The 72,089-nt window shown below is 38.9% G+C and overlaps 1 protein-coding gene across 1 annotated transcript; it reads left to right on the plus strand.

Annotated features, from left to right (window-relative positions):
- Positions 1-465: 465 nt before the first annotated feature.
- On the plus strand, positions 466-54,684 carry ASB4 (ankyrin repeat and SOCS box containing 4). The gene is made up of 5 exons (XM_003809706.6): positions 466-681; positions 10,244-10,543; positions 42,024-42,514; positions 50,641-50,754; positions 51,775-54,684. The coding sequence occupies exons 1-5, from the start codon at positions 495-497 to the stop codon at positions 51,961-51,963; spliced, it is 1,281 nt and encodes a 426-aa protein (XP_003809754.1). The 5' UTR covers positions 466-494; the 3' UTR covers positions 51,964-54,684.
- The last annotated feature ends 17,405 nt before the right edge of the window (positions 54,685-72,089 follow it).

Here is a 72,089-nt window from a genome sequence, read left to right on the forward strand (position 1 = left end):
TTTTACAAGCTCATATTGCAAAATTATTACAGGTTTTTAGAAGCAAATGTATCAACAACTGTAACAAATTTTCATTTTTGGATATTGGCTTGTCAGAGCAAGACGCTGGATCTCCAGCCAGGCACCAGATGTTTTTATTGAGGGGAAAAAAAGAGCATTAAGAGCTTTTAAATCTTATGTTATTACTTTGATCATATAAGAAATAATTGTGACATTTCATGCCTGGAAATGTATCACGGGGGCTTTCCTTCATATTGACACTATATATTACTGAATGGATCAGTTAATATATAACCAGTTTAAAGGACCTGATAATGTAGTGACAGCCAAGAAGGATATTTTGAAGTTTGAAATGATCCCTATATAAATAGAACGGATCAGCATAACTTTGGGATAAAATTAGCCGACAGTTTGTGGACTCTCCAGCATGCGCCTGTTTGCTCGGTGCTGTTCTCTTGATAAATCACAACAAAGCTTCCAGAGGGAGAGGAAGGATGGACGGCACCACTGCCCCTGTCACTAAATCTGGAGCTGCCAAGTTAGTTAAGAGAAATTTCCTTGAGGCGCTAAAGTCCAATGACTTCGGAAAATTGAAGGCTATTTTGATCCAAAGGCAAATAGATGTGGACACTGTTTTTGAAGTCGAAGATGAGAATATGGTTTTGGCATCTTATAAACAAGGTAAAAACATATAGGTGTTATTGTAGAACTGTTAGAAAATGATTTTAAAAAAATGCACAGTGTCAGTTATCCACTCTAAACAGTAGTTTTTATTGTTTCTTTAAGTATTCATTTAAAAAATATTTCTAAATTGATATTTTCTTTCTTTTTAAACTAAAACACATTGTGGGCTGATATATATGTATAAGTTGTGTCTCTCCTTTTCTTTTCCCACCCTTGGGCCTAGGACTTGAAATCCCAGACAATCATTTTTAGCAATGCACTCTCTCTGTTTTTAACTTTTCTTCTGACTATGATGATATAGAAGGAAGAAAACATTTTTAGATTATGGCTAAGCAGATTGTTGAAACCCTATCTTAGACAATGTACCTGGTTTAAGAACAGGCTGCTAATTCTCCATTAACAGCTACTTAAAGATATATCCTCTCTATGTCCATGTGGATGAAAAAGAGGAATCTCCCCAACATTTGGAGGGTTAATAAACGGATAAAGCGGTGCCACAGGCACCTTCATGGTCTTCTTCATTTTAATGAGTTTTCAGTTCAGGCACAAAAGCTGAATTCAGCAAAACCAAAAAGTTAACTTTTTTCCTGGACTACAATAATTGTTCAAAATTGTAGATGTGTTTAATACAGAATATCTGTCCAAGGAAAACAAAAATTAGACCAATTTTTTTTTTACCAAGGAATTTTCTGGAACCCATGCTTAATAAATCAGAAATAAATTAGAGTTCCACTGATTCTGATTTCCCAAATCAACTGGTTAATTGGGGGAACGTGAGTAGTTAGATCATCTGGTGAGCATACTGCAAACATGCTGCTCAACGTCACTAATGTTTAATACAATATAGATGCTAAGGTCTTGTGTATAGCATTTAGAGACAGTCATTATTTTAATGTTTAAAAATGATTTCTGGCCATCTATAAATCATCAGTATAATACATTTCCAGATACAAATGCTAATGGTACAGTATATATTTCTTCATTAACTTACTGTCCTCCGATTGTCAGTTCTGAGGGACATATAGAAGAGTTCAGGCTAGTTACTATGTTTATGATTTTTACTCAAGGGCTTTATAATATTTTGGCATTAATGGCATTAACATTTTGATGGGAAGACAAAGAAGGGATCTATTTTTTAAAAAGTTTATGGGGTCTGTTAGAAAATTTGTATACTATATAATCAGATTGCTTTCATCTTATAATTTTGTTCAGTGATAGAATGTCTGAATGCTAAACTAATTTTTAAGATGTTTTTAAAAAGCTTCTATTTGTGCCTAGGGTGAAATAACTCAGGTTCAAGTCAGTGGGTAAGTTATTTGACCCTGAGTTGCAAAGACTGTCTTCTCTCGTCTCCTGAGCAGGCCAAGTTGCACAGATTGTGGGAAGTTTCTGAGGATATAAGAAACCAAGTTTTAGGTGCAGGCTCTAGGGAAGTGGAGGGGAGAGGTGGGGTTGGTTCTCCTACTTCCACCGGTGTCATCTTCCTTGAAGGAAAAGAAAATACATTTTAAATTCTTCTTGTCAATATGAGATGACTCCTATGGTCCTCATAGAGCTAAATTTTCATTCCCACGAATTGAGGTGTTTTCATAGTGTTAGGACTGTGGGATGTGGCTTTCAATTAGGGAGATAGCAAATTACACCCTCTGGAAAAGGAAAAGAACAGTTCCATTCTTATGTATGCCAAGTGGATGTTTGCACAGAACTAGTAAATTTGTGGTCTTACTTTTAGGGTTTATGCAGGAAATTTGTGTCTGCACTCATGTGTAGAAAGAAACACACTTCTCCACTACTCTGTTTAATACGCACATGGGCACAAGGACCTGTCTCTTTAGTCTTAAACCCAGGTTAAAACCTCATCTTTCTTAAAAGTTTCTTCAGGCCGGGAGTGGTGGCTCACGCCTGTAATCCCAGCACTTTGAGAGGCCGAGGTGGGCTGATCACGAGGTCAGGAGATAGAGACCATCCTGCCTAACACGGTGAAACCCCATCTCTACTAAAAATACAAAAAATTAGCCGGGCGCGGTGGCGGCCGCCTGTAGTCCCAGCTACTCCCGAGGCAGGAGAATGGTGTGAACCCGGGAGGCGGAGCTTGCAGTGAGCCCAGATCGCGCCACTGCACTCCAGCCTGGGCGACACAGGGAGACTCCGTCTCAAAAAGAAAAAAAAAAAGTTTCTTCCAATTTTTTTCACATGCTTCCAGCCTTATCATCGATCCTTTTAAACTTAGGAATGGAAAGTTAGGAATGGAAATGACAAATAGAATCCTAGCTGCTAGTAGATCTAAGTGGTTATATCAATTTCTTAAGTCATAAAGTCATTGTCAGGCAACAGCGTGGAGCTGAGCAGTCTACAGTGGTTAGTTAGTTCTTTTCTAAATAGTTCAAAGGAATAGGACCCATTTCTGTGTGGCCTTAAAAGGTATGTGGCTGGATTAAAGTTTGTGAGACTTTATTAAATCAAAGGAGAAGTTTTGGACGTTGGACACTGTTGAACTGCTACACACTGCTCTTTGATTTTTTTAAAGCACTTTTGAAAAGCTCTCCACAAAAGTGCATAAATAAGTGTGCAGCTTGATTACTTTTCACAAAATAACAAACCTATGTAACCAGCATCCAGATGAGGAAACAGAACATTCCTGTTTACTTTTAAAGTGTGGGAATCTTCAGGTTTCAGTTATTTTTGGCTTAATAAGAAAGACAATGCACAAAACCTGTAACAAATCTCATGCTACTCTTAAATTTCCTTGTGTAATCAATACTAAAATTTTATATTCAACATTTGATAGTCCTATAGAAAATGAAAAGTAGTACAATCAATTCTAAACCATTCTTATTTATTTAGAACATACAGCATTTTTATAGGATTTAAGAAGTAACTAAATTTTATCCCTAAATATAGTCCATCTAAGCCTATATGAAAGTCAGTGTATAATTTTTGAAAAGGGAACTCAGAACTCTGCTGGCAAATAAATCACCTAAAATCTAAATAGTGCTTCCCAAATTTATACAATCTATTGGGCACACCAGTAATCAAAAGTTTAGCTCATAAGCAAATATGAAATGTGTATTTTGTGAGGAAGACAGAATAAAGCTATTGGATTACAAATAAGTCTGGAAGCTCATTTCTGCTTTCCTCTGTAGCACTGGGCCCATCTCATTGAATAGCTTCTCTTACCAGTTTGGCAGAGAACAGATTTAGAAGCCAGCCTCCAGAGTTCATGTTCAAACTGTGGATCCTGTCTTTGTCCAGCACCTAATCATGATTCTTAAAGTTAGAGAGCTCTCACTTTGCTTTTCTAAGTTATTTTAAGCTTCATAATAAAATCTGCAGATGAAATCATGTTTTATTAATTTAAAGAAACTTTTCTCACATTTTGTAAAGCAAACATTTAAAATGTGCTGGTTGGCATTTGAAAGACCTCCCTGGGAATGGCGGAGATAATGGGTCTTAAAAGCAAAAACAAGTAAGCCAAAATTGCGTTTACCAGATGATCACTTTAAAATAAAAACGATATAAAGAAAACATAAAGAACGACTTTCTAACTGCCAAATGCAATAAGTCATTGAAAGTCAAGGGATGTCAGTGATATAACATTAATTGTGAGCCAACCACTGAGTATTTAGAGTGAAGTCAAGCACAGAAGAAATCTTTAAAGAAAACACAAAGGTCCCTTCTATTGGTTTTCACTGGTGACCTCCATACTGGAAACATGAAGGACTGTCCACAAAACTGTTTCCAAAGGCTTTACCAACTTGATCTTCCTTCAGATGTATGAGCTTTTGCTCATAAATGATACAGGCAGAATTTCATACTTATCTCTTTGGTATGAAATGCCCCAGTCAGCAAGGTTAATCAGAGTCTTTTTATTAATCAGGGTAATGCACTTTAAGTACTTCGTTTATGGCCCATAGCCACTGATTCCTTGGTTGGTAGTCATATTTTTAATTAAAATAACCAATGAATGATTTCACTTAAAAAACTTTCTGGCAGGTACTCTGTCTCCTTTACTAAGTAGCAACTTATATCCAAATATTGTGAAAGCTCTTATTTCCACTCTCTGAATGAATAATTTCTTTATCACCTAATTTTCCTCTTTGCCAGAAATTCACTCTCCTGCTTTCCCATTTCCATCCTAGGGTTCTTTTCCTTTCTTCGATGTTCAAACTTTTTTCTTTTACATTTTACACTTCAAACTTGCTTTTATCCCCCCTTCCCAGGGGATCTTTGAGTTATCTGGAAAATATTAGCTATTAAAAAATAGCCAAGAATTGTGCTTCAGTCTGTAATCCTTCAGGACTGTGTAAATACATGGACACAGGCAGAGCAAATGTCTGCTAATCCAGCCACGAGCAGTGTGTGTAACCTTTGGCTGTAATAACAGAGGCTTCTCGCGTGTGGGGTTCTTTTGACTCAGATAACATTATAGTTGATAACTGTTGCAGAGCCCAGGCTTAGCTGAAGGTTTACTAGAAATGTGTACATCCTCTCCAAACGCTGGAGCAGAACCAATCCCCTCTTCCAAAAGAAGGCCCAAACACTTTGCTCCTTGCTATATTTCTAGGCAGCTTTCTACCCAGCTATTGGGGCGTATCTCTTTGGTTTCAGATTTAAATTAAACACACACACGCATGCGTGCACACACACACACAATTAGTCTGCATATTTTCTTTTCAGGGATAAAACTTCTCAAATTCCTTTAGAACTTTTAGCTACAAGTGATATCAGTTTGGAGGTAAACTGCATGTAGCCTTCGGATCATAGATGGCTATTTAAAGATTTGGGGGCAATGGAGTTTGAGAGTTAGAGTTGATTCTGTGGGTACTTGTTATATGAACATGGACACTTTATACTACTTAATCTCTTCCAGACTAATTATCTTCATTTGTAAAATGGAAGCTTTGACAAGACCCTCTCTAAGTTCAGATTCTGGCATGCAGATAATTAATCACATTATGAAGGTGAAACTATGTAAACAGATTATGTATCATGGTCAAAGCCACATGGGCATGGCCTGTATTTGGGAGTTCCTGTGGGTTTTGTACACAGGGGAAATAATCTCTATTTTTCTTTTCTTCTTAGTGGAGCTTCTTATTCAAACAGAACTCTTCTGCAAGGAGCTGTCACTGCACACAGACTCTAGACATGGGGTAGCGTGTGAGTGGTTTACATTAGAGGGAGGCAGCCGCTGCTTCACCTCCCACCCCTAGCTCCCATGGGCTTGGTTCCCTGGTTCTCCCTCACCTCTGTCCATTGTGAAGTCTAAACACATAGTAAAAGGGCAGCCTGAAGTCTGCAGAGGTGAGCAGAGGGGGGCTTTTGAAAGACAAATACTAGGAATAAATCACATTCTAGGTTTCGAAGCCCTGGGAAAATTTTGCTGTGGGAAGAAGGGAGTGTGTAAAAAATGAATCTGCCTCATCAGTTAATTCTGTTTCTAGCATGCTGTGGTCATTGGTGGTTATATTTTGGGGGACAAATTCTGATCTCTTGACATATCAGCATCAGCAGAAGATTGTGAACAGGCACAGCCTTATCGGTAGTTTTTGAAGATAGCTTTACCTGGGGTTTGGTCCTCCATGACAGTAAGTGTATTTACTTCCACACTTGCTACACAGTGACCTGTAGGCCCAGCCTCATTTTAAAGTGATGATTGTACGTTGATGGCCCTTTTGCCAGGGGCTGCTCTTTTCTCTGCTCAAAGCAGCAGACTTTCCTGATATGCTCAGGGCTGAATTATTCAAAAATCCCTAGCCCCACATTACCACCAAAGTTTTGCAACACAGCTTCCAGATACACTTCAGTATACCCTAAGCTATAGCCTGCAAACTGTCCTCTTGCCATTTCTCCACTTCAGCTCCCCAGAGGCAGCAGCTAAGGTGTCTTGTTACCACCTACCTACACACATTCCTATCTTAGGAGAGGTGAGTTGTAACCACAACTCCATTCTGGGAGTTGGCTGAATTCCAGGACCTTGTAGTCTGTGAGCCTGATTGACCAGATAATGTTTATGATTACAGGAGATGCAGAAGAAACTGACTGAGAGGCCAAGGATGACTGACTCACATAATACACGAACAGGATAGAGTCTTTAGGTGCTACCTGGAAGTTAGGAGGAGGAAAAAAATTCAACTAGCAAATGCATTTCCATATCAGAGATGTGAAATATTACAGATGAATTGAGGATCTTCTTCCTTTCCTTGTGATTTGTGAAGCAGGCTTGGAGGTAATTCTATTCTGCTTCCACAAAGACAAAGACAGATGGAAACTGCATTGCGGGTATTCTGAGTCCATGAGTTTGGATTGAGGCAGGCAACCCATGGCTCTAGCAGGCTGAAAAAGTGGCAGTTTTCTCATCTGGAAAATGAAAGGCTTGGACTGGATAATCTTCCCTCCAGCGCTAACATTCTGTGTTTCTTTGATTTTACATCAAAATGGTGTTTTCTTAATCAGCTCTCTGCTGCTTCCTTTCTGGGATCATTTTTCTTCCCATTGCAGAAGCAGGCGCAAATTTCCAATCAGTTGTCACAGAGAGCTACCTAATTTTTGCTGTTAATCAGCAGGCAAAACACATCCTGGTTTTCAGACCTGGAACCAACTTCTTAGGCAGTTAGAAAAGACTGTTTTTGCCAGTTGCTTTTTGAGGAAATTTGAGTATTAAAATGACTGATTAAGTGTTGAAGTTAATGTGATTCATTCATCATCAAAAGCAAGCTGCATGACATACAGCTTAGGAACTCTGCTCGGAACAGGGATTCAATGTACATAACTCAATAGAAATGTATAAATGAATCTATATGTACATACATTGTGTGTGCATATCAATTTGCACACACATACACACGAGGCGTGGAGTTGATGCTCCCCAGCTCAGACTGTCTATGACACTACTTAGTTCTGCCATGGAAAGTCCATATAATCCAACACCATCTCTTCCCAGTGTCTGGAATCTCAAAGTAATATATTAGAATTTAATTCTATTAGCTGAATATAGATTCTTCTATAAATTCAGATAATCCTGAGAGTGATCATACTTTAAACAATCCTCAGTCCATTAGACCTTAATGTGAAATAACTGGATTTCTTTTTAAAGAGGAGATTTGGATAAAGGGAAAGGTGGGAGAGAGAGAAAGCAAGATGGCTCTAGAATTCTGAATGGAGTAAAAAAGAGATGAAAGTGTGTGTGTGTGTGTGTGTGTGTGTGTGTGTGTGTATAGCTAGGTTGGAGGATACATTACAGAAAGACAGACAAACTTTGGGTTGAGTTCATTCATTCCTGTGGGATTAATCACTGTGCACAACCTTGTAAATAGCTTCTTTAAATTAAATTATTTTTTCCCCTCTGGACAGAGAGAAAATAGCTTATTTTGATTTTATTTATTTTTGTTAAAAAGAAATACATGCACAGGATACTAAATTTAGAAGTTGCCAGGGAGGTAACTTGGTATGTTACCTCCTTGTAACAAGAACAAGTGCATGTCTGTCCTGATCCTCCAACCCCCCAGTTCTTCTTGGAGGCCACCACTATAACCAGTTTCATGTTCTCAGTGTTTACAAATATATTTGCATATGATAGCATAGTTTGTATACTGTTTGGCTCCCTGCTTCTCTCATTCAGTAATATATCTTGAGATCTTTCCATTTCAGTCTATATAGAACTGCCCCTTTTTTAATGGTTGTATAGTATTTGATTGACGGATGTATCATAATTTATTTAAGCAATCTCCTATCAATTAACATGGAGGTTGTTTAACCATTTGAACAATGCTGTAGTGTAGTGCATGTTCTTGTATGTAGACCAGGTTGTCAAGATTCCTAAGTCCAGGAGCACATTTCACAGAGTACAATGCAAATGTTGTTTTTTGTGGAGTTGTGCAATACAGTGGTCCTTTAGGACATTTCACATGGGTGTTTATGCTTATAGGATAAATACCCAGGAGTGGTATGTCTCTAGTGTTTTTCACTTAAATGAGAGAAATTTAATACCTGATCACCAGGCCCACTTTTAATGTGGTCATCATCCTCAGAGCACCCTCTAGTAGTTCATCATTTCTTGTAAGGGGCAATGCCCAGTAGTAATCGTAATATTCTAGATTTCTTATGACCTTATCTAATCAGTGAAGAATACAACGTTTACTTCTCTTGTTCTGGACACTACACTTTTATTAATGTAGTTTCAGATTGTATTAGTTTTTTGGCAGCACCATCCCACTGTTGGCTTATTTTGAGATTACAACTCAAATCCCTAGGTTGTTTCTCAAATAAATGACCATTAAATCATAGTCTGCTTACTTTGTACTTATAAGTGGAAGTTTTATAATCTATAAGCAAACTTTTGATTTATCCATGTTAAAATTTATTTTGTTGGTTCAGCCCTAAAGTAACTTCTACGCTGTGACTGTTGAAGAACTATCTCTTCATCTTCTTGCCCTCAGTATTTTTTCTTTCTGTACCTATTTTCCGTTCTCCATTCATAAAAGCTTAAATGCTATGGCTATTGGCATTGACATAGAAAGGTTTATAAAGTCATCATAGTTATAGCTTGTCAAGTGTGGCAATAGTTGCAGATTTATAGAAAAAAGACCAGCTCAGCGTATAGAAGTCAGAGATCAGTGGGAGAAAAGAGAGAGAGAGAGGCAGAGAGAGAGAATGCACATTTCCAAAAACCAATGGGAAAAATTATTGAAGATCTCAGTTCTAGGCACATCTATGCTTCCCCTGCCCAATTCATTTATGTATGGCTTGTAGACATAGTTAATTATGCAACATATCTTATTTTCCTGTGTATTTTGGCTGCTAGGAAATTCAAAGGCAAATTTGCAATGCCATTCTAGTGTATGGGATACAGTTTATATTTTGTGTATGTATTTGTCTTACTTTTGACATTTTTATGTTCCTACTTTTTTATTTTGCCCTTATTTTCTAAATCGTCTAAAAAATCTTTAAGCGTGTGAAAGTTGAGTTGCCTTAAATTCGTCTTTGGAAAGCGATATTGCATAAATCAACAGGCAGGCAAATAAAATCTTGGAGTGATAATTTTTTAAAAAAGATTAAATATATTCATATGTTGGATTGACAACAACTATAGGAAAAAAGATTTTGGATAAAATAAAAATTATAAGCTTGCAACTGACAGCCTTGGAATCATTCAAGACAAACTCTCAATGATTGAAAGTTTTTAAAAAAAAAATCCTTGAAGCATCTCAAATGACTCAGCATGCAAAATAAAATACAATTACATAAATGAAGATCCCAAACTTAAATGCCTTCAAGACCTAGAAAGGTAAAGTAAATAAAGGAACAAGACACAGTAATAAGAAACAGTAGAGACAGTGAGAGCTTGAGAAAGCCTGTTCCCCTGATGAATATCAGAATATGCTATTTAACAAAATGCTTGCAGACCCATTAGCTATTAGTTTAAAACCTCTGTCATCCCCTCTCCACCCCACTTTTATAAATGTGACCAAAATAAAATACTTGTAAAAATCCTCACAAAACAGGGAGAAAGCCTAGGTCAAGAAGTTAAACTTTCCTTTTCCTTTTTTTTTTTTTTTTTCAGGTTACTGGTTGCCTAGCTATAAATTGAAGTCTTCCTGGGCCACAGGCCTCCATCTCTCTGTCTTGTTTGGCCATGTGGAATGTCTTCTGGTGCTACTGGACCACAATGCTACAATCAACTGTAGACCCAATGGGAAAACCCCTCTTCACGTGGCTTGTGAAATGGCCAATGTGGATTGTGTTAAGATCCTCTGTGATCGTGGGGCAAAGCTCAATTGCTACTCCTTAAGTGGACACACAGCTTTGCACTTTTGTACAACTCCAAGTTCCATTCTCTGTGCCAAGCAATTGGTTTGGAGAGGTAAGCCTTTCTGGGTGGCCAACATTGTTGTCTGCTTGTACACTCATGGTTTCAAGACTTTGTGACCCCTACCTACCCCAGATGATGTAGTAAGCATAAAGATGCAATTATGCCTAGTACAGAAGGCCCTAAAAAATACATAGTTCTGTTGATTCAGGTAATTCAATGATGATCGAATTAAAATCTTATTATCTAATAGCAGGAAGTTCATTCATTTACTCATTTACTTAACAAATATTTATTTAGCTCGTATTATGCATCAGGTAATGCACTAAGTAAATGAAAAAGAGAAAATACTCCTGCCCTCAAAGAAAGTATATTCTAATAAGGGAGACAAATATTAACAAAATAAATTCATAAATATATAATTATAAATTGGGACAGTGTTATGAAGGAGAAAACAGGAGTTATGAATGAGAATGTCAGAAGTGAATTACTATAAAATGTATAAAGTCTTCTCTAAGGATATTATGCTAGGTAGGCTGAAATTTTAAGAATGAAAAGGACGGCCAGCTGCTGTGGCTCATGCTTGTGGTACCAGAAGTTTTGGAGGCTAAGGTGGGAGGATCACTTGAGCCCAGGAGTTCAAGACCAGTCTTGGCAACATAGGGAGACCCCATCTCTACAAAAAGTAAAAAAAATTAGCCGGGCATGGTGGCATGCACCTGTGGTCCCAGCTACTCAGGAGACTGAGGTAGGAGGGTCACTTGATCCCAAGAGATCAAGGCTGCAGTGACTTGTGATTATGCCACTGCACTCCAGCCTGACTGACAGAGTGAGACCCTGTCTCAAAACAAAAAACAAAGAACAAAAACAAACAAAAAACAAATGGGAAGGAGACAGCCATTAAAAAAGAACGCTGAGAGGAAGAGGGGTCTAGCTATAGGAAATAGCTTGAGCAAAATTGCTAAGAGAGCAATAAAACTTGGAATATTAAACAGATAGAAGAAGGCTACTATGACCAGAGTATCATGGGTGTGGGGTAGGGTGGGAAGGACAAGAGGGTAGAGGGGAGTGTTACAAGATGACATTGGATGTGTTAGATCCTACAGGGCCTTTGAGGGTCAAAGTGTAGGGCTCTGAAATAGAGCCACAAAAAAGTTTTCAGTAAGACAGTGACATGATTTAATTTTCCTTTAAAGTCATTATTCTGGAGCTATGCAGAAAATAGATTGGAGGTGGACAAGAATGGAAGCAGGGAGACCAGTAGGGAAGCTATTGTAATAGTCTAGGTGAGAGAAGATGGTGGCTTGCACCAGGGGCAAGCTCAGATAGGAAGTTTAGGAGATGGGTTTGCAATACATTTTGGAAGTAGAATTGTTGGGATTCGGAGATGGATTGGATGTGGGTGGGGTGTGAAGGAAAAAGGAATTCCCAAGTATCATTGCCTGGTTTCAGGTTTTAGAAAATAGGCAGATAGTGATGCCATTTTTTGAGGTAAAGAAACTTGAGGAAGAGGCACCTATGTAGGGATAATCATTAAATCCATTTTTTAAAAAGTCAGTTTATGGAGGTATAATTTTCACTCAGCAAAATTAACAGTACAATTTAACATTTTGAGAAATATTATTTTTGTGAAACTATCATGCCAATCATCTTAAAAAGTTTCCTGATGCCCTTTGTAGTTAGTCCTCTCCCCCTCTACATCTACAGACAACCACTGATGTTTTCTGTCCCTATAATTTTGCCTGTTTTCAGAATGTCATATACATTAAAATATAAAATATGTAGGCTTCTGAGTCTCGTTTCTCTCACTTAGCATAATACATTTGAGATCCATCCATATGGTTGCATGGACCAATAAATTAGACCTTTTTATTGCTGAGTAGTATTCCATTGTATACACACAACAAAATTGATCCACCTCCCAGTAGAGGGACATTTGGAATGTCCTTAGGTTTTGTCAGTTTTCAAAGAAAGGCTGATATAAACATTTGCATACAAGTTTTTATGTGGACTTTTTATTTCTCTTATATAAATACCTAGGAGTGGGATGATGGCTATGTGGTAAATTTATAAGAAACTGCAACATCGTTTTCCAAAGTATTTCTATCATTTCGTATTTCTATCAGCAATGTATGAGAATTCCAGTTGCTTGGCAGAACTTGATAATGTGAGATAAAAAAAATTAGGCTGGGCACGGTGGCTCACACCTATAATATCAGTATTTTGGGAGGCCAAGGTGGGAGAACTGCTTGGGTCTAGGAGTTTGAGATCAGCGTGGGCAACATCAGTTTGCAATCATTACAAACATATTAGAATAGCTAACATATTGGCTAACATTCTAAATGTCCCTCTACTGGGGGGTAGATCATTAGAATGTTAGCCATTCTAAATATGTTTGTAATGGTATCTCATTGTTTTAATTTGAATTTCTCTGATGACTAAGGATGTTGAACATGTTTTCATGTATTGATTTGCCATCTGTATATTATTTACTTTGGTGAAATGTCTGTAACTTTTGCTCCTTTAAAAAAATGGGTTGCCTGTATTCTTATTGATTTGAGAGAGTTCTTGATATATATTCCGAATACTAGTCATTTATCAGATACATAGTTTGCACGTATTTTTCTTCATTCTGTGGCTTTTCTTTTCATTTTCCTAACAGTATCTTTCAAAGAGAAGAAGTATTTAGTTCTGATAAATTCAATTTACCAATTTTTTTCCTCCTAGCAACAAAATTTGTTTCCTATGTTTATTTCTAGAGGTTTTGTCATTTCAGATTTTACTTTTAGGTGTAGGATTCATTTTGAGTTAATTTTTTTATATGGTATAAGTTATGGGTTAGGTTCGTCTTTTTTTATATGGATGCCCAGTTGTTTCAACACCATTTGTTGAAAAGAATATTCTTTCACCATCAAACTGCCTTAGTATTTTTGTCAAAAATCAATTGGCAATATATGTATGGGTTTATTTCTGGACTCCAGCCTATTCCATTGACCTATATATCTTTTTATTTTTTTCCCTAATGCTCCACTGACTTGATTGCCACAGGTTTGTATCAAGTCTTGAAATCAGATAGAGTGAGCCCTCCTAGATCAGTTTTAAGTATGAGAGTTTTCATATCTCTTTGAAACTTCAGTGAAAATGTCAAGGATGCACTTTATATAAAAGTATAGATTTCAGAACAGAGCCCTGGACTAAAGCTATAATTTCAGAAGTGTTGGCCTATAGATTGTATTTGAAGTCAAGGAAATCAATGGAATCACCTGGATAAAGAGTATATGTAGAGAAAAGTGAATCTATGAAAAAGCCCCAATGAATTCTAACATTTCAATGTTAGAAGGATGAGGAGAAACCAGTAAAGGAGAGTAAGATATACTGATAAGTAAAATTGGAGAAATCCAAGAGTATTTTGGCAACACAAGGACAAAGAAAGAGGTAGTAGGTTCCAGAAGCAGAGAGTGGCCAGCTATAGTGATAGCTACCCAGGGTTAATTAGATGTTCATTAGATTAGGTGACAGAGTTATCACTGACAAAAATAGTTTTGGTGAAACAGCGTTAAAAGCCAGATTTGAATGGTATAAAGTGCAAATGGGTGGTAAGAAACCAGAGATGCCACAGGTAAACAATTGTTAAAAAGAAGTGAGGCTGCAGAAGTGAACATAAGAAGAGCATGATTGCTGGAGGGGGCTGGAGGGAGGTCACAGGCAAGAATTACCTACAGTTGGAGATCAAAGAAAAAGCTTGTGTGCTAAAGGAAATGATTCATAGAAAGAAAACAGTTGAAGATGCACGAGACAGGATAACTGAAAGTCTTTCAGAAGTTGAGATGAGATTAAATCCAGAGACTACGGGATACATCCTCTTTTTTTTTTTTTTTTTTTTTTTTTTGAGACGGAGTCTCGCTTTGTCGCCTGGGCTGGAGTGCAGTGGTGCGATCTCGGCTCACTGCAAGCTCTGCCTCCCGGGTTCACGCCATTCTCCTGCCTCAGCCTCCCAAGTAGCTGGGAGCATCCTCATTTTTAAGAAGCGGGACAAAGTAAAAGATGGTTTTAAATGCCAGAATATTTATAGATTTGATGGTGCTAAGATGAGGGAGTTCGGATGGTTTTTCCCCTCAACAATGTGTCAAAGTCACCAGCCAAAAAATGAGAGGAGAGCAGAAAGCATAGACATTTTCATAAGAATGGAGAAGGAATGGGAGGTTCGGGAGAAAAAAAATGGGAGAAGAAGCTTACTAGAGAAATGTAGTAGGATTACTGGACTTATAAAAGATGCCGTGTGGCTAGGAGCCGTGGCTTATGCTTGTAATCCCAGAACTTTGGGGAGGCTGAGGCAGGAGGACCATTTGAGGCCAGGAGTTTGAGATCAGACTGGGCAACATAGTGAGACCACATCTTTACTAAAGGAAAAATAAATTAACCAGGCATGGTGGTGCATCTGTATTCCTAGCTACTCGAAAGGCTGAGGCAGGAGAATTGCTTGATCTCACGAGTTTGAGGCTGGCTGCTGTGAGCTATTATTGGACCACTGCACACCAGCCTGTGTGACAGAGCAAGATCTGTCTCAAAAAAAAAAAAAAAAAAAACCATGATCTTTTCAACCTGCGGAAATGAAGGGGAAGAAAAAATTCAGCCCAGCATATTCTCCTTCTTCTTTGGTTCACCTGTTAAAAATGAGGCTGTATCCCATATTCTCTGGATTTCATCTCATCTCAACTTCTGAAAGACTGGAACCTTTCAGTTATCCTGTCTCATACATCTTCAACTGTTATTTCTATGAATCACTTACTTTGGCACACAAGGTTTTCCTCTGATCTCCAACTGTAGATAATAGTGACCTGTGACCTCCCTCCAGCAATTGTGCTCTTCTTTGCTTTTGCAGCCTCCCACTTAGGAAGGAAGCTACAGGGACAAGGTTAGGCATAATTTGGAGCTTACTCACATTTTCTATGTGTAGCCATCACCACTCTTCACATTTACTCATTCATTTATGTTTAGATTTAGTTTTTATCTTTATTGATTTTTAAATTTAATTAGTTTAAACATGCAAGCTTTTTATTTTTAAGAGTTTAAGGAATTTTAGAAATTATATATTAATTTAATCATTAACTTTGTAATTAAAACATTTTTTGTCTCACTTCTCATAATAATGAAATGAAAATGAAAGCTGCCCACTTTACTCTGCATGAAGCAAATCCTGACAGTAGGAGGAAAATTTGTTACTGCAGGAAAGCCATAAAAATTCAAATGTTTCTCAGCAGAAAGTAGCATGGGGGCAATGTAAAGGGGACCATGCCTTTTAAAAGACTGTTCCCTGCTACTTTATCTGACAGTGACACAAGTCAACCACATGTTAGGAAATTCCCTGGTCAATGAAGTGGAACATGGTAAGGCAAGATGTCACTGGCCTTCATTTTAATCCGAAATAGATATGCCTGCTGGACAGACGCTGCTCTTACCACCTCACCGCGTTCCATCTTTTCATCTTAATCATAAATAAGAACACTTAAGATCTACTTTCAACAAATTTCCAGTAAACAATGCAGTGTTACTAACTATAGTCATCCTGCTATACATTAGATCTTCAGAACTTATTCATCATCCAATGTAACTGAAACTTTGTTAACTTTTTACATTGTGGCCTTTTCATGTGACTTCATCAACCACAAACTGACAGAGTGGCCAACCTTTCACTCCCTAGAGGTGTCACCTTTCCCAGCCGGTACAGTTATTCCCCATCTCTTTTGTTCTTGTCAACAGAGGGAGACTACCTAGAGATGAGAAGGAAGAAAGAGGTAGGGGGAAGCTTGGGCAATGCTTGTAGGCTGACACTAATGAATTAGGCTTATAAGAATCAAGGAGAGAGAATAGAAGTCCATTAAAGATCCACTTACTCTTTCAAGCCATGTCATCAAAGGCCGAATTCACAAAGAAAATAGAGATAAATTAGAGAAAGCAAAAATGTTCAACTTCAGAAGGGCAAACACCATAAAATTAAAAGGCAATAATAAAACTGGGGAAAATATTTGAGACTATATGACAAAGGGCTTACTATACGCAGAAGTTTTTCAATTAAAGTAATGAGGCTAACAACTAAAAAAAAAGAGAGAGAAAGAGGTAAAAAAAGAAAAAACAAAACGACCAAGAACAGGAATATTTAAGGGAAAAAAAAAATAATCATATAAACAGCAAATAAATATATGACATAATGATAGCCTTCATTGGTAATCAGTAACGTCAATTAAAATGACAATTAGATATTTTGTTGTTGTTTGTTACATTAATAAGCATACAAAAGATAATACATATATGACAAACACATAGGGAAGTGCTCTTACACACGCTTAATAGAATGTAAATAGATACCAGCCTGGGGGGGGGGAATTGATAACACATATCAAAAGCTTAAAACTTTCTTGTAACTTAGAAAATTCACCTCTAGGATTAGGGACCAATTCTAGGCAGGAGACCTTTTTACCCAGGGCTGTCATTTACTTAGGGCCTCAAATTCAGACTTTAGATGTTATCTCTGAACTAGGTTATACCTAAAGTCAAAGAGATAACTGGCGAGAAAGAAAAAGAAAGACACTGATCATGTAACTTAGAATTGTGCTTGGTCACATGACCTGCAGTACACTAGAAATTAGAGACTTTCTCCTAATTCTGTAAGAGTTTTCAGAATAATGCAGTTAGAGTATATTTTACTTATTTTACCTTATATTTTCATCTTAGAAGTTTTGATTGGTTAAGAAAAACATTTAAAATGTACCACAATTGAAAATATATAGATAGGCACTTTTAATTTTTAAATGTATTTAGAGTCTCAAAAAATTGCTTGATTCCTATTTGCCCTCAGACAGTCATTTATATTACTGAAAAACTGAAAAATGCTTACATATCTAATAGAAAATTTCATGTTGTTACCACCATACCATGCAGATATTTAAAATGATGTTTAAAAGAATGTCCGTTCACATGGGAAGGTTGTAAAAAGCAGCTTATGGGACAGTATGGACTGTATAGATGTATTTTTCTGAAAATTATATGTGACTATGCATATCAAAATAATATTTAAAATATCAGAGTGAAACTTGATATTATAGCTAATGTTTAACTGTAGCTAAGCAATTTCAAAAAGGCAAATCTGTTATTTTAGATCCTTGCTGCTAGAATAATTTTTTTAAAGTGTGGCAGCTGGAAGATATATAAATAAGAAAACAAACCTGTGAATCAGATCACTGGGTAAAATTTCAACCCATCTTATGCATGAGGAGAAAGTAAGTGTTTTGCAGGTAGGTCTTCTAACCTGGAAACTAAAAGACTGTGAGCATCTTGCTTTCTTTCCTTTGCATTTTTATGCCTCAGCTTCTTTGACAGCGCTTGGCACATAGAAAGTGCTCAATAAATAGTTACTGAGATTACTGACAGATCTGGGAATGGCTCCAGAAGCCCTCAGTGCATGGATGGGGACCCACTGCCACCTAATAAATGAAAACTGTGTGGTTCATGGTTAATGAAATGCTGCTCTTCATCGGTTTTACCCTCTCAGTCTCTAGAGATATAGCCAAAGGCTAAATTTTCTCTCTCTTAGATTATGTCATAGATACTCTGGGGGAGAACTCAAATACATCACTTTGTAGCTGGACAGAGGGAATTGAGACAACATATAGACGAGGAAAATACGTCAGGCTAACATTAAGCTCAGGACCACAGAAGTCCGTTAGAGGAAGAACCAATGCCATGGCAACTGAAAACCGATGTAATTTCATTTGCTATTTAATGGGCTCTTTGTGGAAAAGTGCTCTTTGTGGAAAAGGCTAATTGAGGCAAAAAATTGCACCCAATTTTCTCTTAAAGGATTTTCCCCTATTTTTTCAGTGTTGCAGAGCCTGCTTTGTCCCCATGCTGGATTTTGTCTGCTATTTTTCTGTTTGCCTTTCTACTTAATGCCCCCATCTCCTGGCCTTTGTTGCCTTTGGTATTAGTAAAATAATGTTCATCAGTTGAGAAGGCTTATTTACCTTGCTGAAAAACGTCCTCTCCTTGAATCCTGCATTTCCCTATGAATAAAGAGAGTCGGGGCAGGTTTAGGTGGCTGCTAAGCAGCATATTATTTCTACCTATTCCATTCGTAAGAGGAAAATGAAAGCTGCCCGCTTTACTCTGCATGAAGCAAATCCTGACAGTAGGAGGAAAATTTGTTACTGCAGGAAAGCCATAAAAATTCAAATGTTCCTTAGCAGAATGTGACATGGGGGCAATGTAAAGGGGACCATGCCTTTTAAAAGACTGCTCCCTGCTACTTTATCTGACAGTGACACAAGTCACCCACGTTAGGAAATTCCCTGGTCAATGAAGTGGAACATGGTAAGGCAAGATGTCACTGGCCTTCATTTTAATCCGAAATAGATATGCCTGCTGGACAGACGCTGCTCTTACCACCTCACCGCGTTCCATCTTTTCATCTTCTGCGTTATACATTGTAATAGCATAAATCTGACCATGTTAGTCATTTGCAAACCACCCTGAGGATTTTTGCCACATCTGCTGTATTGTGAGTACCACCTGTGCAATATGAATTTAATGTTGTCATCAAACTGATATTACTTATTAAATTCAATTTTAAAGGAAACTTGATATTACTATAAAAAATTGAAACCCAAAATCCCTTGACATACATTGAGGGTAACAGTAACAGTAAATAAAAGGCAATTAAATTCTTGACCTCCATCTGCTCAGAGACCCTCTGTTCTCAGATGGCAGAAAATGACTCTAAAAGGCCGTGTCTTCTGGTCACTGCTTTTTCCAGAAGACTTGCCTCCAATCATTCTGCTCTGAGTGAGTGAACTTGAAATGAGTTTGCAGTCCCTATCTCACACCTAGTCAGTCAGCAGTTACTCCAGTCCCGTAAAGCATGTTCCATGAAAAATCATACCACACTTCAGGAAACACAACCTTAAGCAGTGCTTTCAAGTTGATAGTCTATTTAGTGGTGAAATTGTAGAAGCATCTCTTTAGAATCACGAATGAAACAACTTTTCTGCTCTCATCACAGTCTCTTCAGCCCTGTCCTGGAGGTCCTAACTGGCACAAAGAGAAGAGAAAAATACATAATGTACGATGATTGAAAAGAAGGAAGCAAAATGTCCATTATTTAAAACAGGATGTTTGTCTACATGGAAAATCCAAGAAAATCTACAATTAAATGGTTACAACTAGTAACTGAGTTCAGAAGAGGTAGTGCATTTAAGATCAATATACAAAAATCAATTGCATTTCTGTATACCAGAAATAAGCAGCTAGAAATTGTAATGTAAGAAAAGATATATTTATAATATCACAAGAAATTTAAGGGGCCTAGAAAATATATTTAGCAAAAGAGGTGGAAGAAATATGAAAATTGTTTAAAAGACATTAAGAAGATACCATATTCAAGGTTTATAATGAAAAATGTAGTACTAGATTATTCCTTCTTCAGAGGCAACCACTTTTACTTCCTTGAGCTGATTAGTTTGGTATTTAGCTCCAAATTACTAAATAAATACCATTTATTTATCCATAAAAGTGGAAAAGAATAAGTAGCAATAGAAGCAGCTTTATGAGAATCTATTGATTTATTCTAATGGAAAATGAGGATCTGGCTCCTTTTCCTCTATCCGTGTCCCTCCCCCCAAATACTTATTCATTCCCTGTCCCTTATGATGTTATATTATAACTGTGAGGCTTGTGGTCAACTATGATAGCTTCTTTTTTTGTGCAATGTTTGTTATCTCTGTAGAAAACTTTCTTATTTCATTCTTTTGCTTAATTTTCTACATACTCATTGCTATTTAACCTCAAAGCTTTTGCCAATATTTTTATTTTATTTTACTTTATTTATTTTTAGAGACAGGGTTTCAATCTGTCACCCAAGCTAGAATGCAGTGGCATGACCATGGTTCACTGCAGGTTTGACTTCCCAGGCTCAAGCAATCCTCCCACCTCAGCCTCCCAAGTAGCTGAGACTACAGGCACATGGGCCATGCCTGGCTAATTTTTAAAAAATTATTTTTAGTAGAGACAGGGTCTTGCTATTTTGATGAGGCTAGTCTCCAACTCCTGGCCTCAAGTGATCCTCCTGCCTAGGCCTACAAAGTGCTGGAATTATAGGTGTGAGGCATTGTACCTGGTCAGAAAATAGTTTTAATCTTTTCTGAAATATTTAAACTCAGTGGGTATTTTATCAATGTTATTTTCTTGAAAAAGTTCCTTCTGGAGTCTTCAGACCTGCTCCAACTAGTTTCAGGTTGATGTGCATCTGGTGAACCACTGTCATCCTGGGATTCCCATTCCCTATCATCCCAGGGACACCCTTTTCCTCTCTCCTGTTTTCTGGACCACAAGTCTTCCTAAATCTTGGTGTGTTGCCTGTTTGGGTTGGATATGTCCTCTGGTACATTTCTGAGAAAGGGTGCATGAGACCATACATGCACCCCAGTGCATGAATTCTACCCCCGACTTAGAGTAGAATTCTACATTCATAAACATTTTCTTTTAGCATGATGAAGGCATTGCCCCATTGCCTTCTAGTTTCCAGTACTGCAGCTGGAAAATTGAAAGCCATTTACATCTTCATTTTTTTATATGAATTATTATCTTCCTCTCTGGGGAATTTAGATTCTTTTTTTTTTTTTTTTGGTCTTTGATGTTCTAAAATTTCACAATGAACTGTCTTGGGAGGTTTATCTTCATCCTTTGTACTGAGTCCATTCAATTCCAAACTGCTTGTCTATCAGTTCTGAAAAATGTTCCTGAATTATTTCCTGGGTGAGTTCTTTTCTTCTGCTTTCTATATGCTCTCTTTCTTGAATTACTATTATTTGGATATCGAACCTCCCTGGACTGTTTCTCTAATTATCTTGTATTGTCTCGTCTCTCCTATTTTATGTTTTTTATTCTCTACTTGCTGGGAGATCTTTTCTAGGTTGTTTTTCTCTGTTTTTATTGTCTCTGTCAACTATATTAGAGGTTTTCCTCAGATGTCTTATAATCCTTGGCTGTCTGCCTATATTTAAGATCCGCGTCACTAAAAGCTGATTTGGAATCTAATTATCTACGTAGAGGTTTTTTGTTTGTTTGTTTGTTTTTTTGCTGTAGGGTATCTGGCTGCACCTTTCATCTGAGGAATCTCTGACATAGTCTCTTATGAATTTTTTTTTCCTTGAGATTGGTCAGATTCTCCGAAAAAAAATCTAACTGGCTTTTTTTCTAGAGAGTCAAGACCTAAATGCCATTATTCCAGGTGCTAAGTTAGGGGAAAAGGCTGGGGATGCAAATACAGCATATCTGCTATCTAGAATGCTCTGCTCCTCTTCTTTGCCGAGCAAACTTCTACTCCTGTGCAAGGTCTTAGTTCAGACTTCACTTCTGAGGATCAGTCTTCCTTAATTCCTTTAAAATCAATTAGGTCCCAATGCTATGTTCTGTATTCTCGTAGCACATTGTAGCTTTCCTCTGTGGCACTTACATTTTATTTGTTGAATTCTTTGATTAGTAACTGCCTCCCTCACTAAACCATAAGTTTCAGGAGACCAGAGACTGTTTTGCTTGGCAGAGCCCAGTGCATAGTACATGTTGGGTGTTGATTGTTAAAAATTTATTGAATGTTCAATTGACAACAAGTTCTAGCACTAGGGAAAAGAGTGCAGTTGAACCAGAGCAATTTCATGATCATTACCAGTAAAATCGTGCTCAGTTGTACACATTGCTTCTTTCCCATATGAAGAGAGTATGTCAGGAAGGAGGGAGAAGTCAGAAGTGTTAAATACTACGGAGAGATCCAGTAAGTTGAGAGTTAAACAGCTGCTATTGGATTTAGTGACATGGATGGAACTGAAGATTATACCAATCAGTTGAGCGATGGATGCAGAAGTCAGAGTGGGGGGGGATTGAGAACTAAAAAGGAGGGTGTCTGAAAGTGTGAACAAGCCTTTTAAGGAGTATTTGTGAAGAGGAGATGAGAAGGTAGATGAAGAGGAAAATGGGTTTGAACTTTTTTTTTTTTTTAGATTTTAGATGATAGAAACCTGAGCATTTAAAAAACTGATGGAAAAATCCACCAGTAGGGCAGACATTGAAGACAAAGAAGAGAGTAGGGATAATTTTTGGTGTGAGCATTCTGAGAAGTTTGGGAAATGAGATCCAGAGCAGGTAAAAGGATTGACTTTGGAGAGGAGAACCTCTGTTCTATCGTAGCCAGAGGCAGAGAAGGAGAGAATGAGAGTTGATGTGTGTGGTGGGAAGGCTTTAAGGAAGCTTCCCTTTGAAGGGCATGTTTTATGTAAAGTAAGAAGTGAAGAGAGTTGAGAGTGAAAAGAGAAGAAGTATAAAAGATCTGAGGAAAAAAGAGGTTTGAAATAATTGTTAGAGAGGAAATATTATATTTTCTATAATTATAGAGAATAATTATTATAGGGAATTATAGAGAACGGGAAAGTAAGTCAAACAGAGAAACACTGGGTTTCCGAGCAGTCTGGAGGGTCCAATTGAGTTTTGATGTTTGCCTTTATGATGCTACTAGTCTTGCACAGGTGGCACAGGTGGTTTTTGTCACACAGCACTCAGCTGCTTGGGTGCAGGCACTGAGACAGCAGATAATTGGGCTCACGCAGTTTTAGGGTCACTCATAATGGCCCCAGATAGATGCTATGAAGAGATGAAGGGAATTTAAAGTTCCAGCAAAAGAGTTATTAAAATGGTAAAATATGGAACTAAGCTGGATAGAGAAGGAGAGAAGAAAGGAACATTTAATGGACAAAGAGAACACAGAGAGGGATCTGATGGAGTCCAAGAATTGTTATAGTGGACACTGAACAAGCAAGATGCAAAGACAGAAGATCGTGGGCAGAGAATTGGATATGTGAATCAGTGATTTCTGGAGACAGATAAATTTCAGATAATGACTCAGTCCAGGTATGACTGTGGGTTGGAGTCATCAAGTCAGAGTAGGAGAAAGTCACTGAAGTGAATGAGATTCAGAAACGGGGAGACCAGGAAATTGGGTGGGTCATTTACGTGGTATTAAAGACCCGCAGAATAATGTCAGGAATTTTTGAGGTGAGGAGTAATGTGAGTTAGGTGCTAAAATCTTAAGAAACAGATGGGAAGATAATTATATTCGGGAAGGAGATTAGGTGGTATAGCTGAAAAAGCAAAGCCCTAAAGAAGCAGGGGTGTTATTTTTACTTATCTTTCCACGAGAATTAGGGAGTAATTGGAAGGAGCAATGGGGAGTCAGATATATGAAAAAGAACACCCAGCTATATACCACAGGCCAGAGTTAACCATCCCACATCCGTTGTTTGAGCTTGGAACACAGCAAAGCTAGTTTGGTTGCCATGGTGACCAACGCCATGTCTCCGGGCTCATTAATCCTCTGTTCCAAACTAAGCACTTAGCAATAGCTTCTGAATAAATGCAACAAAGCTCTGCATACTGAAAAGGGCACATTCATGTTAAGCAGAGAAAAAGGGTTTTCAATTTCATTCATTAAACTTGAGTAAATAATTTAATATCTTTGTGCGTCAGTCCTCCTAGCTAATGAATAAGGATAAATGCTTAATGGAAAATCTAGCTTAATAAAGTTAACAGCATCGGCACTACATATAAAGGAAATTGATGTTGCCGGTGTATATGCATATGAAGGGGAAAACTGAAAGGAAAATAATATATATTAAGCATCTGTGATGTGGCTATGTCAGGTACTTGAAAATGAAATGTTTCATTTAATCCTTGCAACAACCATGTGAGGTTGCACATTATTCTCCTTATTTAAAAAATGAGGAATCAGAGACTCAGATAAGTTGAATCAGGCCTCAGTACACAAAGCTTGTCAGATTCAAGCAGATCAAATTTTATTTGTTTTGGGTCCATGATGCTCCCGCTGTGTCTTGCTGGAAATTGAATAATGCTTATCCTTCTGGGACATTTGGCTAATTAAAAAATTAGGAGAAAAGACTGTGCTAAGGTGACACTTAATATCTAAAAGAGAAGCTTAAATGCTATATCAGAATCCTATTAGCTTAAAAAATTAACTATCCTAAGATTTTTTAAAGGCTTTTCTTAAAAAAAAAATGAGAAGGCAGCTGGGTATATTAGAAGTGTGTTTAATTAAAGGATATGAAAAACTGTCGATGTTTCTTCCGAAATGAGTCCCATCAAGGCAATCGTTTATCCCCATTCTGTCGTTTTCTAACATGAAGAATTGGAGTTGCAAAGCACACTCTCAACACAGAAACTGATCCTTTCCTTTTAAGTATCATGCCTTTATTTTGGTTTCTGGATTTGCTCCAACAAGGGTGTAGATAAGTGATTGAAAAAGATATATTGAAAATCCATTAATTCATTTTCCTTAAAATTAAACTCTTTAATTAAAAGCAACACTTTGATCAATTTCTAATTTCTACCTCCAACAATGTAATATAGCAAGGTTTAAAATAATAGAAATAACTAGGCGTAAGTTAAATATCCCTGCCACTAAACTTAGATGTTAGCATTTTTCTTTTTTTCTCCAAACACTAATTGTTTTGGTCTCACCTATACGACAATTTTAGGTCAATTTTCTCAAGTTTGGGTTGCTTACTGCAGCCAGGTGATTCCCAAGTGCTTCAGAGGAAAAGTAGTAATCACAGCCTTCTTTCCCACCTGTTAGCATTATAGGTTTCCTTCTCTGACCCACTCTCTTTAAATTCTACAATCAAAAACCATATGTGTCTTCTGTTTTGAGTTTTCAGTCTGGATGTGTTATCTTTGTTTTATAACTGGAAGCATCTGAAACCGGAAATTGAAGGATGAAATTTCCTTAGGCCTGTACTTCTTTATTTATTTTCTATCAGCACTTTTTCTTTAATTTGTTTCTTACTTAGGGGATCCTGGAGCTTATTATCCTCTGAACATTTTAAATACCCATTTAGCAAAAGAGACTTACAAACAGAAATGCAAGTGTTTTCTTTGTCATCTCTGTAAGTAATAACTTATGGAACATAATATAAACAATTTTAGAAGGTTTTTCCATTAAGCTAACCAAGAAAACATACAAATAGGGGAAATGATGAAAGCTCAGAATTAGATGCTAAGAATCAAGCACATGCCAGCTTCTTGAAGTTTTTACTAATTAGAAAGCTAATGGGGACAGAATAACGGTGGACCCCTCTCTTTTCCAAGACAAAACATTTTGTTGACAGCCAGCCCCTACCGAGAGCCACCAAGAAGTGAACGCTGCAGGGAAGGGCCAGTTAGGGAGTCCGCTGAAAGCAAATCACTCCAGCCCCCTTTTCTTTGTTTTCTTGCGGCCTCAGAATTCTGGCAGCCCTCAGCAACACTCTTGAATTAAGAGGGCCACACCAACCAAAGACCTGGGTGGTAAGAGTAGGAAGTACGTGCACTTCTCGCAAGCATAGTTGAATTAACCTGGGTGGGGGCAGGAGGAAGAGCCGTGAAGAAAGATCGGCTTGGACTTAATAATTAATAATAACTCTGTAATCACAGCTACTTGGGAGGCTGAGGCAGGAGAATCGCTTGAACCTGGGAGGCCGAGGTTGCGGTGAGCCGAGATTGCGCCATTGCACTCCAGCCTGGGCAACAAGAGCAAAACTCCGTCTCAAAAAAAAATAATAATAATAACAACAGCTGGATATGGCATTTATTTTGCATGCTTGGCACTTTGTCTATGCTTTCACTAATCCTCACAACTATCCTATGAGGTTAAGACTGTTATCCTAATTTGCAGATTAAAACACTGAGCTTGAGACAAATTGCTTAATAGTGAAATCAGGTTTTGACCGCAGTGACCTCAATACAGAGCTCTCGTTTTGTCCACTAGGTGGTGCTGCCTTCCCTTTGCTACTTTAGAGTCCTGCCGCTAATGTAAATTAGTCTCGGGACTGCCTTGGGGGACTTTGCTGTTTTTGCCTTATTCTGTGGATCTCATCTCCACTGTAGACTGTATATGTCAGTCAGCAAACCTGCCACTCCCTCAGCTTCTTCTATAACTGCCTTGCTCCCAGCCCCTGATGAAGGGGAAGCACAGGTTGCTATCTTCTATAACACTTGATCCTCCCATGCTGTAGCCTATTAGACCAGGGGTGGTGTTCAACCAAGGGCTGGCCAGGAGGCTCGAACATGGCTTGATATGAAAAGAGGAACTCAAGGACAGTGCTTAAAAGTGAAGGTTCTGGAGTAAGACGGACTGGGTTCAGACCTTGACTATTCCATTCATGAGGGCAAAATTTAACTTCTTTGAATCTTAGCCCTCACCTACTAAATGGGGCTACGGATAATTCAAGTTGATTCTAGGGAACTCCAGCAAGGCTTTATGGATTATGTAAGGCTCTTTTCCCCCATCCCTGGACCTGTGAAAGTATCTTTATGTTGTCTAGAAATGCGTTTCCCAAAGTCCACTGTATTAAGCAATGATGCTGGAGCTGTTAATAGGTGTTTCCAAAAGGGAATTCCTTGGAAAAATAAGTCCTGGAAAACCCATGTTAAACTGGACAGATTTCCTCAATATAAACTTCTCAGAATCTTTCATGTGCTAATGTGAATTGTAAAGATACAAAGGTACATAAAATCTACACATTTATTTAACCACAGAGCTTTTATTTTTAATCCATCCTGCAATACTAATATGCCACAGAGCAGACTTTGGGTAATGCTGGCTTAGAAGAATGAAATTAGGGCCTATAGCTAGAAGGGGAACTCACATTTGGTGCAGCAAGAACTCCATTTAGCCCTGTGTACATCAGTCTTCTTTCCAGCTTCTCTTCTGAGGGCAGATTCTATCACTGTGTTAGGAAGAAAAACGACCCTCCAAAGATGTCTAAGTCCTCATCCCTGGGGCCTGTGATTACATGTTACTTGATATGGCAAAAAAAAGCACTTTGCAGATGTGATTAAATTAAGAACTTTGAGATGAGGAGATTATCTTGGATTATCCATGTTGGTCATGTCTCTTTAAAATCAGGGACCTTTTTTGGCTATAGTTAGAGGAAATGTGGCTATAGAAGGAAGGTCAGAGAGATAGGATGTATAAGAGATTCTACCCACCATTGTTAGCTTTGAAGATGGAGGAAGGAGGCCATGGTCACGAAATGTGGGAAGCCTCTAGAAGCTGGAAAAGGTAAGGAAATGGACTCTTCTATACATTCTGGTTGACTTCAATCTGAGCCCACTGTCAGGGTTTTTTTTTTTTTTTTTTTTTAGAAATCGAGCCAATAGAATATGTGTGTGTGTGTGTGTGTGTGTGTTCAGAGACAGGGAATGGAATGATTTATTTTAAGGAATTGGCTCATGCAATGTGGAGGTGCAAGTCTGAAATCTGGAGGGAAGGCCAGTAGGCTGGAGACCTAGGGAATAGATACAGTCTGTTGCCAGAGCCCTTCCTTGCTTGTGGGAGGTTAGTCTTCGTTCTATGAAGACTTTCAATGGAGTGGATGAAGCCCACCCACATTAAGGAGAACAATCTGTTTTTAACTCAAAGTTTGCTGATTTACATGTGAATCTCATCTAGAAAAACAACATCACAGAAACATCCAGAATATTGTTTGACCAAATAGCTAAGCAGCATGGCCCAGCCAAGTTGTTACATAAAATTAACCATTACCTCCACTGAGACTTGTGTCAGACTTCTGACCTGCATAACTGTAAATAATCAATTTGTGTTGTTTTCAGCTGCCCAGTTTGTGGTAACTTGTGACAGCAGCAATAAGAAGCTAGGACTCTCACCTACCCACCCTAGGCATCCTAGGCATTACTATCTGCTATAATGTTAGTGATTTCCTTTTGAGGACTTGGTCATCTGTCTCTCAATTCTGGTCCATTTCTCTAATTCTGCCATCATCCATGAAGGATTTCAATGCTGGCATAAATTACCCGTCCAAAATCACCCTCACAACTCCTGGACCTCCACAATTCTAACAATCTGCATTTCACTCCAGGTCAGCTGTGCACTCACATGATCTCATCCTTAGTCCTTTATGGCCCTCCAGTATTTTCGCTTCTTATCTTTCCATCATTCTCTCTCAGTTACACTGCACCAATTCTTTAATGTCTTCATGACTCCAGTTCTTTGCCCCTTTTTGTATACATGTCTCTCACCCTCTCTTAACGTCATTTCTTTCTCTACTCAGTCTGGGCTTCCTTGTTGATTACTTGAATTTCTGTCTCACCGACACTATAACTTTGCCACAGTACAATCCTTCTAGATTAGCACAGACCATATACACCTCTAATACACCATTCCCTGCCTACTATTAAATCATCTATAAAAATACAGAAAAACTTACCAAAGCCCTTTAGCAATAGCTATGTAAACTAAATATATGAACAAACTATAAACCAAAGAATGGTGAAATTTCTATTAATTACATCATAAAAAGGAATGAATTTGGATGTCCCTCTTAAACAAAATGGACAGACAACCCCTCTAAGAGTTAGAGGAAGAGGTTGACTGACATGTTCAGTGTCTGGCTTCAGGGTACACAAATTCTCCCTCCCTTTAAATTCATCATTCTGACAGGCATGCAACCTATCAGGTATTCGAAAAGATAGTCTCAGATGATTAGTCACTACCTGTCTTACCCATTTCTCAGTGATGAAGATGGTACAAAGAAGCGCAACCTGGAGTCCATGAAAATATTCTGGCCCAGCATAGAGGGAGCCTTACCCTGACTACACAGGGGAAGATAATTCTGAAATGGCCTTTCTGCAAGAAATAGACAAAAATTGTGAAGTCTTTTGCTTAATTCCATCCAAAGTGTGAAGGGGACTTGGTCTTTATGAGACCTAAGGAGATAATGGACTGAGATAAAGGCAGAAATGCAAAGGGAGCTGGAGAAAAAACTTCCCTCTTCAATTCACCTAAGGGGCTGTTCTAAACCTTTATGTAGCCATAGCTCTAGTTTCACCAGCTGGTGACGTAGACAGTATCACACCTAGGCATCCCTGTGTTTAACAACTGTGGTCCTCCACACACTGTGTTAGCAGGGAATCTTGTTTCTTCAAGGTACTCCTTCCTCATATGAATTCCCAGCAGAGACAACCTCTGTCCAAGCAATTGTTTGTTTGTTTGTTTGTTTCTTTCTTTCTTTCTTTCTTTCTTTTCTTTCTTTCTTTTCTTTTTTTCTTTTCTTTTCTTTTTCCTTTCTCTCTTTTTTTTTTTTAAGACAGAGTCTCATTCTGTCTCTAGGTTGGAGTGCAGTGATGTGATCTCTGCTCATTGCAACCTCTGCATCCCGTGTTCAAGTGATTCTCTTGCCTCAGCCTCCGGAGTAGCTGGGATTATAGGCATGTGCCACCAAGCCCAGCTAATTCTTGTGTTTTTCATAGAGACGGGGTTTCCCCATGTTGACCAGGATGGTCTCAATCTCTTGACCTTGTGATCCCCCCGACCTTGGCCTCCCAAAGTGCTGGGACTACAGGCATGAGCCACTGCGCCCAGCTGCAGTTGCTCTTTCTGTAAGGCACTGGTTGTAGAATAAACCCTGGTATTCCCCCTGGACTAAAGGACTCCTTACTTATTATCAAAGATGCTGGCTGCTCCAGAGATGGGCATCATCACCTTTGCTTTTGCTGCTGTTGCTGCCACTCAAAAAAGTAGGCTCACTGTTGCTTGACAAATTCCTTCTCATACAATTGGCTTCTGATAACCCAAAGCCCCATTGGTACCTCTCTCCTTCATGCCATGTTATCTCCCTGTTTCACTCCAGTCCTGCCTCCATGAGCCAGGGCCATTCACCTCTACCCCTAGGGTTGGTCCGGGCCTCCTCTTGCCTTTGAGTCCAGAACAGACAGAATTTTGTCCCTGAGTGGAGGAAGAAGTCCTTATCACTTTATCCAAACTTGTACCCTCTAAAAAAATCAGTCTTCCTTAGGGTTAACCTCTTTTTCAGTTGAATGATAATAGCAGCATTAATTTCCTTCAATGAAAACACCTTTCTGCCCATAATATATGGTCTGATTTCATGAGCCCAACAGATTAGTGCAAAATAATACAGTAATGGTACATATTCCAAAGTCTGAGTTATTCAGTCTTATCTATGGTTACTTTGCAAAATTTTAATCAATGGTTTTTTGGAATTAAAAAGATAAAAAATAAAATAAATACAGGGTGACTGAGCTCAGTGTCTGCATCTTGGTTATTCTCCAATAGCATGTCTAGAAAGATATCTTTTCTTTAAGGTTGAGTAAGTTAAAAATAAACAAAATGATAAATAAACATGGGTTCAATGAAAAAAATGTGTCTCCCAAAGGATGAGAAGCAATATTCTGTGGAGTTGGCAGATAAGCTTTGATATGAAAAAGATTTGCTTCAGGAGACAGGGGAAATAGTTTGTGATATTTGCTTCCTATTTTCAATATGGCTTAAAAAATACAAGTAGCTGTTAAAGAAGAAGAAACTTGTCATGAGAGCAGACCAAGTGTCAAAAAGTTTGGTTTAATAAGCATTTATAAAGCCGAGCTGTTTTCCTATTCCTTCACTGGTCTTTGTTCAGTCTTATTTGCTGGATCTGCTACTCTTTTCTGTGTTTAAATATTTGCATGTCCTAGGGCTCAGTCTAAGAGGCCCTTTTCTCCATCTGAACTCAAACCTGTGTGATCCCATCTGCTTCTGTGACTTCAAATGTCATCAAATGGTGTTCACTTTCAGCTTGGTATCTCTAGCTTGAGCCTCTGCTCTGAACTCCAGACTCATCTATCCAATTATATATAATCTGTCTCCACTGGATGTTTAGTTATCCTCTCAAGCTTTCCATGTCCAGAAAGAAAGTGTTTCCTATCCCTGTGTTAATGATCATTTGCATGGTTTGTTCTTGTAGAAATGTCTGTTTATATACTTTATCCATTTTTAAATTGGGTTATTTTGCTTTTTCTATTGAGTTGTAATAGTTCTATTTTTTTTGTTGTTATTGTTGGAGACAGGTTCTCACTCTGTTGCCCGGGCTGAGGTGCAGTGGAGCCATCATAGCTCACTGTAACCTCAAATTCCTGGGCTCAGGCAATCCTCCTGCCTCAGACTCCCCAAATGCTGGGACTACAGACGTTAGCCACCATGCCAGGTCTAGTTTTAATAGTTCTTTATGTATTCTAGACACGAGTCTTTTATCATATATATGATGATAGAATTTGGGGACCTGTCTGTTCACAGATAAAGAGAAAATAGTAGTTTTGATTGCTCCAGGAAGTTATGTATAATAGGAAGTGCAAGGAGCAAATGATGATGCCCAAAGTGAAGCAAAAATTTAGGGAGTGAGAAGAAAGGAAATCACAGAAAAATCATCACAGACTTTGTTTTCAGAGAGGGAGAAGAAAGCACACCCAAGGAAACTGAAAAAAAAAAAGAATTTCAAGAAATGAGTCATCAATACCATTAGATATAGTAGAGAGGTGTGGTAACTGGAAGGTTGAAAAATGTAGATAATCAATTACAGGCCACTAGTGATCTTCGTCTCAGCAGTTCCAGTGGAGTGTGGGGACAGAGGCAAGGTTTGATGGACTGAGGAGTGTATCGGTGGTGAGACAGTGGATGTGGAAAACAGAGACCACCGTTTCAAGGAGTTCAAACAAAAAGCAATAGAAAGAAATTGGAGGTTAGCTAAAAGGGAGAAAAGAGTTGCAAAAGCTTAAGTATGCTTAGAAAATGAGGGCAAAGAGTCCATGGGAATGGAGATGTTGGGTAAATAATAGAGATAAATTACTTGTGGAGCAATGTTCTACTGCTGGGTGTATGATCAATTGCAAAGAGGAAGGTGTTGGTCTTAAATTGGAGGAGAGACCCTACTTCCCCTAAAAGGATAGAGAGAAGGTAAAGATGCTGAATTAGTCAGCATTTCTGTTTCTTTTACCAAAACCCACAGAAACTCAATTCAGCAATGGTAGAAATAACTAGTTTTCACCAATATCTTGTTCTCTTCCACTCCAGGCTCATGGAAGACCACACTTTCTAGTCCACTTGAAGTTCAGCAGGCATATGACTCTTCTAGCTAATGACATATGAACAAAAGAAATAAGAGTGGCTTCCAGGCTTAGACAATGAAAAGTCCATGAGGAATTTTTAAAGTCTTCTTCTCCCCATGGTATTGTGATAGTGGGGCAAGCCTCAGGTAGAGATGGCGAAGCCATAAGACCAAGGCAGCTTGGAGCCCTGAGAAATCAAATGGAGGGGCTTGATTCTGAATTGCCCCTTGGAACTGCAGTGCACTATGTGACAGTGAGAAATAACCTTCTGTTGCTCTAAGCCACTGAAATATGAGTGTCTTTACAACAGCATAATTAAGTTTATTCTGATTAAATCCTAACCTAAGGAAAAAAATTAGACTATATTGGCACTCAAGAAAGAGTTGAATGACCTAGATACCTAGATAAGGGTAAGATAGAGATTAAACTGGGTAACTGGAACCACTAACTCAAACTGAGTCCAACAAGATGATGTACAAATCTTTAACAGGGATTCCACTGCAGGAACGACCAATGAGATTTTTTATCATTGCCGTACAATTTGACCCAGAAGGTTTAGAATTGTAAGTGCAAGTGTGTTGGATGGGCCATCCACAAAGGTTTTGCAGGGTGACTTCAGGACAGAGATAAAAGGAAGACTTGAGCCAGACACCCATGCCTTCAGGGAAAATGGGAGAGTCACTGGGAGTTAGTAAGATTATAGATAAGAAGAAATAAAGAGTAATTTCACTGGATGACATAAATCTTAAAGAATGAGGTGCACAGGTGAGGAATTAATGGTTCTTGTTGCTCTAGAAGGTAGTTCTCAACCCCAGACTCTAGAGAATGTGAGTATTAGATAAACGAGAACTTAAAGGAAATGGTACTTCATTTAAGATTTCATTTGAGACAAGACTATGGAAGACACAAGAGAATATATTTGCCATAGAATGTAGACTGAAAGGGCAAAATTGAAACTAGAAAAAAGCAACCAACTGAAAATATGCTTTGGCGACAGTTCATAACATACTCGACACTGTACAAAATTGCATCCTTGACAAAGAAGCAGACTTGAGAAATAATTCCAGAACATGCAGAAAATGAAAAGCCCTGAATAGAATAAAAGGGATCTAACCTTTGAATAATAGATGTTTCTAAATAATTCGTGCTGTGAAAAGTAAGCGAGACAATATATGTAAAACTCTTAGTGAGTGCTCAAAAAAGAGCAGACACAATTAATATTTTCATAAAAGAATGCATGACAAATGTGCTGTTCTTTATCTGCACAGAAGCCTATACCAGCCCAGCGGCATTTTGTACTGAGGCAGGTGCAGGTCAAGGTGATGAGAGCAAGTGTAAACCAACATGGATCAAACATCTCAGATAAAATAAACAACTAATGAGGATTCTGGACTTCTACCTGAAGTTATAGTAAATGGAACCGAATTCCTTCTCAAATCCTTACGAATAAACCATGATAATATTTTCTCCATGGTCTTTCTGACCTGTCCTTTTCTAAGAAAAGTGTAATTTTTTAAGGTGATGTTAAACAGGCAGCCATTAGTGATTTACTATGTTTTAAGTCATGCATTTGAGGACTGGAGTTAAAAATTTTGAGAGGGGATTTTTTTTTCATTGACTTTAACTTACTTGATAATTGGTGAGTGGTGAATATTTTAAGCAAAAATGATTTTATAGTTTTTAATACATAAAGAGATGTTTTCTTTTTGAATATGAACAATGTTTCAAAACAGAGTAGAATAAAAAAAATCTTCATCTAAAAAACATGCCTTGTTTGGAGATGAAATGGGTAGGTTCAGTTTGGTAAAATTAACAAAAACGTCTAAGCCCAGAAAAACCAATAAAATATTAAATTTCAGTGCTGGGGCATTATATTCAATGATATGCTATATCCCTGAGTCAAGGAATAATTTGAATTCTGAATTTTGAAAGTGTCCCCCCAACAGGGGCACATGTGCCTCTGACACGGTGGTGGGTACTGCACAGCAGAATCTTTAAGGAAGTTACGGACAAAGGGAGCAGAAACAAAATATACCATTAACAGCTGTTCAGCTGATCTCTCCAACTCTTCCAGCCAACTAAGAGACTGAACAAAGTGAAAACAATTAACACTCTGTCTACAAACTCAGGTTTATTGGAAAGTATACAAACAAGCTCAACTGGTGGAAGGATAAAAAAATAATGCTCTGTTATTTCAGATCTCATAGAAGGCTTGGCTAAAAATGTGCCCATCAAAAGTAAATAAGTTGAGAAGGTATTCTGGAACCATAGTGACTGAATACAGAGTACAGAGTATTGCCCATTCTTTTCCAATCCCTACTTCTACACCTTTATCTTAGAAGCTTATTATTTAGCTTTTCATTTGCTTTTAATTTATCTGAAATTAAACACACACTCCCACTCCCCACCCCCCATCCCCATCCACACACACTAGAGATGAAATCTGTGCTTTTACAACATTGTTAGTCTTTGGTTCCAATACCTTTATTAATAGTCTATTATTTATCCACTGCCACACCTGTCATTACAGATGCTTTCTGTAGTTAGGTCTGTTTCTAGGCTTTACGTTCTATTTCATTGGTCCAGTTTTCTCTTTATGCATCAACACCACATTATTTTAATTAGTTTGCTTTGATATTTGGTGGGGTAAGTACCCCTTATTCACTGTCTTTTCTTTCCATCTTATTCTTTTTTAATTTAAAAAAAATTTCTTTCTCATTCTTTTTACTTCACTTTTCCAAAATTGATTTATTTTTGCTCTTTACTCTGCAAATTTTGTGGGGAAAAATGTTTGAATTGTATTGAATTTATAGATTAATTCTGAAAGAATTGCCATCTTTACAATAATGAGTCTTTCTATTTATGAACATAGTAAAACTTTCCATTTATTGAGTCTTTTGCCTTCAATAAAAATTTTATCATTTCCTTCATAGTAGATCTTTATATATTCTGATTATGTTTTCGATACATAAAGAAATGTTTCCTTTTTGAATATGACCTTTATTATGAAAAATAAATAAGAAAAGCCCAACCCAATGAAAAATGGGCAGAAGTGTGGCCTGTAAACATATGAGAATACACTTTACTGGTAATCAGGAGAATGCAAATTAAATCAAAATACCATTTAATTGGCAAACAGTAAGAAGTTTGAGAGTATCAAATGTTGGAAATGATTTTGAGCCTTTAAACTCTACTGATGGACATATACATTGATATATACACTGATGAATATAATTTAATATGGTTGAAAATGTTCATACATTACTTCCCAGTAATTCTATTTCTTCCTCTCAAGTAACTACTGCACAATTTGAAAGATATTTACTATTGGGAAAAAGCTAAAACAACTTTACCATCCTTCATAAAGGAATAGCTAACCTGTGGTTTATACAAGGTAATTCTGTTCAGCAGTTGAAATTAAAAAAAAAACAGTTCTCTATTCAAAGACATGTTGTGATGGATAAAAACAGGTTGCAAAAGTGAGATACAATGTATGTAGTTTTTTAAAACACAAAAATAATATATTTTTTAATGGATACACATATAAATAGTAAAAAGAATAAAAATTTACCAGGCAATGATAAGCATCAATTTTAGAACAGTAGTTATCTCTGTGGAGGAAAAAATTATGGGAGAAAATAGAAAGAAAAGGGCTAGGGTTTTCTGTAAAACTCGTAGGACAGAAGAAAACTAAAGCAAATATGGTAACAATTAAATTCAGTCAAATATGGGTATGGTGTACAGGTGTCAATATTTTCTGGAATTTTCTCTATGTTTGACTATTTCATAATTCATTAAAGTCTTAGATTTGGTGCTGATGTAATAATAGATATTTAGATGCAGTAACACAACAGAGTTCTCTCTTTTATAGAGAAACACAAAATAATTTTGAGTTTTTAAATAACTATAGCATTTTAAATAACTACAGCTGCATTTCTAGAAATGCAGATATGGTATAAATCAAGGAGAGGCTGAACTTTGATTTATTAGAACTTTACCAATAATTTTTTTTATTTTGGAATACCATTCATGATGACAATGATGCTTGTGGTATTTGAATTACAATATAAAACACCTCTATCAGTTCGAATATGTAGCTGTTCAGATTCTACACATGGGCTTAAGCAAATCATATTTCATTATATCATTTAGGATAATCTTTCCTAAATATTAACATATTGAATTTCACACTACATCACTGTAGTTTATTTATATTATTTGTAACCATCATAAATTTGCCTCTACATGTTAGCCAGGGCATTGTATTTATTTTTAAAAGATTATGTGTAGATGATACGCTCTATGGCTTACACTGCAGCATAGGAAGTGTCTGGAAGGGTTGGGAAGCACTTATCTGTGTTGGTCCTCCCGTTTAGTACCAGTCTCTTTCCACACAAAGGCTTTTCAAGAAATCAAGACCATCAGGACAGGAAGGGGTCTCCATCTTCTCTGCTGAAATTCTTATCCTATCTGTCCTGTTCATCCCATTCTCAGTGCACACAAACCGGTGTTTCTTTTGCCCACAGATGAAATCTGAAAATTCCCTCTTCTTTATCATGCAGAGAAAATTTAATTTTTTATCTCTCTCATTTGCTATAATTCTAGACTAGTTCTGGAGACCCTCTTGCATAAATTAAAAGGTTCATGAAGGAACTTCTCCCATTAAAAGTCACTTTACCCCAGAAACAATGTACCCTGCCCACTTAGAATGAAAACTGCTACAAATTTTATAGGGTATAGTTTATAGAAATGTAAAGAAAACTTTTTAGAGAAACAGACTGTATGTCTGCATGGAAGGACTCCATACTGTAAGAATGTCAATTCTTCCTAAATTGATATGTACACCAAAATAAAATCCAGACGAATCAAATTTTAAACATTTTTTTAACATTTATAAAAACTAGATTATAATTAATCAAGATTGTTATGCAACTTCTGAAAGGAGTAGGACATTCTGGTACAAAGGAAAAGGCGAGGGAAAACTTGACAATTGAAAGTTAACATCACCGTGTTTAGGAAAAATCAAACTGGTTACAATGTTTATAGCAATTATGATAGCATAAGCTTATATCTTGATGAAGAGCTCATAAAAGTGCAAACAAAGCAGAACGATTTCACCTAATAAAGAGACAATGAACTAAATTTGGACAATTAACTAAAAAAGAAATACCATTAGTTAATAATTACAGAGAAAGTGTCTAAACTCTAATAATCAAATGAATTCGGATTTTAAAAAATAAGAATTTTCGCAAGAATTTCTCTTTAAGTGTGTAATATACTGCTTAGTGAGGTAAGTAGTCTTATGCGTCACAGAGAGAGATAAAAATATAACTTTTGGTGGTTATTAATAAAGACTCTTAACATAGTTCAAATGTTTCAGCTTAATAATTCTATTTTGGGGGAATTTATTCCAAGGAAATAATCCTAAAATTTACATACACAATTATTAATTGTAGCATTAATTTTAAGATCAAAATTTTGGAAAAAATCAGCACAGTAGGGTAAACTTACTCTAAGGAGTATGTAGTTATTTTAAATTATGTTTAAAATGACTATATAATTACATGGAAATGCTTATAAGAGTAATATAAAAGCACTGTTGGTCAGTAAAAATATTAACGTGTCTAACTTCATTGGTAATTAGGGAAACCATTCAAATGCAATGAGATATCACTCTGCAACCAACAAATTGGCTAAAATTAAATAGATGGAAAATACCAATGTTGATAAGGTTGTAATACAATGAGAAACCCTCACCCATGGCTTATCGGAGTGTAAGCTGGTACAACTGCTTATTTGACAGTACTTAATGAAGTTGAAGATATGCATACCCAGTGACCCAGCAATTCCACTCATAGATGTAGAGCCCAGAGAAACCCCTGCACGTGAGCACCAGAGTACAAGAATGTGCAAGAATGCCCATGGCATCAGTGCTTGGGATAGCCTGACACGGGCAATGCCCATCTGCAGTTGAATGGATAAATTGTGGATTACTCGTGCTAAAAGACAGACATAATAAAATGAACAAATGAGAACTAAACAGCACAAGACAGATTATTTTCACCAATACAATATTGAGTGAAAGAAGCAAGTCAAAAGAATTTGTGTTTATGATTCCATTTATTCAAAGTTCAAAAATTGGAAAATGGAAGGATTTTCTGGGGCTAAGAGTGTCTAATTTCTTGACCAAGGATGTGATTAGAAGGTGATGGCTTTACAATAATTAAAAAAACTGTACATATATATTTTATACACTATGTAACGTATGTTATGTGTTATGGGTCGAATTGTGCGCCACCCCCCAAAACACACACACACAAAGATACGTTCAAGTTCCAACCTCCAATACCTCAGCACGTGAATTTATTTGGAAATAAGGTTGCTGCAGATGTAATTACTTAAGCTATGTTAAAATCATACTAGAGTAAGGTTGTTCCCTATTGCAGTATGACTGGTGTTCTTATAAGATGACCATGTGGAGACACAAATGAGACAGTCAAGTATAATCGGGTCCCCAGAGACCCTCTAACCAGCCTGTGCACTGGGAGAATGGGATGGAGCTATGGAAGTTCCTGCCGTTTGCAGTGGGGAGCAGCCTGGCCTCTCCTTTTCCTGGGTGGTAACCTGGGATTCAGTCTGTGAGATGGGGGCCTGTTAACAGGAACCCCTCTTACTTTGCTGAGAGTCTTTTTCCTTTTTGCCAAATAAATTCTGTAACCACTCACCCTTCAAAGTGTCTGCGTGCCTAAATTAACCTGGTCATGTGACAAGAACCCAGATTTTCCTGCAACACAGAGACACAGAGAAAATGCCATGTGAAGGTGAAGGCAGAGACTAGAGTGATAGGTCTACAAGCCAAGAACTGCCAGCCATCACCAGAAGGTAGGAGAGAGGTCTGAGGCAGATTCTCCTCCAAAGTCTCTGGAAGAAACCAACCCTAGACACTTTAATTTTGGACTTCCAGTCTCCAGAGGTGTGGGAGAATAAATTTCGGTTGTTTTAAGCTACCCAGTGTGTGGTATTTTGTTAGGGCAGCTCTTGGAAACTAATACATTGTATTTTCACATTAAAAATATATTTCAAAGTTCCCAGGAGTTGATGTTTCTGGTCTCTAATTTATTGAATAAATCACAAAATCTAAAATAAAAAAGTAGCCAAATAATTGTACTTTATATATTTCCTGGAAAAGTTACACTGGCGACACAATTCAAGTATAAAAATAAGGAACTCCTATTCAGAAAAGGAAACCATGTAGCATATCTAGTTGCACCAACAGGTCAAAGATCAATCGTAAATGTCCAAGTACATTAAAAAATAAAGAATGTGGTTTGTTCCAAGTTGGCCTGTAAGAATTTCAACCTGACCCTTTGATTCTCTTCCTTACTGGAAATTCTCCAGCGTCTGAAGTGACCCTGCACATGGCTTCTGGGAAGACATTCTCATTCATTCCATTTCACTCCAGAGCAAAGACGAGCTGACCTGAAATAAGACCTGACCCAGAGCTTCTCTAGGGCAGAATACTGATAAACACAGATGGCTTCGTGAAAGACCATCTTTGGTTACAATTCTGCCTTCTACAAGTTAGGAATACAGTCTCAGAGTTTACAGAGCAATGTACTCTTGGGTACCTTCCTTGGGGACTGAGTTTGTATAGGATATTGAGCATGCTTGTAGGAGTTTTGGCTTTCTCATATATGTTCCATATGATCAGGAGACGCCATAAATAAGGGCACAAAGGAACAATACATGGTAAACGGATTTTTTTTAAAGCTAACAAAATGCAATGTTATCTTTCTAGTACTTTCTGGTTTTCATATAGTAAAACAGAGTAAACTACAGAAAAATTTTCCTTCAGAAAAGTAATATGAGGTGGAATAGAACAGTGATAAGGAATTTCGAAGCCAGTCTGTCTGTTTTCAAACCTTGGTTCAACAATGAGGAAGGGGTCCCCAGTGGGAGAGAGCCCCAGGTGGGGAAGAACAATGAACAGTTGTTCCGAGAAATGGGAAATCACAAGCAATGACTTCTTCCTGGCACAATGACCTTGTTCTGTGCGCACAATGACCTCCTTCAGCACAGCAGCTCCCCCCAGCACAACTCTATAAAACTTCGCTCCAGTTGCACCCTGCCTCTACACAGCCCCTTCTCTGCTGTGCTGCCGGTTGCAACCTTGCAACGCATTTTCATACTTTCTCGAATAAATCTGCCTTTCTTTACCTACAACTGTCTTGGTAAATTACTTTACCACCTGTGACACCGGCCCCAGCTAGTTGCACTCGTGAAAACTAGCTGGTTGTACTTTGGGCCAAGTATTAACCTCTCTGAGTACAAATTTCTTCATCCATAAAATTAGGATTAAAAACTGCACCCACTGCAAAGGATTACTTGGAAGATTCAATGAGGCAGTATATGAAAAGCATTTAGCCCAGATTGTTGCACATGGTTAAGTGCTTAATAAATACTAGTTACTAGCATAATAATAACAATAATAATAATAAGTCTGTACAGACTAATACTTGAAGTAGCTATAAAAAATTCCAGCAGCGCTGATATTAGATTTGGCCCCCTAAGGGTCATTTGGTTCACCTCATTAAATTAGGCAGAGAAGGAAAATTTCAGCTTCTTGAGTTGACCACTCTCACACTTAACATTTCGAATTAGAAAAACAAAATTCACTTAAGTTTTCTAGTCTGTTAAATAAATGGGTTGGATTAAGTAATTCTAAGGAGCTTTCCAAGTACAAAAAATTCCTATTTCTAACATCCTTTGTCAACCATAAATCAAACATTTTGCAGTCTCTGAATCATTTTCTCTCTTTCAATGAGTATTTCTAATATACCAGCTTCTGCCCCTTTTGATGAAGAATATAACTTTTAGGCTAGTCTGGTGACTAAAGTCGTGTGTGTGTGTGCATGTGTGTGTGTGTGTGTGTGTGTGCATGCACAAGCATATGTGGTGGTGGTGGTGCTGCGTTCCAAGAAAGCCTCACAGACTTGGGCAGCCCTAATACTGCAATTTCAGTCAAAGGGATGGGAAGTTTCCATACCACTAAAATTTACTTGCATCAAACTTTTAGGTTCATCTGCTATGAAAGAGAAGAAAAGTATTGTTTTGTGGAATATTCTAAACAGTTGATTTTTAAAGAGTCAAGTGTTGTGACATAACATTTGTTTTTAATGATATTAGCAAATATCATTGTTATGTTGATTAAAAAGATTTAGTTGTAGAAATCTCTTGGGATTTCCAAATCCACCTGGGAGTAAGAAGTGAAATTCAGCAACACTCCAGCATTCTGGCACAAATCCTTCCTTCTCCTCCCCTGGGTACCTTTGCCGGTTGTCCAGGAGATGGCACTGTTGCTTCAAGGGAATGGCCTCCACGAGGCCCAGGAAGAGAGCCTGGGGGCAAAGGGGTTGAGGGTTGGGGATAATATACGGCAGTTAGAAGTTAAAAGAGAAGCAGTGAGAAAAGTCTTGTTTAATGAACCTTAGGAATAATGACAAAACATGTTTAAATAATTGTCTTCCTCAATTTCCCTTTATAGGGGCGAATGTGAACATGAAGACCAACAACCAAGATGAGGAGACGCCCTTGCACACGGCTGCCCACTTCGGCCTTTCGGAGCTGGTGGCCTTCTACGTGGAACACGGGGCCATAGTGGACAGCGTGAATGCCCACATGGAGACCCCCCTGGCCATCGCCGCCTACTGGGCCCTCCGCTTTAAGGAGCAGGAGTACAGCACGGAGCACCACCTGGTCTGCCGCATGCTGCTTGACTACAAAGCCGAAGTCAATGCCCGGGATGACGACTTTAAATCTCCCCTCCACAAGGCAGCCTGGAACTGTGACCACGTGCTCATGCACATGATGCTGGAAGCTGGCGCCGAAGCCAATCTTATGGATATCAACGGCTGTGCTGCCATCCAGTACGTGCTGAAGGTCACCTCCGTGCGCCCTGCTGCCCAGCCTGAGATCTGCTACCAGCTCCTGTTGAACCATGGGGCGGCCCGAATATACCCTCCACAGTTCCACAAGGTGAGGCTCTGCCCAGTGGTCAGCAGGTTGAGGAAGATTCAAATGGCAGCCTTGTCTGAAATCTCCAAGTAACTCAAGCTTGCTTGAGGCTTGAGTCCTGGGCTAACTACCTCTGATCCTCTTTGACCTTCCATTACATACCTAATCCTAGCTGTCTCCTCATCTCATCCTAGTCTAGGTTTGCTTGAAATTGGGTGTGAGAGCTAGAATGAGAAAAAGAGTAGCAAATAATTTGTTTTGCCTTGTGTGAACACCAGTGCACTGGTGCCTTTCTGAGGGACTGAGGTAAGTCTGCCAGAAAGGTGAATAGTGTTAGACAGGCATACATTTGCCATCTTTTAAACAGAATGACTGATCTAAAGATGACTCAGCCTGCTTTGAAATTAGCTTGTAGCCATGAAAGGGCCACTCGATTTTCCAGTTTAATGAAAGCTAACGTTTATTAAGTACTAAAAATTATATTTATTATATATAATAAATAAGCACACTGTTATAAGCATTTTGTATGTCTTCATTTAATTCTTACAACAATCATACAAGGTATATATTATTATTGTCCCTATTTGACAGAGGAGGAAACTGAGGCACAGTTAAGTAACTTACCTGAGCTCCCACAGTGCCAGTGCCAGGATTCAACCTTAGATACTTTGGTTCCAGCATCTATTCTTATGATATCACACTGCACGGTTTTTCTTAACAACATTCATAATCTCAAACAGGCTGGTAGGGACCAGTTGCTACCAGTATTGATATGACTAAGACATGGGACGTATCCTCAAGAAGCTTAGAATCTAGCAGATGAGACAAGCAAATAAAGGGGTAATTTTAATATGCTGTGGTAAATGACAAGGTAGAAGAATAATGAGTGCTACAGAAATATGGAAGAGAGTGAATTTTGCATAGTTTTATTGCTAGTAATTAATTTGGAGGCCAAAATGCATTTTACCTGAAAATAAATCAAATAATACTATACTTAGCTTTCCCCCTTGCTCTAAAAATTTAATTAACAACAAGAAGAGTTTGAAGTATACAACAGCTGACTAATTAGGCCACAGAAAGCAAATTAACAGATGTTTTTCTGAATTCACAGCTTAAGTTCTACGTCTTACCTGGGTAAAATGTCAGGGACTTGTCTGAAGTCCTGCAGTGTGAGGCTTAGTTAGAAGAAAAGTTCTACTAGAGAATTTAAGGGTAGTGCCTTCAGTCAGGGCAGATTCCAGATGGACAAACCAGAGAACTTTCAAATGAAGATTTGATGGGTTCAGCAATCCTGTGATCTCAATAGGAATTTTCTCTTGGTTATCAGGATGCTAATGGAAGATTAACTAATTCTTTTTTAAAAAATTATATGTAAAGCCCAGAATGTCATGAATTTTCCAAAAGTTTTTTAGAGAACTACAAATGATTAAGATGAGGAATAGAATAAGAATAATGTTACAGTAACTGTCCTGTGTTGAGCTCTAAATAGGTTTTATACAGACTATTTCATTTTATTTTTATAATAGACTCTGAGGTGGTCACTGGCATTACTCACATTTAAAAGGTGATTAAGCTAAAGCTAATAGTGTTAATATATTTTCATAAAGTCACACAGAGTAAGTGTCAAGTTCACTCATTTGTTTATTTAACAAATATTTACTAAACACCTCCGAAGTGTCAGGTACTGTTCTATTTGCTGGAGGTAGAGCAATGAACGAAAGGCCTTCATGAAAGATACTTTCTAGTGGGAGACAGGAAACAAACAAAACAACAACCAAATAAATATACTCTGATATGTTAGGTGCTATGGAGAAAAAGCAGGGCAAAAAAAAAAAAAAAGAGAGAATGCCAGATTATGTGTGCTACTTTAAGTTGATTAGAAAAAATAAGGATGTGGGGGGCTGGGTGCGGTGGCTCACCCCTGTAATCCTAGCACTTTGGAGGCTGAGGCGGGCGGATTGCTTGAGTTCAGGAGTTCAAGGACAGACAGCCTGGGCAACACGGTGAAACCCTGTCTCTAATAAAATACAAAAAATTAGCTGGGTGTTGTGGCGTGCGCCTGTAGTCCCAGCTACTTGGGAGGCTGAGGCAGGAGAATGGCTTGAACCCGGGAGGCGGAGGTTGCAGTGAGCCGAGATTGTGCCACTGCACTTCACCCTGGGTGACAGAGCGAGACTCTGTCTCCAAAAGAAAAAATAAGGATGTGGAGGAACAAGCCATGCAAATACCTGATGGGGAGGTGGGGAGAGCATTCCAGGCCTAAGGAAAAGCAGGTTCAAGGGTCCTGAGGTAGGAGAGGGCTAAGCATGTTTGAGGGAGAGCAAGGAAGCCTCAGTGGCTGAAGTGGAGTGAGCAAGGGGAAGATAAATCCAAGAGGTATATATGTGGGTTGTTTGCAGACCATATATGTCGCCTTGTAAGCCGTGGGAATGTTCTTGGTGTTATACTCTGCATGGGAGAGGAAGTCACTGAAAGATTTTGAGTTGAGAAAAATAAAAGTCTGATTTATATTCTAAAATGGTCCTTTTGACTGCCTTTCAGAGAATAACTCTGAGTGGGGGGCTGGCAAAGTTGCAATAATTTAGATGAGAGATGAGGGTAGCTTAGATTCACAGTGGAAATAGTGAAGGTGGTAAGAATCATGGACTTTGGGGTCAAACTTGGATTCTGTCACTTACTTAAGAGTGTGATTAAATAAACTGCTGAAAGTTTCTGGGCCTCAGTTTCTTCCCCTGTTGAATGAGTATACCCTGAATTTATGCCTTGGCAATGCGATGCAGACTCAGTCCTTCCCCAGAAGGAAGTTATTCCTACTCATAGCACAACACAAATATGCTCAAAGCTCAGAGGATGGTGCCAAACATTTCTTTCCTCTTTCTCTTGGACTTCTTTCAGTCACTGCAGAGTCTCTTTCCCAGTTCCTCCCTTCAGTCCTATCCTACATCTATACACATCTCTCTCTTTGTTTACTTCCATCTTTTTTTCTTACCTACATCTTGCTAAGGGCTGGTCATTCTTCATGATGTTAGCTCTAGAAGACAAAAACATCTACCTCTGTAATACAGCTCACTTCACAAAGCATAATTTTCTGCATATTGTCGTTCAAAGACTACTTTCCCTCCAGCGAAAAGGATGGACAGGGACACAGGGCATGAAGGTGCCAGAGAAACATACTCTATCACTTTATCCATGAATAGTAATAGCCTTCTTGTAAGGCTGTTTTGTTAATTAAATGAGATAGCATTTGAGAAGTGGTTAGCAGGGTGCCATGGGCATGGTAACCATTAAACAAATGATGGCTATGACTATTACTATTCTTAAACATGTGTTGAGCAGGAGAATTGGTGCTCCTGGGCCTGCTTTACTATAGCAGTCTTCCCATCCAGGAGAGACAGTATGTGTGTGAGTCCCTGCCCAGAGACTAAATGTTGACTTGTATTCTGAAACTTGCTGTGAAATCGAGTAGTGGCATTCAACCCTAGTGTTCACTTTTCTCCTCCTCTCAACATGTGCTCTTGGTCCAGCATAAGCATCTCCCCTGCTGGCTTTTCTTGGTAGCTTCACCAGCCTGTAAAGTAGGCATACAATTTTGTGTTCCAACCAACTTTGTCCATGGTTAGCATTTTCTTATTCAGTTGTTTTGCTCCTTTGAGTTCCTTTAGTTTGGCTGTATGCTAAAGACATTTAGGATAGAGTTGGCTACTGGTAGATGGCTGGTATTACAAACATTTTTGTTGCTACTCAACAGACTGTGTAGGAGAGCTGGCCCCCCTCCAAAGGAAAAGTAAAGAAAAACTATTCAATTTACTATGCAGATGCTTCAAAGTGATTTAGAACAACTACTCCACAGCCCGACTTTCCAAAGAGAAAGTCATCTTTATGACAAGTAAGTGACTGACTCATTTATCCAGAAGATAAAGTGATTCGTTCTTGTGTGGATGGGGAATTCAGTTTCCTTATTTACAAGGAACAAGGTCAGAGCTGAAGATGTTTTCTTCCAAATACAAAGCAAATTTGTAGAGGGTGTATTTCACTGAAAGCCAATGTGTAAATTACATAAGCGGGGGAAAAAAGAATTATAGGGTCTGCAATTGCTTTCCAGGGTACAAAAGGACATTTGATTTTTTTTTCTCCCAGCGTAATTCAGAAGAAAGTGACACCCCAGGGAGCCAAGATTGGGTTTTCTTGTAGGGCAAGAAAGACATTTTTCTAGAGGAGGAAAAGGTAACACGAGGGTTTGGGAGAGGTAAGGATGATTTCTGCCATTGAACAATGCTGTATATGAAGCTAGGCAGTTCTCTTTGATCATTAAGTACCTTTCTGAACACATATATGTCAATATAAAAGAGTGGAAGTAGCTTGAGAATGTTTCTGCTGAAGTGGCTTACAGATGACGTTTGGATGAGAAGAGAGGCAGGGAGACTTACCTTGAATCTCTTTTTTAATAGATTGTGTATTAATCCATGCTTTTGGGGGTTGGATGGTGAGATGAGGTGTCTAAATCTCTCTCCAGTAGTCACCACAGTAGAAATAACTTTTTTGTCTAATTGTTCCTCCATGAAGGGAGAATAGAGATGCCAGAGACTCATCAAGGTGAGCTTACTGAACATCTTCTGTTTTCTGGGATGGCAAGGTCAAAAGGAGGCTGTGGTTTCTCCCTTTGGGGTCCACATCAGTCTGCTGTCTCATGTTTCCTTTGTCTTATGTTTTCATGAGGAAAATGCTGCTAAAACAAAACTCCCGCTAATCTCTGTCCCTAACCTTCTCACTTCACTTAACAGATTGATGAGTTGGGAGGAGGAATTGACTTAGCTTGCTCAACCTTGGGTCTAGAGGATCCTTGAATTCTTTGTTCATTTATGTGGCAAGCTTCCAGTAATAAACTCTGTCTGCCAGGGAGAGGCCTGCAATTTTGGGTTATAAATTCAGTTTGGGGGTAGAATGTTAGAAGCTGTGTATGGCCCCCTAACTAAACATATGTAATCTATTTTATCAGTAATAAAGATGACATTCTGATCTCTGATTGTCATCTTCATTTCATTTTTTAATAGGTCCTACACTAAAAAGGGAAAATTACTTATTGGGCTTCTAACACTCTTCGTGCTGTGACACCAAGGGTCTTAAAGATGAGGACAGGGCAGCCCTAGCTACAACTTTTCGTTTATCCTTTATTTATCCCCCACAATCTGTTCCTTACCTGTTTCAGTCCACCCAACTCCCAGTGACTTGACCTTCTAATTCAATCTGCTGGTATTTAATCTGTCTTCATCTCTTGATCTTCATGACCCCCTTGATAATCTCACTTTGAATGCTTTCTTCATTTGGTATCTTTCACTCTGACATGTCTGGTGTTTTTTTGACTTTGGAGTCATGCAGACTTGAGTTTAAATCCTGACTCTACCATTTCCTAGCTAAAAGACCCAGAGGTTAAATTTTCTCAGCCTTTGGTTTTAAATCTCTGAAATGGGGATGAATATAGGACCAACCTCATAGGATTGTTCAACGGCTGAGCAAGTTAAAGTATATGAAGATTTAACACAGTCCCTTGCACATAGTAAGTCCTCGAAAAATGGTAGCTATTATTTTCCCTTCTTCCTCTCTCGTGCCTATTAGGATTTCTGAAGCTGTAGGTAATGATCCTCTATCTTTTCCATTTATACCCATTTAGACTGTCACTGAACTTCATGGCTTCTGCCAGCACATACTTTGATGACACATAATAACTCCGTCTTAGCTTTCTAATGGGGAGCATCTATTGTGTACATTTTTTGCTGACATGAATGGCTGGGCGCGGTGGCTTACACCTGTAATCCCAGCACTTTCAGATGCCTAGGCGGGCAGATTACTGGAGGTCATAAATTCAACACCAGCCTTACCAACGTGGTGAAACCTCGTCTCTGCTAAAAATGCAAAAATTAGTCAGGAGTTGTGGCATGATTTGTAATCCCAGCTACTTGGGAGGTGAGGCAGGAGAATAGCTTGAACCCAGGAGGTGGAGGTTGCAGTGAGCTGAGATTGCACCATTGCACTCCAGCCTGGGCTAAAAACGTAAAACTCCATTAAAAAAAAAAAGATGAACTATCCTCCTCCTCATTATCTGTCCATCCCAGATTAGTATGTTCCTTATTTCTGTCAATCAGTGGCAACTCTGTTTGTCCTCTATCTCTGGCTTCCAAGTTGTATTCTTTCTTCCTCCTATCTGATTAGTATTAAGCCCTATACTTGTTTCTTCTCCCAGCTTCAGCCACCCCTCCTTCCCAGCACTAGCCCTGATACCAGCCTAGGAGCCGGTTGGTGCACTTCCCATTAGCCTCCCCTCCACTCTCTGCCCTCGATGCACTTGTCTTCTCCTCTGTGGGTTGCTGATGGTGCTCAAGGAGCACCTGATGATCTTTATGTTAGTCTTTTATTATTTACTGACTTATATTGCTCTCTAACTCTTTGAAATTATTTGTGTCTTTTCTCTTCAACTAGGTTGTACACTCCTTAAAGACAAAAAACAGGTCATAAATCTCCCAGAATTACTGTCATAGTACTAAACCCAGTGCTCAATAAAGGCTTCTTAATGGAATGGATAGGTTGAATATCACCCCTTCTCGTTAAGAGTGTATAATAGCCTCTTCTTGCCTGTCAAGTCAATCCCAAGCTCTTCAGGCTGACTTCCAGATGTGCTTCCAGCTGGCTTCATCTTACCAGTCTGACCTTTAGCCCTGCCCTGACTCCATCCAGGTTGGCCTCTTTACTGTCAACACACACAGACACACTCACTCACACACACACACATGCACATGCACACACATGCGCACACTCTTAGTTGGATATTAAGATCATAACCTTTCTGTCTCTGTTTTATCTGTGATCCCAAGACATTAGGTCTTTACCACCCTACACTGAAAAAGGCAATGCTAGACCACCTATGAGGAAGGTTGTCGAGCAACACATTTCCCTATGGAGAGAAAGTTGGTTTTGTGATCTTTTGCTCAACAATAATAGGTTGAGGTTGATATGGTCTGGGAAATTAGGAAGAAATGTCTTTGGAGAAAGTTGTTTAAGTGCAGAGGCATGCCTCTCTTCTAATGCCTCACCTAACACCAAGTGAAAGGGGCTTTAGGAGGACCCCTCAGAAAGGTTGATTTATGTTCTCCGAAGTTTCATGGGAAAAATGGAACTGATACGAAACTCATGATGAACAAATTTAGAAGAGCAGATCTGTGGCTGGAGCTGCTTGTTGGGTGGCAATGGAAAGAAAGATGATTAAACTGGGAGTCAGGAATGCCTTTTACTGGCCACACCAAAAGTTGGTTAAGTGTATAAACATCCATGTAGTTTAATCTAAATGTTAAACCTAAATCTTTCTATCTCCTAAAGGAAATTCTGGCCATCTTGACTAAGCTTTCAAGTATTTTTGGTTGGTTAATAAACTATTAAACAGAGTGTGCTAAGAGCTAACTGAATTTCATGTCATCTTTCATTTGTTAATGAAAGGTAAAATACCAATAAGTGTGGTTTAGTACATGACACCAGCCCTCTGCAGGTATTGGACTGGGAAGATAACTTGGCTCAACTTGCATGTTACTCTGTAGTTTACTTTACCTCGTGGTCACCAGTGAATCTAAGTTGATTGACTAACATTGAATTTTTTGATAAAACGTTCTGTAGAGCTGGAAGAGTTTCCCAGGCAGCTGGAAATGTATTCTGTGTCCAGTCTGTCTCAAAATTGCTTCAATTATGTACAAAGGCAAAGTAATTCTTCAATTCTCATCTTCTTTGTTAGTGCCTCTTTTTCACTTGCTCGTGGAAGGTGAAAGAAATTGGTTTGATTTTATTAATCTATCTATTTGCCATGGTGGCAGTGTACTGGAATACTCAAAGGCGTGAGACTTCTCAAAATCGTTTTAGCATTCCAGGGAGCTTAATAGGTCTGTGGGTTCTGGTTTTTTTTCACAGATAGGGTCTTGATATGTTGCCCAAGATAGCTTTGAACTCTTGGGCTCAAGCAATCCTCCTGCCTCAGTCTCCCAAGTAGCTGGGATTACAGGCACATGCTACCATGCCCACTGGTCTGTGAATTCTTGATGTCTCTGTGAGCAGAATGAATGAACCATATATGTGCATCAAACAGATGAAACTCTGTGCTTCCTCTGCAGGTGATACAGGCCTGCCATTCTTGTCCTAAAGCAATTGAAGTTGTAGTCAATGCCTATGAACACATCAGATGGAACACAAAGTGGAGAAGAGCTATCCCCGATGATGACTTGGAGGTAAATAATCGATTCCCTTCTAATAGTTTTCACTATCAAGTACTTCCAGACTGCTCTAGAAGTACAGAAAATTGTAACAAAAAAGTTGGTTTTGAGAATGCCTTTAAAGCGTACTCAAATGCAATGAGACAAAGGGTTATAAAATGCAGGTTTGAGAGTTAATATTTCCATCAAATATGTGGCATTAAGGAGTGTCTTGGGGAATTCCTCCATTTATGGGCAAGTTGAATTAAGTATATAAAGGTGGCAGTTTTCCTTTCTTCTCATTAATTTAGATGAGTTAAATGATAACATTTGGAATTGCTTATATAGCATTTTTACCAGAATATTAAAGCGTTTTGTGTAGATTATTTCATTTACTTTTAAATATTGTGAAGTGACTATTAGGCAGGAAAGAGTTTTAAAAACCCTGTCTTGGGTCCTACAGAAAGCCATTGGCAGAGTCAAGTTCTCACTTGCAGACTTTCAGACTTTGCTACCAATGTATACCAGTCCTTCCCACTGAACACCCTTGGTTCTTGGTTTTAGATGTCAAAGTCTGTCTGTAACACATGGAGAGGTATCAGGCACAGGGTGCAAAGTTCACTGGGCTTGGAGGTCTGTGGCTTAGGTGTAATCTTATTCTGCTACTTATTGGCCGTGTTACTTTTAAAAGTCACCTAACTTGAGTGAGCTGCATTAATCCTTCACTTCCATTAAATATCTGAATATATGCATCACACCAAGCACATAATGTGTTTAAAATTGCTATTTTGGTTTAGATTCATCCAGGCACTTCACACATGCATATTTTATCTTATCTCCTGGGTTCTGAATTGTAGAATATTATTTCCCCTCCCCTTTCCTTGTATACCACCGCCTCACTGCTCCCATTTCAATATTGCGTTTAATTTTTGCCTCACCAATAGAGACCCTAGGAAGCTGCCATTACGTATAGAGGTTAGTTGCAGCATTGCTGATTTTTATTGATGTAAACTGTGGGGCCTTGCTAACTTTAATTTGTCTTGCCTTCCTTTTCAGAAACACTGGGATTTTTACCACTCTCTCTTTACTGTGTGCTGTAACTCTCCAAGGACTCTCATGCACTTATCGAGATGTGCCATTAGAAGAACATTACACAACAGATGCCATAGAGCAATTCCTTTGCTTTCCCTCCCATTGTCATTGAAAAAGTACTTGCTTTTAGAGCCAGAGGGAGTTATTTATTAAGCCTTATGAGACAGCAGTTCCCAATCCTAGGTATTTAAGTGGACTCGCTGGGTAGACACAGTTTGCCTAAATAAAATGGTACTTGGGTTGATTATAACACTTCAGGGATTTCAAAACACTTTACAAACACTGTCATTAATCCTAGAATATCATGGTATGGGGAAATAAAGAAGAAGTAAAGTTAAGGAATTTTCAAAGACAAGGATGTATTCAGAATGTACTGATAGAACAGTAATAACTAATATGTATAGTGTTCTTACTAAGTACCTGAAATATTTTTGTAAAACTTCTTATATCTTATCTCATCTGAAATGGGACCCAGGTTTTCTTCCAACCAATATAATTCTGTGCCTTATCAGTAATATGTTTACATTCTCATTCAAATGGCCATATAGCAGGCTTTGCAATTGGCCTCTTAAACTTGGTGTCTTCCCCCATTACCCCTTAGCAGTAATTACTGTCACTAGTTTTGCAAACTCCTACTCCCCAAACCAAGCTACTCAAGTTTATTTCAGTGATGAAGGCATATGAGCATAGTCAAAACAAGGAGATCTTGGAGTCAAATTAGAAATGAGAAAGAAACATCAGTCCAGTTAATAGTCAAGAATGGACATTTGAACGGGACATCACTGAGCCAGAGACTGGAGATGCAAAGATGAGTCCCGTGTGACTCCTGCCTTCCAGGATCTCACCATTTAGCAGAGGATCCAGACATACACACAGCTAACTGCAATATAAAGTGACGGGGCTAGAGTACAGGTGCAGACTCACTTTTAATGCTTATCTTTCAAAGTTGTGTTTCTGACATGAAGTGTGATTTTTCTTTTAAGCATGAAGTTAAAGAGTGAAGGGGTTATGTAAAGTAGAGGGATCTCCTGCTCTTGTTAGGGTATTTTTAAGGTTTTTTCTAGATAATGTGTCATTTTGATATGGTTTCTTGGTTAGTATTAATACTTTCCCAGACTCCTTGAGAAAAATATTGCACACTCAATGGCTCCAGTGCATGTGACAAGGAAGCACAGGAAAATGGGGGAAAGAAAGTGTGTGAGGGGACCTAGTTGATTACTTCGGTCTTTTTATGTAGCAGACTGACATTTCATAGCATTGTAGCTAAGAGATAAGGAGCACTTTGCTAGTGACAGTGGGCTACGAAAAGTAAATAGAGAGACTTTTTGAAAATGGTAAAAGTTTGAGAAACTTGGGAAGATTAGTGTGTTAATCAGGCTTGCTAGTTAGTGGATTGCAGAAAGAAAAATGTAGGTGATTAAGCTCTGGGCCTTGTGGTTTATGAGGTCAATTTTGCTTCACTTTTTTTTTGTTCTTGCTAATCACTTTTAGATAAGCTCATTGCTCTTAGCATCATTTTTTAGAGGTTAAAGCAGAAGTAAATTGCAAACAAATCTGTCAGTTGTGAGCAGATTTCTTTTATGTGTGTGGTTCTCCATCATATTTAACTTTGGATGCTGGAGTGTTGAATAGAGATGATGTCAGATATTCCAATAGGCTATCATTTAATGTTAACTGGCGATCACCTAACTGGTTAATCTCAGTTGAGACTGTGCTTCTGAACTGGGATTGTCTTACTCCCAGGGCTGTGTAAGAAAAGTCATAGGTGGATACAATAATCTCTTTTAAGTATCAGTTTTACTCAGATATTTTCGTGGAGATATTTTGTACTAAAACAAGATCTATATCATGGAATAGAATGCTGAATTTGTATGAATTATTCACATAAAGCTTGATCTTTCAAAAAATAGTTTGCTTGCAGCAAGTGGTATTAGAACACATCCTAAAACAGAATGAAATGATGTCTTTTGCAGCAACTTGGATGGAGCTGGAGGCCATTATTCTAAGTGAAGTAACTCAGGAATGGAAAGTGAAATACCACATGTTCTCACTTATAAGTGGGAGCTAAGCAATGAAGATGCAAAGACATCCAGAGTGATATAATGGACTATGGGGACTTGCAAGGGGAAGCTTGAGAGTGGGGTGAGGGATAAAAGACTACATATTGGGTACAGTGTACACTGCTCCAGTGATGGGTGCACTAAAATCTCAAAATTCACCACTAAAGAATTTATCCATGTAACCAAAAACCACCTGTACCCACAAAACTACTGAAATCTTAAAATAGTAATAATTAACAAAGTAAAACAAGATCACACCCTGGAACAACTGGAGGATTGCTTGCTGCCCTGCATCTTAAGGCGTATTCTAGCAGCAAAGCTTGTGATGCACTGACTTGGGGCAAGTAAAACTGATGCTGAGGACAAAGGGAGAAGATGTTCCTCGCCCAGGGAAATGAAAACTTTTCTTATTCACCTTGCTTGTGCTTAAACACTTATGTTCATCTAGTGTAGAATACATGGCTACTTGTTTGTAATTTTTTTATTGGTGGAATTAAAGTGATTTTTCCTTATCTTTGAACTTTTATTTAGAGAACTTAAATAAAGCTCCTCTGTCTCCTTTCATCTTTGTGTTTACTTACCAATAAGACTCTTTTTCCTAACCCCGCTTTGACTTTTCAGCAATGACACTGAAGAACTCTACACATTTCATTGCTTTTATCAACAGTTAAAAAGAAAAAGAGAATCAGGGATTGTGCCTGTAAATAAATAATGTTTTCAAAAGAAAGTAAAGGGTAACTGTGGCCAAAACACAAATACAATGCAGCCTCTTGCTGTAAGAACAAGTGTGTTTTAATAGTAATAAAGAAATTGTACTGAATCATTCTCCTCTGCCTCTCACCATCTCTGTCCTCCTGGGGTTTTTCATTTTCCTTCATTCTCACTGTCCACTAAACCCTGGGCAAAGCAACAGAGGAAATTACATCCTCATGATGCCTTTGTTACTTTCTTAGAAAACTTTCTGTAAATAGGATCTACTGTCTTGAAGAAAAAAACAATCTCTCTTCTGAAACTTACATGAGAGGAAGAATCTTAGATATGAGGGAAAGATCACCTATCTTGTTTTCTCTCCTTCTTAGGAACTAGACACACTTGTGTTCTATTTTTTAATCATCGAGTGTTATGTCTCTACTTTGTCCTTCCATTCTAAACCCAGTGGGTTCTGATAAAAACACAGTAGTCGAACGATGATTGTAGGGATAAGAAAAGTAACAAACCGTTTGCAGTGGATTATCAATGTTGGAAAAGACAGCTGAGTCTTATGTTTTTATTACTCATCTGATTGTTTGTGAAGAACTTACAAAGTTCTAAGTTGGTACACTTTCCAAACTTTTACAAATGAATTCAACTATTCACCCATTTTCTTTGAAACACAAACACCACAGCTAGTATCTGGAAGGAATTCCTGATACTTTCTTTAGGAGGATAAAGTAGATGCATTACAGTTAGGTGTTTGGAAGTTTGGCTCTGATGCTCTCTGTCTGGGTCCCCTCTTTATCTGACTCATAATATAGGGAAAATGACACACCTGCTCCAGGCCTCAGTTTTTTCATTTGTAAAATGAGAATAGTCACGGTGCCTACTTCATAGGACTTTTATAGGATTGTTTTGAGGGTTAAGTTATTAACAGATTAAAACATGTAGAGCAGACCATGACACTCAGTAGCATTTTATTGTTATTAATGTCCTTGCTTTTGTCATAATCATTATATTGTAGAGATAGGCTCCCACCAGTGGAGTAGTATATCCTTAGAGTGAATCTGTAGCTGCAGGTGATACATTGTAGATTTCTATTCACTTTGGGAACTGTTGGGTGAGCTTGTACTGTGTCAGGACTTTGGTGACAGCTGGGAATCCACGGGGGAACAAGACAAACCAGGTCCCTGACCTTCTTGGGCTTTTTTGAGGTAGGGAGTAGGGATAGAAATTCTCCACTGAGTGGGGGATTAGTAAACATGCCAACCAATTAATTTTTGCATCTTTGTATTTTTGTAAGTAGTAAAATAGACGCAATGATCTATTTTACTATGGAAAAATTTAGTCACTTGAAAATGTATCATATACGGAGCTGATTTCGCAGCTGTTTCCATCTTCAGTGGGGGAAAGAGAAGGAGGAGATGAATTTTGTAGCAGGACATAGATTAGCAATGAGATCCCTAGCAGGGAGGGTCATTGGGTATCAGAATGAATGAGCAGAGGGTAGAATAATTTCATTCATTTATTTTTTGACATGCAAGAATTTATTCTCTTAGCTGGATGTGGTGGCACATGCCTGTAGTCCCAGCTCCTCCGGAGGCTGAGGCAGGAAAATCACTTGAGCCCATGAGTTCAAGTTTACAGTGACCTATGATCACACCACTGTATTCCAACCTGAGCAACAGAGCGAGACCTTGACTGTAAAAAAAACAAAAAACAAAAAACAAACCCAAAAACTTTATTCGGTATTACTACCTGTGTAGTTCTCTGATAAATGTGGGAAGAAGAAGAGGAGTGTTGTTACCAAGTCACTTTAAGATTCATTTTTAGGAGCTGAAGGTTTTGGTTTATTTGTTTTTATTTAGAAATAAGGATAAAAACTACACAGTTTTTTAAAAAAATTAGATGCTGTCTAACTGAGCCATTTGGTTCATCAGAAAGGATTTTCAAAACCTACGTTTCAGTGATAAGTTGCTTTGTTCATGTTTGATCATATCTGCCATCAATGAAAAACAATGTATGCAAAAACATCCCCCAAAAGTGGTTTTTTTTGTTGTTGTTGTTTCTTTCTTTCTTTGTTTTGAGACAGAGTCTTGCTCTGTTACCCAAGCTGGAGTGCCATGGCATGATCTCAGCTCATTGCAATCTCCACCTCCCAGGTTCAAGCGATTTTCCTGCCTCAGCCTCCCAAGTAGCTGGGACTACAGGTGCCTGCCACCACGCCTGGCTAATTTTTGTATTTTTAGTAGAGGCAGGGTTTCACCACGTTGGCCAGGATGGTCTCGAACTCCTGACCTCAAATGATCCACCCACCTTGGCCTCCCAAAGTGCTGGGATTACAGGTGTGAGCCACCGCGCCTGGCCAGCAGTTGTTGTTAAAAAAGTGACACTAAGTCGTTTAAGTGAACTTAAATTTCTTCTTTACTAATTGGTTTTCTGTTTTCTCAGAAAGAGCTATGTCTCAATGATATTGGATAACTACTCTGCAAATATATGCTGAATCCAGTTATGGAAATAAAATAGCCACCTTGTATTTCTTAAAGACAGCCTGGATTAGTTTTCAGTGCTTACTAAGCAGAGAAAAATGGACAAAACAGCTATCATGCTGGGGTGTGTAAGGCAGCCTCAGATGTAGAAGGTAGGTACTGAGGTCCTTCTCAAGATCCAGGAGCCAAGACACACCTGCTGAGAGGCACAAAGGCAAACATTCACTCCTTGTCCTGTTCCAGATGTGGTGGAAGCTGAAAGTCAGTATTTGACTGACAAGTGGTGGGAACCAATATAGATTACGAATAATTTGATTCAGGAAGCAAGACATACAAAATGAGCTGCCCATTCTCTAAACAAGGATCCTCTCTCTACCCTGCTCTGGGTCTTGGCAGAATGACTTTCACAGACTGTATCAACTGACTCCCTGTCACCTGGCTTCCTAGAGGGTTCAGTCCATGGGAAGATCGGCAGAAGATTGGGGCCCTTCCTGGCTCCCTACCTACACTTCCACAGATAGCCCTTAATTAGTTTCTTTTCAGTCACCCTATTGAGTGTGTTCTCCATTTCCTCTAGGGATCTGACTGATGCACACACAAAAAACACTGTGACAAGTCCGTGACAGCCTGGGCGGTGGTCGGGGTGGTAAGTGCTATTGGAGTCGAGGGCAGATAGAAGCCACTATGGACCAGGGAAGGCAGGTGGACTTGATCTGTGACCTGAAGGGGGCTGGGGTTTAGGTAATAGTTTGGGTAACAGTAAGGCCCTGGGGTTTGGGAGGGAATTTAAAAGTGAGTATCCCTGACAAAGGGTGAGAGCTGGAGTATACACTGAGTATTCACCACTGTCAGTTAGAGTAACTTGATGCACGTAGATGAACATTTGTTGTGTGTGGGGAGCAGAGGATGAGGTTGGAAGAGCTGAGTGGGATGAAATTATGAAATGTCTCGAAGAGTGGGGAAGCACCATGGGGAATCAATGAATATTATTATCATCATAATTATACTTTTTCCAACCTTATAATTTTTATAGCAGTAACAATTATGATACAACCATGTAACATTTACAGGGTATTCATCATTTTCAGAGCACCGTCATGATGTTTAATACCAGGTAATTGCCTTTATCATTACTCTTTTCTTCCATGCCACCCCCAAATACAATTCTGATCCTTTAGATCTGAAAAAATATGTAAAACTGACACTAATTAACCCTCCCTTCTCATGTAAAACACTCCAATCATATGGAATAATTTACTCTGGAGCAACAAAGGGGATGATAGCCTTACTTTTTCTTTTTATCAAAAGCTAAAGATTTTAAAAATTGCATTAAAAAAAGAAAGAAATGTTTCTTCCAGGGCATCAGAAAATGACAGAACAGAGCAAAATTTGGAGGTCTAGGACTGCTTATACTTCTCAACATGGCAGTGTTCAAGTGCTGAATTATTCACTGAAGCACTGACGTCATTACAGTCTTTCAGGGATCCCAGGACTCCAAATACTGCTGAAGTCAGATGGACAACAAAAGGTCTCTTAGAATGATCCATCAAGGAAAACACAGGCATCAGCAAATTGTTCCTAAGCAACGTCTGGTTAATTCTATGACAAAAATACAAAGAAGCTGAAAACTGTTTACTCCAACTAGCACTGCAGTGTGGCACAAAGAAAAATATATGGACTTTGGAATTCAATGGCTTGAGTTTTAATCTTGATTGTTCCATTTAATATCTTTGTGAACTTGGGTCAGTTTCTTAACTCAAGTGTCAATTTCTTTATTTAGGTAATGGTTATTAACTACTTGACATTCCAGACTCTTTGGGGGAATTTATTTATTTTTATTTATTTTATTTTATTTTTTTGAGATGGGGTCTCACTCTGTTGCTTAGGCTGGAGTGCAGTGGCACAATCTCGGCTCACTGCAACCTCCACCTCCCAGGTTCAAGGGATTCTGTCATGTCAGCCTCCCAAGTAGCTGGGATTACAGGTGCATGCCATCACGCCCAGCTAATTTTTCTATTTTTTGATAGACAGGGGGTTTCACTATGCTGACCAGGCTGGTCTCAAACTCCTGTGATCCACCTGTCTCGGCCTCCCAAAGTGCTGGGATTACAGGCATGAGCCACTGTGCCCAGCCAGATATGACAAGGTTTCTCAGGCATTTATGTGCACAGGCCAAAGATCCAGCTTTTTTTTTTTCTTTTTATTGCATTTTAACTGCAAAGATTTTCCCGTGGTACAGACTCACTCTCTGAAACAAACTGTCCCAAGCTGTTTTGTTAAGGGTTCATCGCTCCTGGCAGTTTGGCCTGAAGGAGGCACTGTAGGAGAATTTTCTCCCTGCTGTGAATCACAGCTATGGAATTACAGACAGCTTTCATTTCTAAAGGCCGTCTTGAAGAAAATTAAACCAGAAAGATCAAGAAAGGTAAATAGGTATTCTATGGCACCTTTCTTTAATCTCTTGGTTACAGTTTCAAAGAATTTTGCTCTTCCCTTCATTGGAAAGAGATCTGGGTATCAGGAAATGATTTTAGAACCATAGGTTTCTGTCCTGTGGTTACATAATCTGGAAGGAAAAAAACAACATTGCAGTTAGTTTCTCTCTGTGTAGCACTGAAATAGACAATTTCATTAGTAATTCCATTCATTCAATTTCCCTTCTTTCTTTCTTCCTCACTGTTTTTCTTTCTGTCTCTTTCACATTCTCTCCATTTCTCCCTTCCCTTATTGTTTCTTGTTCTCATTCCCGGGTGTGGCTTTTTGTTTTTGTTTTGCTTCTTCGTGGCTAGGATCTCAGTGTGAGCATGTACTTATGTAGAGTAAATGTTGATATATTCTTAGGGTCTGTCAACAACTGGCAAGAATAGCGTTTGTTGTCTTTCTAGCAATAGATTGCAGGTGACAGATCAGGACCAAGCTAGGATCAAAAACTACCAAAGAGACAGGAGAAAAGCCTCCAAAATGAGATATGCATGTTTCTGCCCATCCCAGGCAGTGCCAGAGAAGCCTAATCATGCCATCTGGGTCACAGATGTCCCATGAACTTTTGCACATAGTCAGACATCTCCACCAGTATGGTCACAGAGTTGCTCCCTTCTGGAAAATCATAAAAGAATTAGTTATTGAGATAATATAGCTGAATAGGTAGCCATACAGAGTAATGCATACAATCAGATATGCCAGAGTTGGAACTCCTCCCTGCCACTTAATATTTTCTGAGGCCCAGTTCCCACCTTTGTAACTAGGAGCAATAATTGTTTAGTACAATGTCAGGCACCTGGTTAACTTTTAATAAATTGTAATTATTATTATAGTCCCACCCTGCTTGAATTCTAGATTTCTGTAAGTGACTGACTTGTAGACCCTGCACATTCCACAAACGGTTAGACACACACATACCTAACAAAAATATGTGAGCATATGAATAGATATTCAGTGATATTCCAGTTGCAGCCCACTGAAGGAGATCTGCCCATTTGTAGACATGGGCCGCATCTAAATAAATTAATATGGGCCCTCTTTCAATGTGTAGATATTTGATTTAGTTTCCAATGATTCTTAAATATTTTTTTTCTGCGTTGGAGCAAGGTTGACTCATTGAACATATACTGTGTCTGTATCTTATTTTGATATTATGTGGTGCTTGAATTTGAGCTCTTCAGGGATGGCAAAAGTGGGGTGTGTTATTTTTTACACCTACGGCAGACAATAATAACCAACCAAAATATTCTCTCCTTTTGAGCCCAGACTCAGCCGCAGAGTTCTTCTCAGTACAGTAAGGACTGTTACTTCCAATTGCTTAGAATTGATAGGCAAGGTGAAATACATTTGTCATCCTTGGATTTCATTCTCAATCCTCTCACAGGCTCTTGGTCTCGAATTGTGTAAATAAAAAGTTGGATGGAGTTAGAAGGCAGGGCTGCCGGCACAGGATTTCACTTTTGGTTTTCTTTGGTCAGGAGAAGCATAGAATTTTGCCATTTATTCAACAAATATTTATTGAGCTGGACTCTGTACCTGCTGTGGATTCAAAGGTGAATAATGGCAAAGTCTCGGCCTTCATTGGGAAACTGATGAGTCTGCACATTCAGATACCTGGGGTGCTTTCAAAAATACCACTCCAATTTCCCACGTCCCCTTTTAAAAGCTTTAATAGGCGAATTAGGTTAAGTACCTCACTTATACTATGTTGTAAATGCCTGTCTGCCAGTCTCTACCACCAGGCTGTAACCTCCTTAAAAGAAGGAACTGTAATCTCTTCAGTTTTTTTAAAATATTAAGGTAAAATTTACCAATAGTGAAACACACAACTTTAAAATGGATAATTGTATGAATGATTACAAGTGTATATACCCTTATAATCAACACTTTAGTCAAGGTAAACAATACATTTATTACCCCAGAATATCTTCATGTATTCTTTTGTCTCTTTCTAGTAAATTCCTATCTCCCACAGGCAACCACTGTACTGTTTCTATCACCATGGGTTAGGTTTACTTGGTTTTGAACTTCACAAAAACAGAATTATACAGCATATATTCTTATGTGCTTGGCTTCATTCTCTTAACATAATATTTTGGAGATTCATCCATATTTTGCATATATTAGTAGTTTATACTTCTTTATTGCTTAATCGTGTTCCATCCTGTGAATATACCAAAATAAATATTTATGCATTCTCCTAGCGATGAAGATTTGGGTTATTTCCAGCTTAGGGTAATAATAGATGTGAGGGTTAGTTTTGTGTTAACTTGGCTAGGCTATGTGTATCCAGATATTTGGTTAAACATCAGTTTAGATGTTGCTGTGGAAATATTTTTTAGAAGTAATAAACATTTAAGTTAATAGGTTTTGAGTAAAGCAGATCACTCTCCATAATATGGGGTTTGTTCTCATCCCATCGGTTGAATGCCTTACAAGAAAAAGACTGAGGTCCCCTGAGAAAGTGGGAATTCTGCCTCCAGATTGTCTTCAGATTCATGACTGAAACATTAACTCTTCCCTGGGTCTCCAGCCTGCTGGCTTCCCCTGCAGATTTCAAACTTGTTAGTTTCTATAATCATCTGAGCCAATTTCTTAACATATTTTTTATCTCTCTTTCTATGTATATATAACCTACTGGTTCTGTTTCTTTGGAGAGCCTTGACTAATACAATGGACGAATATGCTGTAAACACTCTTGCTCAAATCCTTTTTGTGGGCATGTTTCCATTTCCCTTGGGCAAATATCTAGAAGTGAAATTCAAGGTCAGCCACTTTAATTTTACAAGAAAGTACCAAACTGTTTTCCAAAGTGATATACATGTTTGCATTTCTACCAGCAATATGAGAGTTCCAGTTGCTGTCATTCTTGTCAATAGTTGGTGATGTAAGTCTTTTTAATTTTAGCCATTCTGATAGGTGAATAGTGATAAGTCTCTGTACTTTTCATTTGTATTTCTCTGAGGGCTAATGATGTTAAACAGCTTTTCACTTGCTTATTTGCTATTTGTGTATCTTCTTCGGTGAACTGTCTGTTGGAATAGTTTGTCATTTGTTCCCTTTGTATCTAAACTCCTAGCATCTAATAGTCACTCAGTGTATACTGTTTAAAGAATGAATGAATGTTATCTTGTCCATCAGTGATTATTCCAAAATGCTTACTAAACTTTTGTGTTATTATTTGTAATGCTTATAAAGTACTCAGCAATGGTACCTAACACATAGTCAACACCCCACAGTTGGTAGCTATTAGTGCCATCCCTATTTTGACTATGAGGAAATGAGGACTAGAAAAGTTATGTTACTCAATCAAGGTCTAGTTACTAATTATCAAAATTGCTGCTGAAATCTGGACTTCTCAAATCTGTATTTCATGTTTTGAGTTTTTTGTTACCAGTAGCTTGACTAAGTATTAGATTAAGCATTAACTGTGTTGCTTCATTCATTTTTAAACTCTTATTTATAACAAACCTGACATGGAAAATATAATGATGCTAATTCCTTTACATGCTTTAATTTATTTAATTCTTACTATAACCCTATGAGGAAAATACTATTATTTTTATTTTATGGACGATTAAACTGTAGTATAGACAGATTATGCAATTGCCTAGGATCTCACAGGTAATTAAAGGTAGAGGCAGGATTCAAACTCAATCACTTGCATACCAATGCCTGTGTGTTTTGCTTTGTTTTAAAACCATTACGCTATCCTGTTTCTTACGACAAAATTAATTTTGGACATGTTGATTTTGAGGGGCTTATGGGATAGCAGGATGGGGATGTCCAGTAAATCCCTGACACTTAGGAGAGAGTTACGGGAGGATGGGGATATAGAAAGAGAGTGCACTTGATAACTACAGTGCTAGACCATATTAAGAAAGTGGTTAAAGTGCCTGAAATATTGGAAGATGGAGGAATTTCACTAGATTCCATTCCAGAAAGTTCCATAGGAGACTCCATTTTTTTTTTTTTTTTGAGATGGAGTCTCGCCCTGTCGCCCAGGCTGCAGTGCAGTGGTGCGATCTCCGCTCACTGCAAGCTCCGCCTCCCGGGTTCACGCCATTCTCCTGCCTCAGCCTCCCTAGTAGCTGGGACTACAGGTGCCCGCCATCACGCCCGGCTAATTTTTTTGTATTTTTAGTAGAGACGGGGTTTCACCGTGTTCGCCAGGATGGTCTCGATCTCCTGACTTCGTGATCCGCCCGCCTTGGGCTCCCAAAGTGCTGGGATTATAGGCGTGAGCCACCGCGCCCGGCCGAGACTCCATTTTTAAAATGGATTTACGTTGTTCACAAGAACAGGTCTGTAATGATGAAATCTTACAGTCTGTTTTTAAGATACTCTAAAATATTTTGGTTGCTGTTTGTTATTAGACTCTGACAGGTGGACCTAGGTTGCCTGCCCAGAGGGTCTAGGAGCTCACAATTTCTCTAAAGACCCCTTTTCTGTTTACTGGAAACCCTAGGAGCTTCCTTAGGGGCTTGTCAGGCCAAGCTGACTAATCCTTCCTTCTGCTCAAATTTCACTTTTCTGAAAAGGGAGTTTGACGAGCAGGGAGTGAGTCACTAGCTCCAAGATGGCAGCAAGGAGCACTGGTGTTAATCTGTGTTATCTCAGTTCCCACAGGGTGAGTAATCATGCCTGGCCAAATCTCACTGGGCAAAACAGGTGCAAGTTTCCAAAGGAAGGCTTTGTGACCATAATAGGAGGTTAGCTGAAATCCAACCTGTATTTACTCCTCGCAACAGAATACTTTATGAACCATGGTTTACAGGAACATCCAGGTTCCCTAAAAATTTATCTCTTCCATGATGATGGAAACACAGCAACGTACACAGACTGGACCTGGGGACTATCTTAGCTTCTGAAGACTTGCACAGCAGGTCTAAAAGTCCAAGGCTGCCTCCTGACACTCCAGAGAGGAACTATGTGACACAGAGAGACTAAGCCAGGCCCTGCCCACAGGGTTGCACACACAAACATGTTTTCCAAGCCCTTTATACACTCAGCAGGGAACACGCCGTTCTCTCTGGGAGGTTGCCAGAAACTTATAAGAGAGTCTGATCAGTGCCAAGAATAGACAAGCAAGGCTTCTCTCCTGTCTCAGAAGGGGACACTGTGTGGTGCTGAGTTATTACCGCCCCTCTGTGCTCCTCTAGCCTTCAAAAGCAAGCCTGAAACTGTTTCCCTGCACTTCTTAATCTCTTGATCAGTCGAAAAATTATTGCTGGAGCTCGCTATACCTCTTTGGGCACCTGTAATCTTGTTGTCCAAACCCAAATGCAAATATGTTCCCTCTGCTTGCATTTGTTTTGCATCTCAGAGACTCAGGCCGTGGATCTTTGAGGTAGAACCCAAGGAAACTAGTCAACAACTTTGTCCATTTGCCCAGGAAGAGTCTGAGTTGTTGCTGTTCCTCATTAGTCCTCTGCTTTAGCTTCAGCAAGGACGGCAAAGGTTACTTGAAATTCAGCCAGTGCAGGCAATGTTGAGAAAAAACTTGACTCTTCTCTTCCACGTACAGGATGTCTTTCCAACCCCTTCCCCAAAGTTTTCTTAAATCCTTGGTGTCTTCAACTTGGCCCCAGCTCTAAAATTAAATATTTACCATGTTTTTTCCTCTATAATAATACTGGGAAGAATCAACCATGCGTTTTTAAATAAAAGTCTCGCTTTTGTCACGCAGGCTGGAGTGCAATGGTGTGATGTTGGCTCACTGCAACCTCCAACTACCAGGTTCAAGCAATTCTCCTGCCTCAGCCTCCCGAATAGCTGGGACTACAAGCGCATGCCACCATTCCAGGCTAATTTTTGAATTTTTAGTAGACACACGGTTTCGCCTTATTGGCCAGGCTGGTCTCAAACTCCTCACCTCGGGACATCCACTCGGCTTGGCCTCCCTAAATGCTGGGATTACAAGCATGAGCCACTGCGCCTGACCAGTTTTTAAATAAAGCACTTTAAATGAGTTATTCACATATCCCTTGTATTTATATAGGGTACAGCTTTTTGTTTTAAAGCTGTTTGAATAGTTCTCCAAGTTTCTGAGACTCAACTGCTTTTTTGGCTTATGAAATTGCCATTAATCAAGATGCATTCATAAGGTATCAATTCCCTGAAATGTAGGTATTTAGTCCATTCCATCTATCCATGCATCTATCCATCCATCCAATACTTTTTGTTTAAAGTCCCTAAAATAACCAACCAGCCTTTATATGACTGAATTTGAGAACCTATGGCAATTAACATGATAAATGTCACACAGATCCTTATTGTTTATTAAGCAACTGAAAATAGAAAAGCTCAGGGGAAAATAATACTTGTGAATGTCAGGGATTTTGCCATGGAGAGATTTCACCAACCATATGCAACCGCAAAATATAGAATGTAAAACCCAGGCACAATAAGCTCATTCTAGGCTTAGTGTGTCCAGAATTGGTGGGTTCTTGGTCTCACTGACTTCAACAATGAAGCCGTGGACCCTCGCGGTGAGTGTTAACAGTTCTTAAAGGCGGCGTGTCCGGAGTTTGTTCGCTCTGATGTCCGGATGTGTTCGGAGTTTCTTCCTTCTGGTGGGTTCGTGGTCTCACTGGCTCAGGAGTGAAGCTGTGGACCTTCGTGGTGAGTGTTACAGCTCTTAAGGTGGCTCGTCTGGAGTTTCTTCCTCCCGGTGGGTTCGTGGTTTCGTTGGCTTCAGGAGTGAAGCTGCAGACCTTCGCGGTGAGTGTTACAGCTCATAAACGCAGTGTGGACCCAAAGAGTGAGCAGCAGCAAGATTTATTGCAAACAGCAAAAGAACAAAGCTTCCACAGTCTGGAAGGGGATGACTGGGTTGCCACTGCTTGCTCGGGCAGCCTGCTTTTATTCTCTTATCTGGCCCCACCCCATCCTGCTGATTGGTAGAGCCAAGTGGTCTGTTTTGACAGGGCGCTGATTGGTGCATTTACAATCCCTGAGCTAGACACAAAGGTTCTCCACGTCCCCACTAGATTAGCTAGATAAACAGCGTCCACACAAAGGTTCTCCAAGTCCCCACCAGAGTCAGGTACCCAGCTGGCTTCACCCAGTGGATCCTACACCGGGGCTGCAGGTGGAGCTGCCTGCCAGTCCTGCATCGTGTGCCCGCCCTCCTCAGCCCTTGGGTGGTCGATGGGACTGGGTGCCGTGGAGCAGGGGACGGCGCTTGTCGGGGAGGCTCCTGCCACACAGGAGCCCATGGAGGGGAGAGGCTCAGGCATGGCGGGCTGCCGGTCCCGAGCCCTGCCCCACGGGGAGGCAGCTAAGGCCCAGCGAGAAATCCAGTGCAGTGCCGGTGGGCCGGCACTGCTGGGGGACCCAGTACACCCTCCGCAGCCACTGGCCCGGGTGCTAAGCCCCTCATTGCCCGGGGGGGCAGGGCTGGCCGGCCGGCCGCTCCGAGTGTGGGGCCCACCAAGCCCACGCCCACCCGGAACTCCAGCTGGCCCGCAAGCGCAGCCCCGGTTCCTGCTCCGCCTCTCCCTCCACACCTCCCCGCAAGCTGAGGGAGCCCGCTCCCACCTTGGCCAGCCCAGAAAAGGGCTCCCACAGTGCAGCAGTGGGCTGAAGGGCTCCTCAAGTGCCGCCAAAGTGGGAGCCCAGGCAGAGGAGGCCCCGAGAGTGAGCGAGGGCTGTGAGGGCTGCCAGCACGCTGTCACCTCTCATTAGGACCTGCAAATTGGTTTCACCTGTGTGTGGAATCATCCCAGGACTGGATTCCAATATGAGGAGAGAAATGGGTTATTTCACTGAAAGGTATGACTGAGTTAGACTGAAGAAACTCTTATATGACACTGTACTATGGCTTTAATCAGCATTAGTGTTAGGATGACATTTTGTTTAGAGAGATATTGATGGTAAAAAAGAAAAGGATTTGAACTCCAGTTCACCATTTCCTAAGCAAGACCTTGAGCTATTCATTCACTCTATGTAGTCATTTAATAAATATTTATTGAGCCCTATATAGGCCAAGCACTCTGTGAGGTGATGGAAATTCTCCTGCCCTCAAAAAGTAACAGTAATTATTATTTGCAATCTACCTCCCTAAGGCATAACAATGCCTATCTTTCAGAGTTATGTGTAATAGGATACTAAGTGGATTTTTTTTTTGTCTCATAATTGTCTACTTGGCTCCAAAGTTAGAGACAAATAGGTGAAAATTAGGAGACAAATAGATGATTGGTAAACACCAGTCATTAAGAGGCAAATTCATTCTGCTACTCCGCTTACCACTGTACTCACTAATCTTGAGGGGACTACTGAATTGTAAATCTTCAGCCTCAGAAAGGGTTCTGTGTCTTTTCCTTTTACTCTTTCTCAGTGCTCCTTATGCATAATCCAATGGAGTATTCCAAGGAAAATATTTTTAATGACTGGGGGTTGCCTGCAATAAGTTGAGCCTGAAATCTCATTTTTCAGTTGGATACCTACTCATGTCATGGATCTGTAGTATTCTTTTTTCTTACTCCAGCAGTAGGAAATAATACAGGGACAGAATTCAAGAGAGAGAAAATGAGTAATAGGGCAATGAGGCACACTCCCATTGTCTGGTAGAAAAAAGATGCATGAGTCTTCCGTATGTCAAGTAGATACTACAAAGGTACCAGGCTTGAACTATTGTGAAGCAAGTTCATCCTAGACTGTGACTTACTAAGAGAAGAGACCCCAGCAGCAAAAGCCTGTAAGGTGAGTTATGTAGGAAATAAGGAGACTGGAAGAGGTCTACAGGAGTCGACTTCCTATGAAAGGAGGTTGTGCAATGAAGAGACTGCCTGCTACATGGAGGACAGAGGTCACAAAACAACTGGTAAGCAAAACATTTCTGCTGACTTTTGAGAATTCTCTCTTCTTCCTCAACATAGAAAGGGCTCAGAAAAAGCAAGAGGGAGGGGAAAGAGTTAAGAGTAGCCTCCTCTCACTGCCACTGTGTCCTGGGGAGGAGATGGACATTTGAATTGGACAAGAAACTGAAGTGGATGGCACTGGATTGCCTCTTTTCCACTCTTTTCCAACCTAAAAAGGTCACAAAATTGGCATTTGCTGGAGAAGCCATGAAGTCTTGGGAAAGGGAGATTCAACAGAGCATGTTACAGCCACAATAGGAGAAAAAAACCTTCTCAGGTTTGAACCCTGCTGAGTTCACAGTTTTCAATAAATTGCTGACAAATGCAAGGTGTTCAGACAAGTAGGTAGTGCTCCACAAATGGTAGATATTATTCTAGTCACCTAGAGAGAATAAATGTTTAGAAAATGTCTACGTATGTTTTGCTATCAAAGAGCAAATAAGATATTCAATTTGTATTTTTGCTTTAGATAAAGCATAATGCCCTTATTATGCCTTCAAGTCTTCATTTCCCCCACGAAGGAATGTTTTTCTGTGTTATTTGACCATATGCCTTTTGCTGCGCTGGGCATTTGCCTTCTTTGACCTTTTCTGGACATTCCCACTTTACCCGCCAGGGATTGAGGAAATTACAAAGGTCATCTAATCATCTAGTCTCGTTTCCAATTTGGTTAAGATAAAATATTATTTAATTACTAGAAAAATACTTTGTTATTAAAATCAAAGTGTCTTGTGCTGGTTTGCAAACAAAGTAATTTCTACACGCTTATAACACAAAGAGGAGACCAGATGTGGTGAAGTAGAAGAGAGAGGACACTGGCTTTGGAGCCAGGGGACCCAGAGCGGCTCCCAGTAATGTGATATTTTATGTGTTTTCCAACCCCATGCAGCATCCATTGCCTCACCTGTAAAATAGGGGTTTTGACAAGGACCACATCGAGTTATTGTGAAGAGTAAATAGACGATTATAGAAAACATGTCACACAGTGCTAGGCACATAGATGAAGCTTAAGGAATAGCTGTTGTCCCGTTTCCAAGGTTGCAGAGTCAGAAGACACCCCTAAGAAGACATAAAGTACTGTTGTTCAGAAGGAAGGCATTGGGAAAGTCAAAAGGACACCAGAAATAGTGAACTCAACATTCATTTGCACATTTGACCAAGGTTGGTGATCATTTACGCAGCAGTATTGAGATGATCCATAGAAAGTCATGATAACACTATTGGAGCAAAGTCACAATATTTGTATTTTCATATGTATCTCATGATGTATATAAATACTCATTTTAACACCCATTGTTTAAAAACTGTTCAGAATTCAGAAAAATTAAAAAATCATTTAAACTAAATATTACATTATTGACTGTAACTTAAATTTCAAAATGTAAACATTAACCATCTATTATAATTTGAATTAGCAGGATAAAAAGCAATACAAAAGTATATAAAATAAAGTAAACATTGCACAAAATGAAGAAAATGAATCCTGAAAATTGAAAATGAATTAAATTGGATTTTCTGGCAAATATGGTCTTAAGAACAACGTGTATCAATGGTGTTATCTTTGATGGTGAGCCTCATTTTGGGGCATATTCTTCTAGCCACTAGAAACACTTTCCATAATTTAAAATAGACAGAAAAATAGTGACGAGACAAAAAGCAACTAAGTCCAAATATCTTCCTCTGGAACTTTTATTTACAAATGATTCCATCTTTTTGTGAGAGTATAAAGATGATCTTTTAGAAATTTTTATTTTTATTGTATTAAAGACTACGATGTCTTTATTGACAGCTGTAGTTTTTGTTATTAAGGCCCAGAAGTCAGCTTACTGGATGCCTGGTTCTTAGCTTTTGCTGTGAAATAGCCTTTTTTTGAAACAAAACAAATCCATCAGACAGGCAAGAGCTTCTACCACCAAACACTGACTGTTTTAGCTATCAATCTCACCCCATTGGAGGCAGCCTTATATTGAGAGTAAGACAGACTCCTTTTTCCTTATAATTGTCTTTTAAGGAGGTCCTATTTCATTAAATATTCAGGGAAAATTGTTTTTTTTTTTTTGTTTGTTTGTTTTTAAAAAACCTTCTTTCAGGAAGTAGAACTAGGGTGAATTTAATCTGGGAAAATTTGGGCTACTGTCCCAGTCATCTTCGCTTTCTAGCTCAGAGGCCTTGAGAGATCATAAGGTCTCTCTTTTAATGGTGGGTTTAACTCTCTGGTAATTCTCAAAGCATAAATAATTCATGTCTCAGGTTTTAAAAATGTTAAAATAATGATATCACACTAACAAAATATTGGCGTTTGGGTACATAAGAGTCTGTAGTATGATCTACTAGAGTTCTAGAATGTTGAAAATTGATGGTGCAATTATTAATTAAAATTATCTTGCTCAGAAGGTTTTCCTCCTCCATTAAACTACACTTTTTAGAGTAAGCTCACTTTGGTTTAAGGCACCTGTTCATAGGATGTCCTTAAATATATGAATATTGCCCTGGGAGTTACCCTTTTAGTCATTAATAACTGGGCATAAATCACTTATTAGCCAGGCAATCAAGAACAGGACCCAGAACAAGTGTTTTTCTTTCTTTCTTTCTTTTTTTCTTAGGCTGGAGCAGTGGAAAGAGAACTATGCACAAGGATGAGGAGAATAATTGTGACTGTGGGACAGGGCCCCAGGAGAGAGGTATAGCAGACTGGCCTTGGAAAGCCTGCAGCTGCTTCAGGAAGGCAAAGCATGCTTGGAAAAAATGCTGACTGAAGTAAGGCAGAACCTGGAGGGTGGGTGGATACTCCATAACTGTATTCAAATTGGGCACTCTCTTGTTGCAAAGCCTTTGCATAAGTGCAACTGAGAAAATATATGGTAAAAAAAAAGTCTATGTTCTGACCAGCTCGAGGATGGGGGAAAATCATGCATAATATGTGCAAACTATGTGAAGAAAAGTACAAGTTAATATGATCACAAAAATATTCAGAAAAACACAGAGTGAAGGAGGTAAGACGAGAGGTAATGAAATAATTAGTGAAGTATGGGTTCCTGTGCAAGGGAATATCTTGAGACAGATTTTTGAAGAGAAGTTAGATGTGGGCTGATGAAGAGGAACTGTCACTCCACATTGAGGGAGTGGTCTCTGCAAAGGTGGTAGCTTAGCTTGGGTTCCTAAGAAAAGAGTCTGAGGTTAATCTTATGAGTACATGCTTTATTGTAGAGTACAAGTCCAGAGAAGCAAGTGTGACAAAAAAGGAAGGATAGGAAACAAAAAGTCATGTTATTGAGCTCTGGTTATAGAAAATTTAAATGGTTACTCAGTTGCACTGAACATCTCCAGAGAGATTCATGAATTCACGGCACCTTAGAAAAATTCTTTGGTGGAAAGAAGGGCGAACAATCTATCTACTGGCTTCTTTCCATCTCCTGTTTCTCATGCCTACTTGACCTAACAAAGTGTTAACTTGCACATCTTCCCTCCAGACAGCTGCTGGGTTAGTAACTAACTCCAACTTAGTTACTGGAGCTGCTGCTGTTTCTGCTGTGATAAGAGGTATGGAGGCCATGTCAAAGCCTGGCTTTTTCTCCCCAGGATTTGCAGGGAAGGCTGCAAAAACCAGGGTGAGAGATGCTGAGTCTTCTGAGTTTTATGACCATTGGAATGGCATGAGTCAATCAACCATTGCTGAGCTCCTCTGATCAGGA

The sequence above is a fragment of the Pan paniscus genome, chromosome 6 (genome assembly GCF_029289425.2).
Source record: "Pan paniscus chromosome 6, NHGRI_mPanPan1-v2.0_pri, whole genome shotgun sequence".
Taxonomy (NCBI): Eukaryota; Metazoa; Chordata; class Mammalia; order Primates; family Hominidae; genus Pan; species Pan paniscus.

Coding starts and splice junctions, on each gene's coding strand:
- ASB4 (XM_003809706.6), top strand. CDS start 495: ATGGACGGCACCACTGCCCCTGTCACTAAATCTGGAGCTGCCAAGTTA. Junction 682..10,243: donor TTTGGCATCTTATAAACAAG/GTAAAAACATAT, acceptor TTTTTTTTTCAG/GTTACTGGTTGCCTAGCTAT. Junction 50,755..51,774: donor TCCCCGATGATGACTTGGAG/GTAAATAATCGA, acceptor CTTCCTTTTCAG/AAACACTGGGATTTTTACCA.